The 72,089-nt window shown below is 26.8% G+C and overlaps 6 protein-coding genes across 6 annotated transcripts; 3 read left to right on the forward strand and 3 right to left on the reverse strand.

Annotated features, from left to right (window-relative positions):
• Positions 1-15,483: 15,483 nt before the first annotated feature.
• On the forward strand, positions 15,484-17,748 carry CLUP02_02891 (uncharacterized protein; the record flags this gene model as incomplete). Its single annotated transcript, XM_049281919.1, has 5 exons — positions 15,484-15,529; positions 15,576-15,714; positions 15,761-16,042; positions 16,106-16,719; positions 16,769-17,748. 5 exons carry the CDS (start codon positions 15,484-15,486, stop codon positions 17,746-17,748), a joined length of 2,061 nt encoding a protein of 686 aa, XP_049139062.1.
• Positions 17,749-17,781: 33 nt separating this feature from the next.
• Positions 17,782-46,503, reverse strand: CLUP02_02892 (uncharacterized protein; the record flags this gene model as incomplete). Its single annotated transcript, XM_049281920.1, has 4 exons — positions 17,782-17,958; positions 27,400-27,405; positions 36,979-36,984; positions 46,498-46,503. 4 exons carry the CDS (start codon positions 46,501-46,503, stop codon positions 17,782-17,784), a joined length of 195 nt encoding a protein of 64 aa, XP_049139063.1.
• Positions 46,504-52,938: 6,435 nt separating this feature from the next.
• On the reverse strand, positions 52,939-53,100 carry CLUP02_02893 (cytochrome P450; the record flags this gene model as incomplete). The annotated part of the gene is made up of 1 exon (XM_049281921.1): positions 52,939-53,100. A coding segment is annotated over one exon (162 nt), but the record flags the coding sequence as incomplete, so codon positions are not given.
• Positions 53,101-57,048: 3,948 nt separating this feature from the next.
• CLUP02_02894 (alcohol dehydrogenase GroES-like domain-containing protein) lies at positions 57,049-57,255 on the forward strand (the record flags this gene model as incomplete). Its single annotated transcript, XM_049281922.1, has 1 exon — positions 57,049-57,255. A coding segment is annotated over one exon (207 nt), but the record flags the coding sequence as incomplete, so codon positions are not given.
• A 5,018-nt stretch (positions 57,256-62,273) lies between these two features.
• On the reverse strand, positions 62,274-62,603 carry CLUP02_02895 (uncharacterized protein; the record flags this gene model as incomplete). The annotated part of the gene is made up of 1 exon (XM_049281923.1): positions 62,274-62,603. A coding segment is annotated over one exon (330 nt), but the record flags the coding sequence as incomplete, so codon positions are not given.
• Positions 62,604-67,813: 5,210 nt separating this feature from the next.
• On the forward strand, positions 67,814-67,984 carry CLUP02_02896 (uncharacterized protein; the record flags this gene model as incomplete). Its single annotated transcript, XM_049281924.1, has 1 exon — positions 67,814-67,984. A coding segment is annotated over one exon (171 nt), but the record flags the coding sequence as incomplete, so codon positions are not given.
• Between the last annotated feature and the right edge of the window lie 4,105 nt (positions 67,985-72,089).

Raw genomic sequence — 72,089 nt, forward strand, 5'->3', positions numbered from 1 at the left:
CCTTTTAATACTTAGCGTAAGTATATTAAGTATATTGCTTACGCTTACTCGTTTTTTAATAAGTTAACCTTTATAACTCTCGGCTCGGTAATAACTTATTAAATAGTTACTAATATTAGCTTCGATTAGGGGTACGTCGGCTTATCGTTACCCCTACCTCCCGACTTATCTTTTTAGCACTTACTAAATATATAGCCTATCTTATTATATATAAAGCACTTAATATTATTATTATAACGCTTTTATAATAGCTCGGCGCGAGTACTCTTATTATATAGCTTCTATAATATTACTCTTAATAAGTCCCTAAAGCCTAGCCCCTTAGAGCTCTCCCTACTCTTTTCTCTATAAAAAGAGGATATTCGATACGGTTACTTTAATAACGGATATAGCCTCTTCTTACCGTCCTTTTATAACTAATCGCCGCCCTTCTACCGATTTAACGACTATAATTTATTAGCCTCGTAAATTATATTACGTACTCTCTTAATTAAAACCCTATAATAAATTAGATCGTCCTATAACTAAAATAGTAATCTAAAAAAGAACTAATATACCTCTACCTTCGAATTCTCTATATTTTTTATACCTAAGTTATAATAAATTATTAACTACTTAGCGAGGAACTAAGTAAGGGTCTAGCCCTCCTTTAGCCTCTTCGTCCTTAGCTCTTTATAATATTCCCGTTCCTAAGTCTTAGGGTCTACGTATTATTAATAAATAAACGCTAAAAAGTCGCCCTAAGAGAGGGGATTTTAAAAGCTCTTCTCGTAATTACGCTATTACGTTTATAATAATAAAAATATCTTAAACAGGGCCCATTCGATATACTATTTTATAGTACTTTTTGCGCAAAGCTTATTACCTACCTCTATAATAATAATCTAGTTTACTACTTAAATACTCGTAAACTCTTTTCTAATTAGTTTATAGTTATAAAAAGGAGGCTTTTTATATTCTTATTAACTTAGACACGTTACTAGCCGCTTAGTAAGCTATTAAACGAGCTCCTCGTATTAACGCCGTTCTTAGTTTCGATCTTTAACTATTATTTTTATTATTTTATAAAAATAGGTTATTATTAGGCCTATAGGGTCTATTAAACTAGCTATTTTAATACTACCCGCGCCTTTATACGCACCTTAACCTCGTATATTTAGTAATTAGTCGTTAATAAACGCCCCGTTTATAACGAATAAAGTCTTCGGGGTATTAATAAAGTAATTAGCCCGTAAAAGTAATCTACCCCGATTATTTTTTTTATTTAGCTCTTTTATAAACGCTAGTATTTAAGTAAGACTTGCCCTATAATAGGCTCGTTCTCTTAGATAAAATAGGGTTAAGTAGTCGACTCCGGATAGCTATAGCTCGTCGGTATTAACGGCTCTTTACTAATAGCTAGGCATCGTTTCGTTAACGTTCCGTTCGTTTTTATAATCTATTATTACTTATATTAGTTATTTTATAAAAGTAAAAGCTTTAAAATTATAAGAAATTAGGCTATAAGTACTTAACTAGCGAGGCTATAATATAAATATAAATATATTATAAAACTAAAGCTTATAAAGTCCTTTATAAAGGCTTTACTTCTTAAAAAGTTCTTTTATAATAAGATCCGTATACTAGTTACTAAGTTATTAGTATCCTATTACCGGCCGCATCCTAAATCTATTATAATAATAAGGTCGTTATTTGAAAAGTTTAGTAATCTAGGGCCGCTAAGTATTCGTAAATCGTAGTATCCCGTCCTAATACCGAGTTAAATACTATACGTTAGAATTTTAATTTATACCGTCTTCTAAGCTACTATAAAGCTATTAATTATACTCTTTTTTAGCCGCATTTTCCTATCCGAGACCTTTCGGAAGATCGTATAGGGCCTTTAAGTTATTCTATTATTATATAGTACGCTCTTTATCGTCCCGTTTATAACGTAATATATACTTATATAGTTAATATAGGACCGTATTATTATTAATTATTAATATTTAAACTTATAAGCTATAGGCTATAATAGTAGCGGACTCGCTATAATAAAGAATATTACTATTTTACTCTTATTAATTCCTTACGTATAGTAGCTTAAAATCTCTCTTTAGTAATACCTAGCTATTATTGCGCTATTTAGTATTAGTTTATTATAAATTAAGTCTTATATCTTAATAAAAGGATAAGAAGAGAAGGCTTATATAATAAATAGTACGTACGTAACGTTAGTAATCCGGGTTAAATACTTAGTAAAGTATAGTACTATGTTCGACGAGATATAAGACTATATTAATATTATAATATAATTATTTATTAAGTAGTTAACGGCGATACTATATACGAGCTTACTTAATCTACGTTTATTACTTATTAGCGTCTAGCCCCGACGTTAGTTTATAGTATTAGAGAGCTTATTTAGTAAAAATAGTTTAAAAAAGTAGACCCGGTCTATTAATAGACTAAGGCGCTATAAGACGTAAATATATAAAGATAGCGGCCCCGGGCCGTAATATACGGGCGACGGTATACTTATAATAATTATAATAGAGGTCGATCGGTAGTCCTACGTAGCTCTTAACGTACCGCCCTTCTTACCGCTTACCTATTCTAAGTATAATAATAATATATAGTAGTAAGTTATAAAAAAGGGGATAGTGGGATAGTATCTTTTAGGAATTTATACTAAGCTATAATAAGCTATAATAAGCTATAATAAGCTATAATAAGCTATAATGAAGGGTTATTGCTGGGGTATATTACTATAAGTTTTTTATAAAAGGTAAGTCACGTAAAGGCAAAGTATATAAAAATATTACTATTATTAAGCGTTAGAGTTTAACGAGTATCTAATTACTTAAAAAGCGGCGTAAAGAGTTATAAAGTACTTTATATAGCAACGAGTTTAGTATATAAATTAAGTACAGTATTTTTTTATAGAGATAGAAGCTATAGTATATATTCTAAAAATTATATTCAAAAGGCTACTAATACTCTAGCTATAGTTTCCGAGGCCGTGTTATTACTAATGCCTAATATTATAATAATATTTTCTTCGTATAAACTTCCGGGCCTTTTAGTAAGCGGTGCTTCCGATAGGTAATGAGATCTTACGTAGCTTTTAGTATAGTAAATACCTAAATTTTACCCGTCTCCTTTTTAATTACGTAGGGCTATAGCCCCACTTCGCTACTTATAACTAGTTCGCTAAGCGGTTTTTTTACTATAATTTAATTTTAATAATAAACCGGTAATAAACGGTAAATTAATAAAGAGGGAAGTTAGAAACGACCTAATACTAGTAATTATTAATGCTCCTCGGGCACTATAACGCTAGCCCTGTAGTCGAGATTAAGATCGTATTTTATATACTATATAATAGGATAAATAGTAATTAACGAACCCTAAAGCCCGCTATATTCCTATAATAATACGCGCGGAGCCCGTTTTACGTTATACCTAACTAGTTTAAATACTTAGAGCCGCAGCCGTTTTTAGCCGTTTACTTATTACTACGATAGTAGCCGTTCTTTTTAAGTACTATTATTAAGGAAGTTAAATAGGCCTATAGTTTTATAAGAGGCGAGCCTACCGAGGCCCGGTCTTAGTCCTAAGAAGGGGGCGGGTTTCTTTAGTATATATTTAATAATAGTATAAAAATAATAATCGGCTATTAACTACGGTATATTATATAAGTTTTATATAACGATATTTATATCTAGCTTTTTAGTACGGATAGCTCCTAAACGCTCTCGTAAACATAGGTCTTTAATAACGAAATATATTCTTAAATCTTATTACTAATAAAGTAGAACGTAGCGTTATATAGCGGTATAAATCCGTAGTAAGTCATAGTTTTTTATTAATAAGTCTTTAATAATAACTAATCTATAATAGGTATATAGTAAAGAAAGTGCGTCTATTTTTTAAGGGGAACTTATTTTAGTACTAGATACTATATTACTAACGACTAGGAGATTATAAATAAGAAAAATACTAAGCTATAGTTTATAAATAAGAGCGCGAAATAAGAGCGTTTATTAAATATATATTAAACGAGTAAATTTATTAAACTTATTGGTATACTAACTATAGCTAAGTACTTTAACTATTTAATCTAACTTTAGGGCTTACCTATCGTTAAGTAGTAAATAATAGACCCGGTTCGCACGTCCCTTTTTTTTTCCGAATATAAGTCTCCTCGATCCCCTCGACTATTATATAACTATATATCTCTTGAAGACGAGAGCGTAGGCTAGGGTAACTAATAATCCTAGCCGTAACTAGTCTTAGTATAAAATAGTATACTATACTATAACTTTAGTATAGATCCGGCTTTTTTATACCTTTTTAATACTATTATCGAATTATTACTAATTACTAATACGCGGTTAGATAAAAGTAAGTAAAAAATAATATACGTATAACTTATTTATATCGTATTTTATAATATAAAAAAAAAGGTAATAGGGCTAGGCGAACTCTATTATTAATTTAAGTAAAATACTAAGAGAGCCTATAAAGGAGGTAAAAAATAGAAAGATAGCGTTCGTTTAAACCTAAGTATAAATAAAATACGCTAGCGAGTTACGCTAGTATTATAATAGTCTAATTTTTCTTATTAAGTCGTTACTAAGTTATACTTTATATTATATAGGCCTTTTAATAAGTAAAACGTAAAGGCTTCTTTTAGTAGCTCGTAGAGGTAGGGTTAACGGAGTTCTAACTAATATATAAGCTCCGAACGGATCGACGGGCGAGTTATAAAAAAAAGGTAAAGGGATTATATTAATAGAAAATTAGCGTCGTATTATCTCTTCTATCTTGCGCATTTACTATATAAAATTATTTAAAAAAAACGTATTTAGAAGTAATTGCGGTAATAATAGGTTTTAGTTATTTAACGGCGGCTTTACGTTACTTAAGAGGAGCTAGCTTAAAAGCGGAACTTCTACTAATTATCTTATATTAATACCGATTATTTTAATATAAGATAGCTTAGAGTATATATATAATCCGCTATAGGCTTAGAACCTAGATAGTAAGTACTACGTTTATTAGCCCTATTATAGCTACTTTTATAGCTAATAATAACTTTATTAAATAGACGTAAATAATATAATATTATTATGCGCCCCGATAGCGTTTATTCTTATATAAACGAGTATAAGTATAAGTTCTAATTTATTATTAGAAATATTTATATAATAGGAGATTTAATAATTAAATTTAGTTTTAATAAACTAAGAATACGTTATAATATTAGGGGGTATAGAGCGGCTACTATTCGAATAATATAAAAATAAAAATATAAATAGTAAATAAGAAATATATTATTATATTAAAGAATATATATACTAATTCGATCTTCTCGCTCTTAATATATATTAAAACGCTTACGTATAAAGCCGAATAAACCTATACTTAATTTGAAATAAAAATTAGGATATGAATAGTTTTAAAATATTAGTAATTAGATCGTAAACGATTATAGATTTATTTAAGTCGTCGGGCCTAAGGTCTATTTACTTAGCTTATTTTAGTTTTTGAGTTACTTTTTATATTATTTATAAAATAGATATGCGCCTCGTTTACTTAGTATAACTAACGACCCTTATTTAGTACGTAATATAACTTATTATAAATATTAATTGGTTATACGTAATTACTAAAGACTAAGTATACGTTATTAAAAGCTTAGATCGTATTTAGAAATTATTAAATAGTTTACTATACCCGGATAGCTAGTACCCGAGTATCCTCGTACTAATTAAAAACGTAGCTAAGCGGGTTACCCTATAAAGACTTAATATAAATATTACTAGGCCTAATACGACGTAGGGCTATAATAAGATCTATCTTAATAAGGCTCTTATTAATATATTTAGTATAAGGCTAATACTAATTATTAATACCGACGTTCCGCCCTATAAGTAGCTCAGAAAGCTAAGAAAATCTACGCTTTATTATAAAGTCGTAATAAGGCTGTTATTAATCTTTTATAATAAAAGTACTACGTTTATTATACCGTCTATAATACTATTTATAATACTACTTATAATAATAAAAGTTAATAATTAGATTTATAATCGTATACTTCTCCCGTTTATTAATACCGTATATTTCTTTATTAATAATATCGGTAATATAGAGGTTATTACTTAGTATTTTATATTATAACTAAACCTAAGTACGCCGTTTATATTATTAGTACGGCCTTAGTTAGTAATTATTATAAACGGTAATAGAGAGGATTTTATACGTAGTTACTTATTATAATTAATCTACGAGAGGATAAATACCTATGTATTTAAATAATTCTATAGCGTCCGTGTTATTAACTTAGCTAATAAAATACCTAAGTCTTTTTAATACTATTTTAATTCCCTATATTAGGATATACTTAGTAACGAGCTATTTTATATAATAAAAACGAAACGGGTCGAGCGCGTACTCGCTAGCTATTTCTTTTTAGCTACTTATTTTACTAGCCTTTTTTATTATATTATAGAGTACGTTAATAGTACTAATATGCCGCCCCTTAACTTCCTCGCTATTTCCTAGCTTAATATCCTAGTAATAGCCGATTTACTAATATATTTCGTAAAGTTTTTTATATACTACGACTCTGTTAACGACTTAAAGAGGTTCGCTATGCTAATTATTACCTCTAGCTTTATATTAAACTAGTACCCTTTAGGTATATACTATACGTTTACGAGTATACGTTACTTTTTATTCTTATTAATTGCCCGTAGTTTTCGATTTGCGTAACGTTTTTTAAATATTTTATAAAAATATATATTATAATATATATAGTACCGTCGTCCTCGCGCACGAAGGGTTTACTAACTTTTTCTTACTATTTTAGTTTATTAAAATAGTTAAGGGGTAAATAGCCCGTATATTCTAGTAATTAGTAACGGGCTAAGCCTCGGCGTTATTATATTAATAGCTTATTACCGCTTTTATAAAGGACTAGGTCTAGCTTAAGTTTAATAATATATATTATTTTTATTTATAGCGCGCTCTATAAGTCTTTCCCGCGTGCGGCTACGGTTACTATTTAAATCATATCGAGGTATTTAGCGTTATAAGCGTAGCCGACTTATAGTTTATCGAAGTAGCTAAGTATATTTTTTATAGATAAAACGTTAATATATAGATATATATAAAGCTAAATACTGCGTTAATACGGGTTTTATATATTAATAATAGCGGGACGCGGGGTAAGTATCTTTTTGAAATATTAAAATAGCTTAAAAACGATATCGGGCTACTTAGCTATTTAATATAATAAAACTTTAATGTTGTTTTTGGGACGAGCTTAAGTATATTACGGGATGCCGTTATTATTATAAATAAAAATAGGGGCGACTCCCCTAGCTAACCGATTATAATAAGTACTATTAGCACTAGCGCCCTTTATATTAATAAGTAAACGGTAAATAAGTATCTTACCCGCTTCGAGTCCCTTTTAAACTATACGTTTATACCTTATTACGTTCCGTCTATTTTTATTATAAGCCCTCTTATATAACTAATAATACGGATCCCCCTTTTTATTATAGTTATGCGTACTATAGCCTTATTTTTATTTAATAATAAGTACCCGTTATAATATATTAAAAAAGCTTTATAAAATATATTCGGCTCTAGTAAAAGTATCGCTAACTACTTAGTAACTAATATAATAGGTACTATAATTAGTATAACGGTTATTACTATATAAAACGTAAGTGCCTATATCTTTACTAATTATAACGGAGTAGGCTAGCGTGCTAGCGATCGCAGTAGCCTCCTTGTTTCTATTTACGTCTCCGTCCCCGTCTCCGTCCCTATTTCCGTCCTTATTAAGGCCGTTCGAAGCGCGCGAGCCGATACTAACGGACTATATAAATTATAAACTCTTAAAAGTAACTACTAATAGGGGCCGCGTAGCTTTATAAGAGATATTTATAACTTTTTACGTAATTTTATATAAGGCATATAGTTTTTAATAATTAAATAGCTAATCCGGTTTATAATATCCGATATATAACCGCTACTCCGTAGTCTATACTAGCCCTTTTTAATTTCTTTTTATTTTATTTTCCTCTCTTCCCTTTTTTATCTTTCTTTTTTTTTTTTTTTTCTTTTTCTTCTTTTTTCTTTCTCCTTCTCTTTTTATATCTCGCTCTCTTTTCGATCTTTTATAATTAAATAGCACAAAGAAATAGCTAAGTATTATAAAACGCCGCTAATAATACTATAACTATTTTATACTTTAGTTTATTAATAGCCTCGGTATTTTTTAAAATAGCGGCTTAGTAGCTAATAACCCGTCCTTAATTACGCTATAAAAAATAGCCTTCCTTTTTTTTAAAACGCTATACCTAAGCCTTCTAACCTTAATAAGTACTAGCTCCTCCTCGAGCTCGCTTAGTAATAAGTAATAGGATTATTTCCTTTTTTATTTAGTATAAGCGTTTTAGAACTATAATAAAAATAATTAGTAATAGGTCGTTATATAAAAAAAAATAGGTCGATTTAGTAAGTTCTTTTACTTTAATATTAAGTTTAACGGCTCTAAGCTACTATTAAATAGCTTATTTAGCTTTAATAATAAAGAAAATAATAAATATACTTTTAAAGGCCTTCTCGCCCTAAGACGTTTAATATTATATATAAGGGTAGAGCTATTTATTTTTAAATTACGTACTTCGTAACTGTACTTATTCTCTAATAGGGGGTACGATTATTATAAATAAATATATTACTAACTACGGGCTCGCTCTAAGAGCTTAATAGTATTAATATAATAGCTTATGAGTAGTAAAGCGTATTTTTATATTAGTAATTATAAAGTAGTTTATAATTTTACGTTATACCTAGCGGCCTTTCTAAATAGTTATTTTTATTTAAATATAAAGTTTTATATAGCTAGTTTATAAGAGTTACTCGCTATTTACTTATAAAAAATCGCTAACGAAGGTGACGATATTAATAACTTACCGTTTATTATATAGTAGTTAATATAAAACTAAAAGCTCGAGTAGTACTTTAGTATTTTTAATTATTATAAAAAACGGTAACGGGATAATAACGACGACGAAAATAAGGGCGGAAGCCGTAAGTAGCCGAGATTTAAGTAATAGAGTGCTTTTAATAAAAGAGAGAACGACGCATAACGGTAGCTTTAAATTAATATACGTAGCGTAGCTAAGAAAAATAATTTTTTTAAGCTAAGGCTTATTTTTAAACGTAATATTAATATAAGCGAATTTATATTACTACGCTTTGTTAGTATATTACGAATATAATACTCCGTTATACTATTTTATTTAATATACTCTTTTTTAATAATAACTAATATACTAATCCTTTACTTAGCTTTTTAAATAAAGTAGCCGTTAATTTTAGGTTAATTCTATAGATACCCTAAGAGTAATTATATATTTAGAAATAGCATAAATCGGAGTATTTTTTAGACCGGCTTATATAATTATTATAAGAATAGATAGTATAGAAGTAGGGAGACTAAATCCCGCTTATTTTAATTAGTATAGGACGGGCTAGCTAACGTAGTCCGAGCTTCTTTAACCTCCTATTAAATATACTAACTTTTAAAGTAGCGACTTTTATATAACTTTAAATTAATAATATATATTATAAACTACTAACTATAAATACCTAGTTAATAAATATAGTATTAGTAATAAGGACGATAGTATTAAGTTTAGATAAGAATTACTACGATAATATTATATATCTAAGCTCGAGGCCTAGTACGTAGAGCATATTATTATTTATTATAAACGTATTACTAAAAGCCGTAATATCCGTAATAACGAGGATATTATTACTGAGCTATAGCTCTAATAACGACGTAGTTTTCTTATATTTAAAACTAAGTACGTTTTATATAGGTATAGTAAATAGGTATTAATATATTTATAGTCCCGAAAGTAGTAACTCGGCCCGTATTATACTAATATCCCTAATTATAACCGAACGATAAAAAGCGATCTTTATAATAACTATTTAAAAAGTATAAAGTAAAATAAAAACTACCTTAAAAAGTATTAACTAGAAGGTTTACGTATTTATAGTATATAGAAATCGGCTAGCTAAGGTTATATTTAAGTACTTAGTAATAAGCTATATATAAATATTTTAATAAAAACGGATAGTTATATTATTAGTCTTACTTAGTACTAAACGATAGTAGCTCTATTAAATATAAAGAAATACTCTTTTATTTAGAGTTCTAAGGCTTAAGTTAGGATAATATACGTAAGAAGTTATTGAAAAAAATTTATAGGGCCGTAAGAAGGAACGTTTAAAATAAAAGCTAAGAGGCTAGTTATTTATAAATTAATTAATCTTATAACGCTTTTAAATCTCTTACTAATTAAGAAGTTAGTATTAATCTTTATTAAAATAGCCGTACTTTTTAGTATATAGTATATATATAAGATCGAGTACTGTCGTTATTATCTTAGTTATAGTAACGAGGAATACGTTTACTTTATTATACTATTACTCGTCTATTTTCTATTCGGCTAGTAAGTCGGGTAATAGTATTAATAAAAACTATATATTTTGGCCCGTTTGCGCCTTAGTATTATCTACGTCTTTAGTCTTAGCTTACCGAGCCCTTTTTAATAAATTTACTTATTTTTAATATCAATAAACCGGGCTAATAGAAATAGACGGGGGCTCTCCGAAGTAGTACTTATTAATAATATCGGGTCTATAAATACTATATCCTATACGAATATTAAATTAGTTATATTTATAATAAGTTAAGAACTCGTTATATAGCTTTTGAGTAGTATTACAAATAACGCGCTCGAGCTTCTATATTTATATAAAAAATAGCTATTAGCTACGTACTTATAAAGAGCTAGTAGCGAGGGTTAAGTATACTAAAGCCTTTATATTTATATAATTAGTTTATATTAGCTAAGTGCGTATTATATTATTTATAATATATATATAAGTTAAAGACTATATATTACGGGATAGTTAGTTAGATACTAACTACGTAATACGTATTAGGGCATATATCTATAAGAGGAATTTAATAATAAATATACCCGACTTACTTAGCTTCTCTTAGTTATTAATATAGAGTATACCTTATTAGGGTTTATTCGAACGATAGAGTATAAAAGACTAGCCTGAAATATTTTATACTTATTAACTAAGAAGTTACGATAGTAAATAGTATACGCGTGCGATATTATAACTTAATTATTTATTAACTATATAGCCGTGCTAGGGTAAAGTTAGTATTAAGTATTAAGAATATAACTTATAAAGGATTTAAAAAGCTATTATACTAATACTTAATATATCGGTAGAGGATTCGTTTAAATAGCTACTAGAGTTTATAATAGAATTTCCTTATTATTTTATATTAATATATAGAGTACGCAACTATTTAATTAAAAATTAGGCGCGGCTTTTAATATAACTAATATCGTATAGCTATATTATTTAATAAAAGCTTAGTTAGGGATTCGTTATAGGATTTATTATAATAAGCCGTAATAGGCTTATTAAAACTCTTACGTTAGCTAGTTAGTATTAAATATAAATCGTATAATATAATATATAATTATATTAATAATTAGCGAGAACGTATTATTAACGGGCTATAGTATACGGGAGAGAGATAAGGTATCGTCCTAGCTCTCTAATAAGATAATATTAGATAACCTAGCCTAGTTACTAAGCTAAAAAATAAAAAAGATATAGTAGTATATACTACTTGCGCGCTAATTTTTATAAAACGGGTCCGTCGTAATGCGTAGTACTATACCCCTAATACTATTTTAGTACGAGGGTATATATACGAGGCTTTATATATAGTATAAGGATTTATATTTAAACCTGCTATATACTCGCGATAGTAAGCTAGAACCGGCTTAGGGAAAATAGTTAATAAAGGAAATGTCTTTAAGTATTAAAGTTAACTAGCTAGTTAAGCCTGCGGGTTAGCTTAAAAATACTTTTTATTTAAAAGTATATTAAGCTATAAAAGTAGCTAATAGCTATAATAGATTATTACGCCGCTTAGCTCTAATTTTACTTTTTTAAGTATAATACTTAACTATATAATACGAATATAATATAATTACGACCTAAATTAGTTTATAGTTCGTAATATTTAGATTTATTTTAGAGTTTTAGTACTTCTTATCGCTAAGAATAATGCCTACTTAACTTTAAGAAGCTCGTATTATACTAATTATTACGTTTATAATCCCTAATCGAACTATTTTAGCTACTTAAAGATATTGCTAAAGGTATTTTAAAGCTATTTATAGGTCCGTTAAGTTACTAAGTATAATATAAACGGCCGGTTCTTATTAATATTATAAGGGAGATAAGAATAAATTAGCGTATTATACTATATAGCTTTTAGTAATATTATAATACCCCTAGCCCCTTTTAACGCCCTAGTAGCTAGCTATGCTAATTTAGTTAGTATTTAATATATAATAAATCTAAATTTTATTATAATTATGCGAGTATTTCGATACGAGCTTAATATAATATTTATAAACTACTACCTAACTAACGATACGCACTTTTAGTCGTTTATAGCCGAAATACCTTACTATTTATAGCGCTATAGGGCTATATATATACGAGAGTAGCCTCGAAAGGGGTTTTTACTTATTATATATAAACCTCTAATAAAGGCTATTATAATAAGATAGTATCGTTATAAATAGAGACTAAATATAAGAGCTTTAAAAGTATAATCGTATATCGAAAATAGCGAGTATTATTTATTTCTAACTACGAGAGTAATCGATAAGTTACTAGAGCTTAACTAACTATTTACTTAATACTTAGTGAGTAACGTCCGTTATTTTAAGTGCTTACGCGTTATTATACGCTATTATACGCTATTATATATTATTATACGCTATTACGTCTCTATACTAGCTCTATTACTAAAAAGGATAGGTTCTTAGGCAGCACTACGAGGAGGTTATAGGGTTCGAATTTCGCTGCCCATATCGCTCGAAGAATAGTATCTTAGTAGTACCGTTAAAATAGCTATTAACGGAACTTAAATAAAATATAGAGTCCGTTATTTACTACCGTTAAGAATATTCGTTCGACGGAATATATAAGAAACGTAGAAACCGTAGATTAGTATTATTAAAATAATTATTAACGGAATAAAATATAGAAGCCGTTACTTAGTATCGTTAAAAGTTTATTAACGGTACTATTATAAAGTTTTATATATATATTACTACCTCTTTTATAAACATTCTTAATATTTAAAAAGCCGAAACCTACTATAATAAGTCTTTATAAACCTTTAATTATAGCTATAATAACTAGTTTATAAACGAAAATATAAGTTAGGATAGCGAACGATAATATAAGTAATAGTACGTAATTAAGAGCTACTTTAAAGTATCTATAACCGGCTTTTATAATATTTATTCTTATATATCTAATTATAGTTATATATATATAGTTAAAACGACTATAAGCCTAGCTTATATAAATTAAGTTTAAAAAAATAAAGTATATTACTAAGAAGAAGTAATATTTAATTAATACTATATAGCAGCGTTAATATATAATTAATATTATCTTAGTAATAAGGTAGGGCTAAGAGCCTAGTTTACTAAGAAAACTCCCGATTTTAAGTAAAAAGAGGCCTCCTTATTAAAACTTTTATTAATATCCTCTCCTCTATTATAAGTTTATAACTTAATAAAAAATATATAGCTTATTATATAATAGTATTAAGGCCCTACTATATACTTTTAGGGAAAGAAGTATTTTTATATTTTAGAAAATCGCTTAGTAAGTATTATAATAGGGGTTAATAAAAAATATTATAGTTATAGCTTCTAGAGGAGTAAACGGCTAGTAGTTATTTTTTAATAAGTAAGGTCTAAACTAAGTCTAGACTAAATAATAAAAATATAGAATAACTAGGGTACTAGATCTAAACTATTAATTAAAAAATAAAAATAAGAAGTTTAATAAAAAATATAAAAAATAAAAATAGCTCTATAAGTAGCTTCTAGCTTAAGTATAAATAAATACGGCCCGATTTAGTACTAATATCTAGCGGGGCTATTTAGTAGAGCATCTTTTAGATATAATTATCTACCCTACTTTCTTAAATAGGACTACTTTTATTATTTAAGACTTTTCTTAGCTATAACTAGATCTAATACTAAATTTAGTACTAATAACTTAGGGTTAATAACATATCTTTCTTATTTATTTCTATTTTTAACGACTAGTATAACTCTAGTTATAATAATAGAAACCGTTATACCGCTTTTAACCGTTCTAATAGGGGTTAATACTGCACTGGGAATTACATCCCCGTCGTTATAGCTCTTAAAAATGAAACTGTGTTTCTAACGCATTAGGAACCAATTGCTCCCGTCGGAAGGGTATAGTATATAAAGACTAAGTTTACGCCGCTAGAGAAGCCTATAATGCTTCTTAAAAGCAGGAATTGAAACTTGTCTTCTAGTTCGTCGCTTACAGAGGCTTGCAAATCCGATGTCCGTTGTCGCAACTGCAGACTTTCTATTGAGCACGGACCAAGTAGTCTTGGCACTGATTAGGTACATGATCGGGCGACTTCGGTACCTTGATGGAGAGAACGCTACAGCGGCCAGCAGAAGCCTGAAATGGATCTTCAAACTTATGACTCAAAGCTCCTCTTCATGGGGATCATCACTTCAGCCATTCCTGGCTGAATACCCTGCTGAACTTATGTCCTCCTTCCAAGCGCACCGCTACAGAGATATCGCTCTAATGAATGAGCCATCCTATCCAGGCGAAATAAGCAGCTTTGGAGACATTTACTGCACGTCGCATAACGGTCAGCAAATCCAATAGCAGCGTCCTATACATCCCTTTTCTGACGACACCAATGCCTATGAGCTGTGAAATGGTCGGGCGCAATAAGCGTCGGTGTGAATTGAATCCGATGGGTACAAGGTGAAGCGTAGATATTTCCCTCATAACCCAAAAGCAAGGCCGCTATTCCCCAGTCTGCCCGTGGTCTGAAGAGGAATGGGATTCATCCCACTCAATTAGACCAAGCAAAGGGAGTGTGCCATCGGAAGTAGGTTGTTGCGTAGTTGCCCTGGACGATGCGGCAGCTGCTGGGCTGTTTGCATTGATCGACTCAATGTCCGACTAGGTATCCTAGTCGTAGCTCGATGGAAAGTTAGGAAGGGAAAGTGTTGAGGTCGCTCGGATTGAAGGTTGACACGGTAGGGAGTAGTAGACGACACGTGGCAATCCATCCGCGAGCCCGTTGCTTGCCAAAAGTAGCTAGACTGACCCACACGTGACCGTGGCAAAATCAAGGATCCATGACTGAAACACTAAATTCCTCCCTACCCCGCATCTTACTTTTCACCATATCTACATTGTTCGTCGTCTGAAGCTTAGTCGGTCGCCCCATAATCATCCTTATTACGGGCCGGGCCGAGTCGCACCATCATGGAGACACAGTCTGAAGTCCCGCCGTTGAGGATCCTGTCCCTTGGTAGAACCCCAGTTCTTTACGTCATGGTTATCGCTGATGGATCCAGATGGCGGCGGTATCCGAGGCATTTCAAGCCTCCTGATTCTCGAACACTTGATGGAGGAGATCCGCGATGCAGAGGGTCTCAGCTACGTCCCGCGACCATGTGATCTCTTCGACTTTATTGGCGGGACTAGCACTGGAGGGTACTATGACCCGGAGCACTTAGAGTTCCCCGCTAACTTATCAAAGAATTATTGCCATTATGTTAGGAAGGCTTCGCATGACAGTCGATGAGTGCATCCGAGAATATCGAGAAGTAGCCCAGAAGGCATTCACTCCAAAACGAATGACGTTCTTACCAGCCCCGCCAAAGGGCACTTTTTCTGCTACAGCCCTCGAGGAGGCGATCAAGAACACAAGCAAGAAGTTTTGTACAGCAACAGAGTGTGCTAGTCAGAGGCAGGTAGGCAATCCGACAAACAGGACATGCCCCCATGGAATGGAGTTTCGAGATGCGACATGCACTAAGACGTACGTTCATCGGAGTTTGCCACTCCAAGACATGTGACGAACGACTGATTTTCTACTCCATAGTGCCGTCTTAGCCATCACTAAGGACAACGTAGATGCTCTACCGACACTCTTTACCACCTACGATGAATCAACAGGCTTTGATGGTTGCCCCATTTGGCAGGTAGCTCGCGCAACATCCGCAGCCACCACCTTTTTCAAACCTATCCGCGTTGGCCGAGACGGCGTAGAGTTTGTGGATGCGGGCTTTGGCTATAACAACCCTTCTGAGGTCCTCATCGAAGAGGCTCGGCGGCAGTTCCCTTCGCACCCTCAGATACGGGTACTCAGCATTGGTACCGGGCTTGGAGACGTCGTCAGTATCGGCAGCACAAGGATGGGCATCATTAGAGCCCTGAAGAGTATGGCGACCAGCTCTAAGAAAGTAGCAGCGAGATTGGAGAACCAGTATGGCGAAAGTGCCGAATACTTCAGATTTAACGTCGCACAAGGCCTTCAAGATGTCACTTTATCGGATTGGGAAAACTCAAGCACGATTTCGGCACACACTAAGAATTACCTCCAAGAAACCCGCAAGCAAATACAGCAATTTGTTCGTCATATGACGGGCTGTACTGACAAGCATAAGTTACCGGCGATCGCAGAGATTGCAGGAGATCCTGCGGGAAAAAAGGGAGGTAGGTTTGAAGTTCCATTTGGGTTGAACAAAATCTAACGCCAAAATAGGAAGCGTTGTTCATCTGATACCGCTGCTCAAAAATAAGAATTTTGTTGAACGCCCAGAAGCGGTTAGAATCAAGAGGATGCTGTTCGATGGAAACACCCAAGTGGCGTTAGTAGGACTGGGCGGGGTTGGCAAAACGCAGATATCCCTACACATTGCCTACTGGGCGAAAGAGAATTTGCCAAATTACTCAGTGTTCTGGGTGCTGGCTTACAGCCGAGCAAGCTTCGAGCAGTCGTACGCAGCAATCGCCAGGGAACTCAACATTCGCCCAAACACAGAAGACAAGGACGCGAAAACTTCCGTCAAACAATGGCTTAGCTCTGATCAAGTCGGACCATGGCTTATGATCGTGGATAACGCTGATGACGCAAGCATACTGTTCGACAGTCCGAAGCACCAAGAAGGGTTTCTGAAGTATCTGCCGCATAAAGGAAACGGTCTGACTCTCTTCACTACGCGCTCTCGGGAAGTGGCATTGTCGGTGGCAGACGATGCTTGGCTAGAGCTCCATTCGATGAGTGAAAAAGAGGGCACGAATCATTTCAGAAAGTCGGTCCACCAAAAGGATCTTCTTCCACGAGCGCCCTTTTTCCGCCTTCCCGTCGATCGCGTCGATGAAATGCGGCAGCGTGGTTTGCCGGGTGGTAGAGCCTATGGCCAGCTTCCCTTGGACGACTTATCTCATATGGCTTCAGACGGCAGGAAGGACGAGCAGCGCTGCTTCAAGTGCGGGAACAATGGCCACTGGGCACGTGATTGCCGTGAAAGAAGCGATGATGAGGATCGCTGCTTCAAGTGTAAGAAGAAGGGTCACTGGGTACGCGATTGCAGAGAAAGCAGCGATGACGAGGATCGCTGCTTCAAGTGTGGGGAAAATGGCCACTGGGCACATGATTGCTATGAAAGCAGCGATGACGAGAATCGCTGCTTTAAGTGCGATGAGAAGGGCCACTGGGCAAAAGAGTGCACAAGACGGTAATAGGGCATCATAAAATGTACTCTACATGGACACTCAAGGTGTTACAGCCAGACAATCTAGTAGCGGGGTCTGTTGTGAGAAGCTGAGGGATGACGCTGTAAATAGTGCTGGAGTCTTGTTGAGTCGTATTGGTTGTTCGGAGTCGCGCTGATCAGAAGGTATGCAGAATAGCTGTTCGATGAATATTGGAAGTCTCGGATGAGAATCAAACTGACGTGCTGGAGCACCAGTGCTAGAGCAGACTGGTGCTCTAAATGAGGCATGTATTAGAAGAAGCATTAGTTGTTAGATAAACGATGTTGATTTAATGCAATACCACTGAGGTCAATTGATTAAAGGGTGATTATTATGCTTAATTTAGGGATTCCGTCCTATCCCGGTTTGAGCGGGGTTCTATTTTATATTTACTTATTATCACTAGTTCGTATATATTATTTAACGCATTTCTAGCATCCCTTTATCTAGACACACTATTAAAGTATCCCTTCTACCTGCGATATGTTAGATTAACGACTATATCTAGATAAAGGGATACTAAAAATACGTTAAATAATATATACAAACCGGTAATAATAAGTAAATATAAAATAGAACCCCGCTCGGACCGGGATAGGACGGAATCCCAAAATAAGCATAATAATTACCCTTTAATTAATTAACCTTAGTAGTATTATATTAAATCGATATCGTTTATTTAATACGATATACCTAAGCCGTTTTAGAATTAGAAAGTCCGTGCTTAACGAATAGCCTATAATATTACGCCTACTTCTAAAATTAACTAGAAATAGGCCCGTGGCTATATAGTACTAGGATGCTATTCAAACTACGGATTAGCTTTACTATTCTATATATCTCTTAGCTATTTATACTTAAATCCTAAGCTATATTTACTAAAAATCTACTTTTTACGATATTAATATTACTAATTATAAAATAAAATAAGCATGCTCCGGCCATAAGGCTGGTTTAGAATAATATTTTATACGTAATGTTTTCTAAATATTTTCGAGCGAGAATAATAGCTAATAGGACGCGTAAATACTAATCCGCCTCCGTTATTAAAGAGTTTTATAATTATTAAAGGCTACGCTCTAGGTAAATAAGACTATTATAAAGTATTATATTATTAATATTAGCCTATAGTAATAAATAGTATAAGAAGATTACTAAATTTAAAAAGAGGTTCTATATATCGCTATTAATAAGTAGGACTTTTAAAAAGATACGCTTAGCTACGCTAATAACGAGTCGTAGAGAAGTAGGGCGCTAATAAAATAGTTCGAATTAATAAGTATTTAACGATATATCCGTTAATTAAGTAAAAACGGGTAGTTAATAACTAATAACGGTATAAAAAGCCGACGGCGACTAGAGCTAAGAAGTATCCCTCGAAGAGCAATATATTTATATTTTGCCTATATAGTAGCCGTACTATAGTAGCCGTTAAGTATTTATAATCGAATTATAAAAGGCCTCTTTATATTTATAAGCGTAATAACTAAGCCTACTTAATACTAACGGCCCTAAAGCTTAATATAGACGCCCCTATAATACTTAATTAGACCGTTACTAAACTAAAAAGGTACTATAATAATAATAAAACCTCGTCGTACGTTAAGCATCTATTCTAATACTTTTAAGCTTAATAATCTATTATTAAGGCTTATAAAATAGGCTAATAAGTAATACGATATAATCTTTAATATCTTATAATAAGAAAATAACGTACTTTATTATAAGCTTAGGGTAGTATAGCGGCTATAGTAGTTTATTATTAGTCTTATATATAGTATTATTAAGTTAATTAATTAGCTAAAGGAGCTATTTATAAAGGCCTAGTTACGGATTTAATAAAAAAGAGTAAACTATTTAATAAATTATACCGTATTCTAGGCCGTTAAAGTAGTTTAATTTAATAGTTTATACCGTTATTAACTTACGAGGATATATTACTTATATTAAGACCTAATAATAAACGAATTTAAAAAGCCGAATTAATACGGACTTTAAATAGAGTAAAACGGCTATTTAAAAAAAAAAGTCTAATAATATAAGTCGGAGCCCCTATAAGCTCTTAAGGCGCTTCGCTTACCTTTTTAATTTTTTTTTTCTTTTTGTTTTTAAATTATATAAAAGCTATATACGTTTCTCTCTTCCCTTTTTTTTTAAATAAGGGAGCTTTATTTTACTCTTTATTACTTTTATTACCCGCCTTACCTTTTTTTTAATCTATTTTTTAGTACTTTTATAGTATTACGTATTATAATTAATAAATATAAAAAATAATAACGCTACCCCTCCTATATATAATAACGAGGAGTATTTTAAGACCTATATCGTTTTTAAATATAATTAAATATTATTAAAAAATAATAAAGAAATAGATTAGTAGTAGTCTTTACTAACTAAGATTTTCTTATAGTTATTATTAATAAGTTATATTATATTTCCTTTTACGTTTACTTTATTAAAGAGGTTATAAGTTCTTAAAAATATAAATAAAGTTAGGTAAATAGTATTATACTAAGTTAATAATTATTTAATTACTCTAGCCTCTATATTCTTAAGCGTTATATTTATTAGCTTAGCGTAATTATAGTTTAAGTAGCGTACGAACTACGTCTAGGTATATTAATATATTATTATATAAAACGCCGTACTTAACTAGGTTCTGCGTACGTTAATACTTATAAAGCTATAATCCGACGTTAGTTAACTTACTTATTAAGTTTTTATTAACTATTTTAAATATATATATAGTATATAGGGGTTAATAGTTTATAACGTTAATAGTTACTATAACCGTTACCGGCTAGTAGCTAGTTATATTTTACGTTTTATATAGCGTTTATTAATATTTACTAAATAGACTACGTCGTAAGACGGAATAATAGCTCAGAAGACGTTATCGGGAGCTAGTTTTTTATATTTTTATTTCCTAGTTTATTTAAAAATTAGTATTATATTTCTTTTAAAAAACAGTAGATATATAGTTATTTAGTATATATATAGTATTATTTCTAGCTATACTTAGATATAAAATAACTTAGATATTAAATATTACGATATTTATTAGCTTTACTTAGAATACTATATATATAAGCGGATCCCTATATCTCTATTACTCTTTTTTATAATATAATATTAAACTCTACCTAACTTAGCTCTACTTATATCGAAACATTATATTCCCTTATAAAATAATATTATATATATAAGTATTATACTAAAAGCGCCTGTTTTTATAATAGTAGGCGATCGTTAAATATGTAATAGCGTTTAAAATATCTATTTATATAGCCTACATAGCGGAGGGTAACGCTATAAACTACGTTATAGAGCTAAACTAGTCGTTAACTATATAAAATAATAATATCTTATTCTAAAGCTCGACTCTTTTCGTAAACGTTATATAATACTAAAATCTACTCTCTATAAGTATACTTATATATTATTAAATACTTACGAAAATATTAAATCGTTTATAGAATATATTAAAATAAACGTAATAAAATTTAATAAAAAAACCTAAATCGCTATTTTCTTTAATAATTATAACGCCTTAAATACCGCTATATTAAATCCTAGGGCTAGACTTATAGTATATATAGTAATAAAAAATATAATAAAAACTTATTAAAATAAACTAAGAGCTAAAAAAAGGAGCGCGTTTTAACTATAGTCCTAAAGAAAGGTTTACTTAGCTTAAAATATAATAATATATTAAATCGCTTATTATATATTAAAAAGGGCTTATTTTAGAAGTATTATTAGGCCGAGTTCGAGCTTAACGATCTCGGGTATACTTTAATAATAATATTAAAATATCGAAAACTGTTCTATATTAGGGAACTAATCCGTACGGAGTTAAAAGAAGTCCTAAAGAAGCTAAGAGTACTTTATTACTTAAATATTATTAAGTTTATTTAAATATATATAATACCTACCTCTTTTTATACCGTTTTTAAAGCTATAATTATTAACCTCTTATATATAGTAAAATACTTAATATATCTTAATAAAGTATAGCTAGGTATTATAATTAAGTAAGTAAATAAAAAAATAGGCCTAGATAAATACGATTACGTATTAAAAATCTAATTAATACTTATACTAATCTAGGTCGTAGACAGCCTTAGCTATTTAAAAAAAGAAAGCTTAGAGTATACTTCGATTAATAAAAAAAACGTATTAATAACTAACGCGGGAGTAGTAAAGATCGGTAATTAGCCTACCTCCCGATTAATATAGGCTTAGGATTTCGATATTTAATATTAAAAACCGTATATATAGCTAAATAATACTTTTATTAGTTACTTAGAGGCTATAGTTATTATTATTTTATAGCTCTTAGCTATATTATTTAACTCTTTATATAAAAGTATTATAAAAAAACGCTAGGTATTAACAACCTTAGCTACTAGGCCCTTAACTCGGATAGGTTTACCTTTTTGATCGTAATCGATTTTACGTCGTTCGTTATTAAGTTATAAAATATTCGTATTACTAGCTATATTTAAAGTTCGCGCTAGAGATCTAAATTACTAACTAAGATTTATAGTACCCGCTTTTAAAATATCGCAATATTAAGTATCTCTTTAGTCTTATTAGTTTAATACACGTTACGGTTTTCCTATAGGAGTACGTATATAAAAACAGGGTAATACTAATACTTAATTAATTTTCTTCTAGCTATTTCCTATTTTACTAAAAATAAGTAGCTAATTATGCCTATTATTTATACTCTATAGCGTTATAACTATTCCCTAAACTATATACTTTAGTTCTTTAATTCTTTAATCCTTTTTTATATTTAGTATTCGTTTATATTTATTTATATATTATTACTATTGGTTTTTTTTTTAAATCCCTACTCTCTTAGTTATAAGCGCTTATAAACTAGGTTACCGCTTCTTACGTAATCTATCTTATTAATATAATTATTAATCTTACTTTTTTAAACGTCCTGTTTTATATAGAACGGGCTCGGAAATAACTTACTTATTTTATAAAAAGGTATTTAGTTTATTAACTTCTCGTTTATCGTTACTTACTACTTAGTCCTTGGAATATTATTTTTTTATTTAGTCCTACTCTTTTTTTAAATATAAACGTATTTTATTTAACTTTTTAATTATTAACCTTTCTTACTTACTCTAAGAACCTAGCTCTCCTTAATATACTTCCCCTATTCTCCGGACCCTATTTAGACTTTATTATAAATATACTAGCTATACTTCTTTAGTATTATACTATATTTTATAAATAGTAAGGTCGTATTATTATAATTCTCCTTATAGGTTATATTATTAGTATTATAAGAGACGATAAGTTCTTAGTCTAAGTTTTTAAAAGTATTAATAAGCTCTTTATAATAACAATAACTAAACTACCCTTATAACTAATTTCCGTTTCTTTATTTTACTCTCGTAGGGATTTATTATTATAATAATAATAGTAATAATAACCTTTCTCTTTTTTTTTTAATACCGTATTTACGAATTATATTTAAGAGCTTACTAAGCGCTCGCTTATTTAATAATAATAGGGCTTACTTTTTATTTATAATTGATAGCCGGCTATTTATAGCTTTAGCTATACGTTTATTTTATTATAATAGCGCTAATAACCTTTTTATAAATAGGCTTAATAGCGTTCCGTAATAAGGTAATAGGACGAACGTTTAGTAAAGCTTATATTAATTATAATACTAAGGCCGTACGCGTCTCGATTTAGTTATTAAGGCTATTTATATTCGAAGCGGGCTAGTATTTACTTATATAAATACTAAAAGTTCGCTTATTAGAGAGCTACTCCCTTATTATAACCTTATAAACCGAGGTAGAATAGGATATTATTAATCTTTTTATTAAACTATATAGGGGATCTATTTTTAATTTTATTTAGTATTTTTATAAGCACGCCGTACTATAACTAACTTTTTTTTTTAGCCCGCACGGCATTAGTATATTAATATAAGACTACGAAGTAGTATTTATAGTAACTACGGGTTATAAAATCGCGGCCTAGGTACCGTACTTTAAAAAGCTAGTTTATAAATATAATTATTATAAAAGCTATACGTAATAAATCTATTTTATATAATAAGTAGCTAACTTTAATAAGTTAAGGAAGACGTAATAATATAAGGTAGTTTTTATAACTAACTATACTAAATATTATATATACGGCTAGGTTTATCCTAAATCTTATACTAAATAATAATACGCTAAATAACGGCTATATATATATATTATAACCTAGCTATTCTTATTAATTAACATAATTAATTAGTTACGAATAGATCCTCGAGATTTTTATTTTTTTAAATATAAAAATATAGGGGATATCCGTTAGCGATTTTTAGATTTTATTATTAAAATATATTAATAACGAGTAGATTACTACGTACGCCCCGATATATATCCTAAGTACGACCGACGCTAAGTAACTAATTAATAAGTATTTTTATAATAATAGTAACCGATTATACTATAAACCGATTTATATAAAGGATTTTAATATAAGAGCGCGGCTTTATATTAATAGCCCTAACTTTATAATTAGCTTATAGGGCGAAGCGTTTAACCTATTTAGCTATATATTACTTAATATACTTAGAAATATAAAAAATATATTAGTCCTCGGTACGCTCTTTATTTTTAATAATAAATACTTTTTAACCGGTTTCGTAGTATTTATTATAAATATAACGCGGGATATTCTTTACGATTTTATAGGCAGGTTTTAAATAAATAAAAACTACCTTTTATTTTCTAAGTTTTAAAAAAGAGAAGATATACGCTAATATCTCCGAACTAACGTATAGCTACGGGAGCTTAATTACTAGCTAGCCGGCTAATACGTCTAATACTTTATATTTAGCTCGTCTTTTTTCTAATTAATAATAGATATTTAAGGGTTTCTATATTATAATTATTATAAGACTCGTCTAGTTTTAGGATTAATATATCGAATTATATAGGGGAAAAATAGAAATAAAGGAAAGGATAAGCCCTATATATAGATATTTATAACGTAATTACGTAATAGTTCCTATTACGACGTTCGGTTTTTAGAAATAATTTTATATAAAACCCCTAGTATAACTAACTAATTTAAATACTATATAAAACTAAAATAGTATTTACTATCCGCGCCCGTTAGTAGCGCTAATTAAAAAGGGGCTACGTATATTAGCTTAATATCTAGAAGTATTATAACTAGACTTAGGCCGGAAGGCATTGTGAGAATATAGGGTAAAAGGGGAATAATCGTACTTAGGTACTATGCCTAGGATGCTCTCGAGATCTAGCTACTATAATAAACCTAGTTAAGTTAAGTAACCGGGCCGGTTATAGGGAATTAACGCTCTACGATCGAATTTAATATTAACTAAGGTAGAGTCGGTAGGCGGGAGCGTACATAGCCGCATTAGTATAAGCGTTACTTTATCTTTCCTATTTACTTTATACGGGACACGGCCGGTTATAGGCTAGACGCGGATCGGGTCGCAGTAATAATAGGGGGCTAGATCTAGGCTAGCGCTTTAATTTCTAAGCTGCGGTATAGAGAAATAGGACTATTATAAGCGGGGCATTACCGGCTAGCTAGCCGGCTAGTCTAACTTTATAGGATATTACTAGCACGGTAGTATTAGCCCTTAGAGTTTATAAAGATAATACGGTAGTTCGAGGGGACAGAAGCGTCTTTTATAACGTCGTTCGACTTAATATTAAATAGCTACCCTTAAAAAATAAATTACTAAGGGCCGTAAATACGGGGAGGGAGACTTAGTATATAAATAGTTATTAATATAATAATTTAATTACTAATCTTTAAATAATATACCCCTTATTATTAACTATAAAATTAGCTTTAGCTACTTTATAAAAAGACGTTATTAAAATATAACTTTAAAATAGCTAGCGATATATTATAAGAAGCGATATAAGTATAGCTTAGAGGGGCTAAGGGAGCTTTTTTAATAGGGCTAAAAGAAGCTCCGTTTTAAACTCGCTACTTATTATTACTCTAGCCCGAGGCTCGCTTAATATTATTATATTTTTTTTAATAAGACGTTTATATTTTAGTATATAATATAAAAATAATAAGGCCTACTTTATTACGATTTTTTAGTTATTAATAAATAGTTCTTATACTATAAGGACTTAGTTAGGCTTAAAATAAAATAGTAAAAAATAGCTTTTTTACTTTTTATTAATAACTAGACTTTATGGCCGCTCTTAGCTTATTAAGGACGCTATAAAAAGCTAATTAGAGCTATTACTATTTATTATATAATAATCTTATATTAGATCGGTTAACTATATTAATAAGGTTACTTTTAAATATAGGACTATTAAAACGTAATATAACTAAGGTCGCTTATTACCTACTTATTATAAATTCAAAAACCTAGCTTATAATTTAAAATATATATATTTATTAATTAACGATCGTTAAATTAAGAAGAATATAACTTATTAATAGTAATTCGATAGGATATGGGGCCTATAAGTAAGATAATATTCTTTTTTAATAAATACTAATAAATATATATAGGCGCGCTTATTAAAGTCTATACTTACTCTTTTTATAATAATACGCTAACTACTTAAAAACTTATAATAAAATAAGGCTTTAATAAAATATTAAAAAATATTAGTTATTAATAGCGAGAATACCTTAAGTTTTTACTTAGATCGGAGTATTAATAAGAGGATATCTAACTTAGATATATTCTTTATTAAAGATAACGGTAGTATTTAGTCGGGGTTAGGGTAGATCCTTTTAGTTTAATAGCCTAATTTTATATAATTATAAATTAGTAAAATAAAACGAATATAAGTATAAGCCCTTTAAAATTACTAAGTAGCTAGAAAGTTACTAGTATTTTAAATAAGCTATTTAGTTTAATACTATCGTAGTTACGTTATATTAAACTATTTAAGAAGGCATATACTAATACGGTAATAAATTATAAACCAGCCCTATAGCTACTACTCCGTAAGTTATATAGACGGTAGTTCTAAGTAGAGGAAAATAGAGGGTATTAATTCTTTCTATTATTTTAAATATGTAAATATTTCTAAAAGCTTACCCTTTATAAATATCTTTACTAGCAATTCCCCCTTAGTAATATATATTAATATATATATATCTTTTTAATTTAATCCTTAAGGCTAATATACGGTGAACTCTATAATAATCGTAGCTATATAACCTTTTTATTTACGTCTCCCTTACTTCTAATTTATAGTTAAAGAGCGCTTTTTTTAACCGAATTTACGTAACGGGATTATCCTAATCTACTTTTTTTATTATTAATAACCCTAGCTTCTATAATCGCTCTTATACGTTATTTAGAATACAGAGCTAATAATTAAGTTTCTAAATACTTAAGTTAATACGATCGATAATAAGTCGTAGTTTAGTTATTATAATTCTTAGGGATATTAGATCGGGAACGTAGTTACTACCGTAGGGATTTTTTATAATTAACTTTATAGTATTATAGTTAATAAAAGCTATAAGCTCGCCCCTCGACTAACTTTTAAATTATACTTTTTTAAAAAAGATCCCGAGGCGTATAAAGGTCTTTTTTAACGTTTATTAACTAATTACTATAAGAGGATTATTTAGTACGTCCGACTAATAAGAGTCCGTATCGGGGCGCACGAGCTACTTAATATTATAAAATAGTCTATTCGCTAGCCCCGTTAGTCCGGATACGAAAGCGATCGTAATATTTAGGAATATAATATTATAAACGCTTATACTAATTATATATAAGCATACTAACGCCTAAAAATAGGCTATAAATAATAAAATAACGTATAGAGAATTACCGTAGGACAATAATTAAAACGATATCTTCTGAAGCACTAGGATTATATACTATAATAATAATATTATATTTAACAAATTTACTTATAAATAGAAATGCCGCCGTAATCTTTTAAATACGAAGTACTTAGCTTACTTAAAATAAGCTTTAAACGCTCGAAATTTTACTAGTTATTTTAGCTCTCTATACGATTTAAAATAGCTATTTCTATCCCTTATCCGCCGTCTCTTATTTAGTTTTATATAAAAAAGGCGCTCGCTTTAGCTAAAAAAAAAGCCGTATATTACTTATTAAAACCCCTTAGTATCTTAATCCCTTTTTTATAATATAGTCTATATAAGAGCGAGCGTAGTTATAATTAAATATAATAATAAATCTATAATAAATACTCTATAAATATCCCCTTTATTCGCTTTAACTCTAAATAGGCCTACTATAACTTAAAATACCTTATATAAAGAGACTATATAGGCCGTTATTATTATAAAGAGGATAATAATAATAATATCTAGCCCTAGCGATACGAAGTAAAGTAGCCTAAACTTAAGAATAATAAGTAATAGTATAATTAATACTAAAACTAAGCCGAGCCCAGCAAATATAACGGTTTTTAAGTTAGGGTATTTCTTTACTAGTTTCTATAGCTATTTAATTTCCTTAGACAAAGGGATAAACGCGGCTAGGTCTTATATTAAGTAAAAGGCATAGCCTAGAATCGCTACGCATTTTAAAGCTACGTACGCGTATTTAATACTTATTAATATACTAAATAATAAACTCGTAGTAACTAAGGATTTGCTTAATACGACCGTAGTAATAACCACGCTAGCTACGGTACTTTATGCTATTATAATAATAAACCTAACTAAATTAGGGACCTAAATAAAGCGTTTTACTTATTTATATAGCTTTACTACCGTTAGTCCCGCATTATTAATATAATAAGTTACGTATTAAAATCTATACTATTCCCTTCTTTTTATTCGCTTTATTCTATAAAGTCCTAATAGTTATTATAAGTACGACTAATATTAAAACGATATATAGGGCTATAATAATGTTAGAAATTATAGTATTAAAAAAAGGGGCGTAAGAACGAAGATAATAAGTATTTAAAGCCGAATCGTAAATCTAAAAAATAATAGGTAATAGTATATATATTATATAAACTCGCTAAGATTATATTAATTTACTTTACGGCTAAGGCCTAGAGTGGTTTATAAATCTTTATATATATTAGTATATAAGGAGTATTTACTATATATACTTATAGATTTCTAAAGACGTACTAATATTTAGAAGTCTTATTAAATAACTTTCGTTGAATATTATAAAAAGCACTAATAAGCTCTTAATATATATTAATATATAAATTAAGATATTATTAAAGTCGTTTCTTATTTTTTTATTTAAGTAGCGAGGTAGAGCTAGTTTAGATAGCTATTATATTATTATACGTAGCTAAAAAACGGATAGGTAAATAAAGGATCCGGAATTTATAGTTTATTATATACTAAACCTATATTATATAAACTATATTTAATTTAATTAAGTTATATAGGACGTTTATAACTAAATATATAAAACGTTAATTACGCTAGATTTTATAAATACCTTATTCCTTATTTTTTTTATTACTATTACTTACGTATTTTATAAATAATATATAGCGCGTATAAACGGGTTCTCTACTTTAATATCGGTATAGCTAGTTAGGGACTAAGGCTTATATAAGTAACAAACTCCGGCTCCAATAATACTTAATATATTTTAAAGTAGTAATTATCGATTATTAATTTTTTATATAGGAGTTTTATATAAACTAAAGTAGTATATAGCTCTTTAGTAACGTCTAGATATCTTAATAGGGGGTTATAATTGTTTTAGAGCCGTTTATAAACTTTTTTAAGCTATACTTATTACTTTATTCTATTTCTTTACCCTACTTAAAAACCCTCTAGTAGTATATAAAGAAGTATAAATCGACCCGGCCCCTAGTTATAGTATAAATTATAAATATTATATTAAATTTAAAAATCTAATTAGTAACGCCTTATCTCTCTAATTTCGCACTTAATAATATTAATTTTTAAATATAAAGCGACGTCCTAATCGCTACTAAGGCGGGCTATCTTTTTATAAAATAGTAAACTAATATAATAGTAATAGAACTCGCTCTTAGAGCCGCTCTTAATAATTAACTATATTATTACTAATTTAGTATTTTTTAATAAATAAGAGCTTTAATAAAAGGCTACGGCCTTACTAAGTATACTAAGAATAGTTCTATATTCTTTTAGTATAGGGGGCGGTATAAGAAGTAATATTAAGTTTAAAGTTTAATAAATCCTCGTATTAAAAATAAGACCGTTACGTAGTTTAATTATTTTAAAAAAGGGGCTAACTATATATAAAGATAATAATAAACCGTATAGATCTTTAGGTAACGTATAAGTAGTTTTGCTTAAGCCTTATTTTATTAAAAAGGGCCCTTTTTTAATGGGCGAAAATAGCTAAGATAGCGAGGGAGAGGTACTAAATATAAATAGACCGATATTACTCCCTATATTAGCTATAAAAATTAAGCTAATTAGTAATAGCGAAGTTCTTTTATATATAAACGCTTCGTTAAAAAAAGTAAAGTATTTTAATTATACTTATTAAAGCCGCTCAAAAATATTAAAGTCCTTAATATTTAGATTTTAGGCTAAAAGCTTTATATATATTTATACTCGCAAATTTTATAAAAAAGTAGCGTTAGTATATAGTATAAGTATACCCCCGCTAGCTAGTATTTATAAGCTTAGTAATATTAATACTCCGGTATTCTTATTTAGTATTATAATAAGTAGCTTAGAAAAATAGACCGTATAGCTAGGAAATAAGGCTTAGGCCTATTACTTTAATTTCGAGCTACTTTTAGCTTATACTCCGTATAGCTATACGTAATTTACGTAAATAATAGTTACGAACTACGCCCCGTTATAATTATATAAAATAAGTATAGTAATATTAAAAGTCTTATAAAGCCTCGTAGCTATTTTTATATTATTGAATATAAAGATTACTAAATTATTAAAATAAAAAAACGGATAAGCTAGCTATAATAAGTAAAGATATTCCGTAATTATATCGACGTTTACTTACTTACCTCTAATAAAAAGTCGTAATAATAATAATACTTTTTATTTTAAAGTATTAATATAATTAGTTACGATTTTTATTAAGTTAATCTATTTATTTATAAAATATAATAATACTTTAGCTTACTTAAAGGCTTTTTATAGTAGGTATTTTAAAATTACTTCTCTTATATTTTAAAAAAAAGCGAGCGGGTAACGCTTCTAAATAACCCGCAAAGCGTATTATAATATTTTTAATATTACGGAGGTAAAAGGGTATATAATAAGACAATAAAAGACTTTATAATTATTTATAATAATAATATATAGCGTAATAAAGCTTTAGTTAGCTATTTAGATCTCGTATTAAGCTTTATATATTCTAATTATTTAACTTATATTTATAATTTATTATTAAAGCCTTATACTAAAAGCATTTTTTAGGTTACTAGATATTACCGTTTATATAGCTAGGAGCGGCTTTTCTTATTTATTCGTAACGTAAATAGGCTTTTATTTAACTCTTTATAATAATTATATATAAGCTATTTACTATAAATAAGCTTAATATTTAAATACTAAAAGCGCCTCTACTACTACTTATCGGTCTCCGTTTTTAAATAAGTATTTTAATATTACTTTTTATTATATAAAAATAGAGGCCCTTTAGGTCCGACTTAAAATTTACGTTTTAATAAGTTCTTATTACTCTTTACCCATACTTCTTATATAATCCTCTACTTTTATTTTTTAATATATTTCTATACGTTTATTATTTATAAAGTGTTTATTTTAAAGAGCTAGGAAATAATACCCTTAGTTAAAACTTATTTTAATAAAAGCCCTTATAATATTATCTTGCTATTATAATAACGGCCGCCTTATTATTACTTATAATTACCCTTAATACTTATATTATTATAACCTCTTTATAAGTTTAATATCCCCCTAAACAGATTTCTATTTTTTATATATTTATAATTATAAACTATCGTTATAAACCTCGAGCTTAGTACGTATAATAGCTTTTAAATAAGCACGGCGTACTTCTTAACTAACGCTATACTAATATTATTTATTATAAATCTAAGCTACGTACTTAGTTAACGGCTATACTTAACTATTTCAGTTACTTTTTTTATTCTAAGTACGGTTTTATATTACGTATTACGTTCTATTAGCTTAATATTAATAAGACGGTCTCTTTAAAATATCGGTAGTACTAATATTATCGTTTTATACTTCTTAATTTTTACTAACTTTATCTTTTTACTAGTCCGACTTACGTAATATAACGTAGTATAAGGACCCTCCCTCTCGAACTCGTTTTTCTTTTTACTAACTACGCTATTTATTTCTCATTAGGTAATATAAGCGTTAAGTAATTATACTAGTCCTATACTAAGTAGTATTATTACTTAGTATATAACTTAGCGTTAGATTTTTTATATTATGTTCCTATTTTACGTAATTAGACTTATTTTCGTACTTTAGCTCGTTAATATTACGTCTTTAGTTAATAAAATACATAAAAAACTCGAGGATATAAACTAGCTAGGGAACGCTATATTTATTAACTCGGCTACTTTGTTATTAATAACCGTCTCTTAGGGTAGTTTATATTATAATTAAAGTAGCATAAGTACTCTTATATTATTATTACTCGGGGTAGTTAGTATAGCGCTAATTATTATTTATAAATTATATTTTATAATATCCCCGTTTTTATAACGCCGACTTTTTTAAACTATTAGCTCTATTATAACGTATATTTACGGCGCTATTTAAAGCCTTATAATAAGAGTAATATAATATTAAGTACGTAACGTAATACGCTAATAGTAATTATAAATATATAAGTAGCTTTATTACGTACCCCTATACTTTATAAATATTAAGGGGTTTACTCCGGTTTAGATTAGCGTTATACTCTTCTTTATTATATTTACGCTAATATTAGTATTTATTATTATTAGTCGACTTATTACGGTATTTAATAACTACTAGTGGCCGATCTGGGCGGGCTAGACTCTAGTTATTATTACCTCTGGGTTAATAATACTATAAGATATTAAGATATTAATAAAAGTATAAGTACCGACGCGCATCCTTCTTAGTCTTAGCTATAGCTCTATTTTAAACGCGTAAAATATAGCGTCGTATGCTTTTTATAATAAAAACAACGAAGTAATCGCTATAATAATATACGCCTTTTTTTAATAATTTAATATAATAATCGGAGTAGGTATAAGTAAATCTACTTTTTAAAATATATTATTACGTAAGCTAAAAAATAACGGCTTAGCCCCCGTAAGTACGTACGGGGGTACTTATATTATTTCTACCCTATTTATTATAACTAACGACGCTAAACTACGATTTAAAATTATAAATACGTATATATTCGGCTTATAAAGTATTTATAAACTATATATTAGTATATCTAGGTTAGTGCTCTTAATAGGTTTTTTAATTTAGAGAGTATTACTAAATAGGAGCTTACGATCTAAGTATACGATATATATATAAGTAACGGGTTATAGTAGTATTTATAATAACTTTTATAGCTCTAAGAGTTAAATATACTTAGAGAGGGGTATTATAACCTACGCTTACTTTACTAATACTTAATAATATAATAATATAAATAGTATTAGAGTCGTAAGATATAATATATTTTAAAATACTACTTAATTCCAAAACCGGCCGTAAGCCGTTTTCTTTTTAAAAATTAATATATAAATTTAAAAAAAGGCGCATATAAATAATCCGTAATAGAACCTTATTTAGTACTATTTTAAGTAATAAGAGCCCGACTTCCGTAAAGTTATAGAAGTATAATTTCTTAATATATATATTAACCCTTAATTAAGGGAGAGAGATTATATAAGTAGAGTATTTATAGAAATAGATTACTAAGTAGGACTTACGTAGTATTTACGTAATATAAAGAAGTAAAATATAGGTAGTAGCCCGGACTAAACTATATAAGTTTAGCCTCCTATACGTTTTTTTCATAAGTATAGTTTTAAAATTTATTATAAAATATTTATTTATAGTTAAGTCTTAAGAAAGAGTATTTCTTATTAATATATTCTTAGTTTCCCGCGGGGTTTGCGCTCTTAAGTAAATAGTAAATATAATTAGCTTATAAAAAAATAAGTTAGCGTATTAAATATACTTAACTAATAATATAATACAATTTAGATATTAGTTATAGCGCGCTTAGTTTATTAAAACTCGTAATATAGCTTAGCATATTTATTTCTAAACTTAGGGTACTACGTATTTACTACTTAGCGTAAGATAATATTATAATAAGCACTACGAATAAAAAGTTAACTATAAGACTTTAAAATAAGTAAAGTAGGGAGGGGAAGTATTAGCTATTATATACTATTATACGAGGCTAAGTTAAAGGACCCATAGGGCGATAAACTTCGCAATAATTAAATATAAGTTAAAAGCTAAGGAATTAAAAAGTAATAAGAGAAGTAGTTTTTTATTAGTATTAGCTTCGTAGACTAACTTAACTTTTATTTTTAAACGCTAACGTATTGCGGAAGATAAAAGCTTTGCGGACTTTTAGTACTATTTTATAAAAGTAACTTTATTAAGATCCTGCGTTATATTACGGTTTTATAGTTATATTATTTTATTAAGTTAAGCGTATACTTAGCGTATATTATGCATATTATAAATTTAAAAAGTATACTATATTATATAATTTTTTTAAAAGCCTAATCTTAATAAGGTCGATCTTTTATACTTAGAAATATAAAGCCTAAATAAATAATAAAAAAAGTCTTAAAAATAAATTAACTTTACGGGAACCTTCTTAAGACGACGCATATTTTTAATATAATACGTATAATTTCGAAAGACTAAGTAGCTTATATAAATAGCTTTAAGTATTTAATACGGCCGGTTTACAACTTAATTTATATATATTACGATCTGAGCCTTTTTTTAATAAAATATACGTAACGGGATATATAAGCGTTTTATAAAATATTTACGATTTTTATACTATACTAAACCGGGACCTTTCTCGTTATATTATTAAAATAAGGTCGACTTTTAAAGTATTCGTTCGGAACATAGATCGGTTTTTACCCTCTATTATATTATTTTAACTCGAGAGACCGATTACTAAATATTAATATTAATATAAAAAGTTTTTATAACTAGAATTACTAAATTAAAATAATACCTAGTTATACTTTAAACGTATAAGTAGTAATTAATATAATTAATTAGATATACAACGTAAGAGTAATATATTATTATATTAATAGAGAAATAGACGGTAAGAGATTATATATTAGTAATTATTTAGTATTATAACTACGAATCATTCGTACTTATAGAATAAATACTCTAATAAGGCTAAGGTAAGGACTAGTATTCATAACGGCTATACTATAATACCTTACCTAAATAAGCGCTTTTAATCTACCCTCTTAAGCGCTTTATTAAACTTATTAAATATCCGCGCATATTTATTACTACTTATTAATAATTATAAAATAGTCTACGCTTTACTAAGGCCCGTAATAAGGGTACTATTACTAAAATAAGAATAACCGATTTAAATATATTAATAACGTTCTGTTACTACCCTAGTTTATTATACTTAAACTAAACTAGCTAACTTATTTTTAGCTAAAAATAAGCCCCTTATAGGGTTATTAACTATAGAATAAAGTACTATTATTATTACTAACTACTTAATCTAAGATATATTAGTCGCTCATCATAGTACGTTAGGGCGTACGTCTTACTAAGGTCTATCCCGTAATTAATATAACGCTCGTTATTATTATTATTTTACGTATTATACTTATAATTAGCCTACGACTTTATTATATTATTTAACGAGTAAGGACCGGTAGATAAGAAGAAGGATCTACTTATAGTTATTAGTATTTTATAAAAGTAACTTTAATATAAACTTATTTATTTTATATTATTAGAAAACTATCGTAATTTATTATATAATAGTTTAAGTTAAGGACCGACTAGTTCTAATTACCTATTATAATTTTATAAAACGTAACTATTTTATATCTTTTATTTATTAGCGTACCCTAATTGATATAAAAATTTAAAAAGCCGCGTAGTTAAAAAGAAGTCTACCTTTTTATAAGCTAATATATATACTACTCCCCTAAAACGTAACATAAGATATTAAATATAATAGCTAAGTAGCTTAGGACCCGGACGACCTAAAATATTATAGTAGATATTTAATAATATTAGTTATTAAAGGGTACTAGCTTCGGACTTATAATATATTTATATTTATAAAATATAAGACATTTCTCTTAGCCTTAAGCATAGTTATAACCTGCTTTTTTTTAAAGTTATATAATTTTAACTACTTTTAGATTTTCTTAGCTACTTTTAACTTCTCTTATTATATATAATCGAGATCCTAGAGGCGTAGGCTAAAAGTACGGATTAGCGTATATTATTACGAAGTCTACTTCGGCTCTAGTAATAATAAAAACTAACTAATCCTAATTTAATTTACTAATCAAATCGAGCCGTATATAAATAAATATATAAATATAAAAAACGACTATGTTTATAAAAGTCGTCTTCTTAACTATTATTAAAAAGTATCCTCTTTATAATATATATATAATAACGCTAGTCGAGCTTAGAATTATTAGAGGACTAATAGGTACGTTATTTCTCTTACTTATATTACTATATAATATTTATAATATTAAATAAGATTAAAAACGAAGTTATATTATAAGCTATACTATAAGTCGCGAGGTATTTCGCTCGATATTAAGGATTTCTAATATTTCTTAAATATTATAATTTCTAGGATTATAAATATTTAAACTCCTCTTATAACTAAGATATAGGATATTAGTAATATTTAAAACTATTCTTAGGATATAATATATATACTATATATTTTAATATGCTTATAGTATATATAGCTTTTATTATAATAAGTAAATAAAAATAAAAGATAATTTATTTAAGTACTTATTATTATATATTTAGTATTAAGTTTAGTTCTCTTAAAGTTATATATAATTCTTAAGCTCTCTTATAATCATTAAATATAGCTCCTATTATATTATATATTACCTCTAATTTAAAGTAAAAAGAGAAACGCTACCGTTAAAAGCTATATATAGACGCTTTTAAATCCGGCCCAGAGCTTATTTCTCTATATACTTTTATATATTATATTTACTCTAAATATTTCTTATAATATATTTTATAAACAGGTCGCTATAGCGATTTTTAATAAGTTTTATCTTTTTTAATAAAAAGAAGATCCGTTTTTAAAAAGTAATATATAGTATAAGCGTAACTATAAGCTTTAGTATCCGTATAATACTATAGGGATTAGAGCCGAATCGTATATATTTAGTAATAATAAAAGTTAGCTAATTTAACTTAGTTTTTATAAAATAAAGCGAGAATTTTTATTATAATAACTTACTAATTAGTAACTAAGCGGTCGATCTATTTATTATTAATAGTTATTATAGCTTATTAGAGTTACGAGTACGTTCTATTTCTAATTTAATAAATAGAGCTTAATAACTCTCTATATCGTAATATTAAGGGGGTAGCTACTTTTTTTATAATAAGAATTTATATTAAAAGTTATAAAGAGGCGTTTAGAGTAATAAATAAATCGGTTATTATAGTTTTAACTAGGTTATAAAAAGTAAATTATAAATACTTAGCGTCCTTAGTTACTAATATATAAAGAAGGGTCGTTTTAGACTTAACTAAAAATAAGTCTTATATAATATTTAAATATTTACGCTATTATAATATATATAACCGCCGTTTTTAAAGTAGTCCTCGGAGCAAAATGCGTACTCCTTATATAATACCTTTTTTTAAAAAGATAAAATCTTTTATTATTAATAAATATAAGGTTCCCTACCTTTTTATAGAAAAATAGATTTAAAGTATTAAAATAGACTAATATACTATAGCTATTATAATTATATAATAACTATAGGGCGTATACTTCTTAATCCTATTTGTATATATTATTTTTAGTATAACCGCTATAATTATACTATTAAAAGCCCCTCTAACGAATATATTAATAACGGCTATATTTATAAGCTTCTTTCTCTTTATATCTACGATTATAACACCCTTTATTATAATTATTATAATTATACTCTCGTTCGTATTTAGTAATACTAATAATTCCCCTAGCTCTAATTAAGTTATTATATAAATCCCGGTTTTTTTCTTAAATTGTGCGTTCGTTAGGTAGTTATTAGAGCGGCTTTATTTTTTATAAAAATATTAATATAGTAGTTTATTATTATTATTTACTTATAGGCTAGGGTATTATTCTTAATAACCGTAAGTATAGCTAAATAGATTATTATAAAAACTAAATTATTTAATATTTTTAAGTATATTATAATTAGTTATATTAATATAAAATAAAGGGTCCCTGATTAAGTAATTAAAGGGGCTATTTATTACTTATTAGTTTTTTATAATAGGCTAAGTTAAGACTAATTAGTCTATACGTAAGTTCGGTTATAAAAAGCAATATTCGTTTTATATAAAATAGCCTATATTATCCCTTAATAACTTATATAGGCTTTTAAAAAATAAGAATCCGAATAAAAATAGAGAATATATAAATAATTAAACGAGCCCTAGTTAGCCTAGCTAGGGTATAATAAATTATATATATATCTTTACGCTTTTAACTACTCCTAGCGTAATAATACGCTTATAGCATATAAATTTACTATTACTAACTAATAGTAGTTATAATAAATATATTAGTAAACCTCTATAATAAATATACCTAGTTCGAGTACTAAGGCTATATTAATAACTAAAACTTTTTTTTTTAAGAATATCGGGATATATTAAGAAAAGCTAGTAGGCCTAAATAAAGGTAAACTAAGTAAATAATACTATTTAAGTTAGCGTTATTAATAAATAATTTTAAGGTTTAATTAGGAGAGATCTAGGCCCTAGTATAAGTAATTAGTACTATACTATATAACCTAAGCTTTATTATAAGTTATTAATTTTTATTTATAATAGAACCCTATTTACTTTTACTTAGCGAAATAAGCTACGACCTTTTTTAGTATATATAAGTAGGTCGTAGCGAATAATACGTCGCTATATAGTCCCTAAAACGAAAGTAGACTTAATTTTAGCCCTTTATAATTTAGCTTATAATAAGTTATATAATTTATTTATTTATATAAATAAAGGATAAATAAAAAAGGAAGTAAGTTATGCTTATTTAAGAATACTTACGTAATAAGTAATATAATATAAAATAAATAAAATTTTAGGCTAGCTAATATAACTTTATTTTATTATAACGCTATTTAAAGCTTACTTAGGTAAGGTAAGAATTATTAAGTTATATAAGCTAGCTAGTTAATAATATAACTATAGCGAATACTATATAGTCCTTTATAAGTCGTTATAATTATTAATTAAGCGTTAGGTTTAAAGTTTATTATTACTTATAGATAATAAAATAAAAAGCTCTACTATACTTATTAGAAAAATTATTACTTATATCTTTTTATATCTCCTTTTCTTATTTATTTTATAAACTAAACTTTAACGAGCTTAAGATATTCTCTAGCGAGCTATTTACTAACTCGTTTTAAAAAGGAATATATAGGCCCTTATAATCTTACGGTTTAAAGTATTATAAACAAAAAGGAAGAATGCCGTTCGAAATAAGGTCTACGACCTTAATTACTTTTTTGAACTAAGTAATCCGCATAGCTTTAATAAGTATAATATTTTATTCTTATTAATTAGTATTTTATAATATAATTATTAGTAGTCTTAGTTTTATTACCTTATACCTAAAGAGCTTAATATATTTGTAGCTTTATTTTAGTATTAGCTTTAGTAGTAGCTATAGGAGAGTTTCTTATTTAATCGAGTTCGAGATAATTCTTTATATATATAATCCGTAGAATAAAGTAATAAGCCGCTACTATAATACGGCTCGGTTTAATTCTAACGTATTTTTTATTTAGTAAGCTATACGTTAATAAATACTACATAAGCGGGAGTATATTTAGTACTTTTACGTTTATAGTACTAATTTAATAAAGGAATACGAACGGACTCGGTAATTTAAGCGAGTTTTTTAAAACGTTAACTATAGTTACCTTAATAAAAAGAATATTTTCTAGTTAATATTGCTCTATAAAACTACTATTAAGTTTAAATATAAAAAGTATACTTAATTTTTTAAACTCGGTTATAATAATAAAAATAATCGCTCTAATAACGTCGAAATAGTATTTTAATACGACTCGAACTAAGAGAAATTAGTTAAGATAGTTAATTACTAAATAGACCGTCTTAATAAGGATATAAAAATACGTTATAAATTAAATAAACTTCGTATAGACTTATAGTTATAACGCCTATTTTTATAAAACGTACTCTTAAATTTTTATATAATATACTAAAAGTAAGGTTTTTTATTAATTTTAAAAATTAGTAATAGCTTAGTTTAATACTCGCGAGCGATCTTATTTACCTTAAGTCTTTTTAAAAAAAAGAGATTAGTATTATTATAGTTTTTAATTATTTCTAAGTTATTTTTATAAGGTAAATATTTTTTATTATCTATTTTATATAAGCGTACCTTAGAGAATTATAAGACTCGAAACGCTTACTATTTTTAATATACTACTTCGTTACTTATATTTAAAAGCTTTTATAGAAGTTAAGAATATAACCGGCTATAAATACTATATAAAAAAGTATAAGCTTTTAAAAGTGCCTTTTTTATAAGACTTTTGCGTTCTTCTATTTATATTTATATTAGTTATTTTTATTATCTAAAACAGTTCTTACTAAATAGCTTTTTATATAAATATAAAAGGCGGGTCTAGACCTTTTTACCCCCCTATACTCTTTTTTTTAAAGGATCGCTTTATAATAGCCTTTTTTATTATTACTTAAGAAGTAGATACTACTCTAAGACGCTCGTTAATATTAGAATAGGCTCTCGCTATTCTATATTAACTTATATATAAGTCGTTCTTTTTAACTAATTAACTTCTTTTAGCTAATATATAAAAAAAGTAATAACTTTTATTTAAAAATAGCGTTATAATACCTAATAATAATATAAATAAAAGAAATCTATCGTTTTATTCTTTATAATCTTTTTAGTAACGTAATTAAGTATATAGACTTTATTTTAGTTAATAAAGACTTTATATATTTCTTATATAGGGAATCCCCGAGATATTTCGTATTTTAACAGTTATAATTTTAATAATACTAAGCGGGTTATTTAATTATTTACTACTTAATATTATTTAACGCTCGTTATAACTTAAAAAGAAGAGAAGTAGTTTTTAAAAACCTTACGTTAGCCGTTTAAAACCCGTTAATTAACTAAAGTACTATAATAATAACCGTATTTAATAAGCTCTTTTTATAAACCGTAATAGCTATAATAATAACGGTAGTATTTTATATATAAAGGCGCCTCTATTTATAATTAATAATTATTAAGGGCTACGATTTATTATTAATATTAAAGTATTGCTTATTATTATATATAGGGCTTATTATATTAAATAAGATATATATATAGGACTTCATTTTATATAGGGACGTTAAGAAATAGTAATAAAAATAGCTCTATAATGACGTATAGCTAGTATTAAATAGCGCGGATATAGATCTACGAGTTCGGTATTTCTTATAATTAATACTAAATCGAATTTAAATTAAAGAAACTCGAGAGTTAGAGTATAGTTAAATTAGTGAGGATATCTATATTCTAGTTTATTAATCTAGATTTATTAAATATCTCTTATACTATTTATATCGTTCTAGAAATTAGTTTTTCTAAGCTATACCCCTAAAGCTATAATATTAAAAACTATTATTATATAATAGCTATTATTATTATTGATATATTACTAATATGCCTAATATTAAAGTATAATATAATATAGTTAGAATATAGGAAAAGGGCCTGGCTTTATAATATCTTATATCTATTTTTATTTATTTATAATATATCTCTTCGTTTTTAAGTTTTATAAGTTCTATCCTTACGACCTTTATTCTTATTATAAGCTTAAAGAAGTTAATAAACTAATTATTACTAAACGCGAACTATTTATATAGATTAGTAAGCTTTAAAAACTAAAGTAGCGTTCTTATTTAATTAGTATTTAAAAGAGGGGTTTTTATAGTTATAAAATTATATAGCGTATTATTAGTTTAAGCGAGGTAAAGGTATTAAGTTATTTAATATTACTTTATTTTATATAAGGCTAAGGGTCCGGAAAAGGCCGTAAAAATAAGTAACGGCCTCTTAATAAATTAAATTATAATATATATTTAAACTATACTATATAAGTTCTTTAATTACGTATCTTAGTTACTAAATTAAAAATAAATCTCCGTATTATATTATTACTTAGCTAATACGACGCTATTTAGTATAATAATTTAATACGATATTAAATCTTTTTAAATCCTCCTAATTACTTACTATATAAGTCGATCTCTTTTTTTATATTTTATTATATCGAGTATAATAAAAAATAAAAATTACTCTAGCCCTATCTCGTTATAAAAAAGTAATCCCGTCTTTAGGGTAGAAGTACTTTAATAACCTAATTTCTATAGTTTAAAATAATAACTAAATTTAGTAGTATTTCGCTCTTAATAATAAGTAAAAAGATCGAAGATCTAGCTAATCTCTTTTTATATCATATTATAAATTACTATTTATAGAGCTTCTTACGTCCTATATTAATACTAATTAAAGCTTATTTATTAATTAATATAGGCGTTTTACTTAGCTAAGAAGCTTATTAAAATTATATTAATTAACTTAAAATTACCTTCTACCTTAATAACTTAGGCTTAGTATTTTAGCGTTTTTATTACTTATTATTTAATCCGTATTTTTGATATTACTTTTTTTATAATACGATAGTATTTAATATTATATTAGTTTAGAGAGACGTTAGATATATTAAAGTTTATTTTTTGATTATTTATAAAAAAGGTACTACGTTAAACCTAAGTCTTTTTAAATACGTAATTAGTATTAAGAGCTAGTATCTTATATTAGTATTTTATAGCTAGAGCCGTTAGCGGCTACTCTTTAATATTATAATAAAAAGCTACTTTTACTTAGCCTAGTCTTAAGTTTAACTTATTTAAAAAATAAAGCCTTAAATAAATCTAGATAATAACGCATACTTAATTATTTATATTATACTATATATACTATATTATATAATATAACTTTTTAAAAGTAAGTTTTATTATTACGATCTAAATAAGCCTATTTAGCGTATCCTCGTTATATTATACTCTACCTTATTTATTATAAAGTACTAATTATACGGCTATATTATTAATAAGGAGTTTAATAACGAGGTAAGTAATTATAATAGTTAAAGATTTATAATAAAAACGGACGAATTTAAGTATTAAAAAAGATAAGAAAATACTAAAAACCCTAAAAGGGTTCCGGATTTAATATTTAAAGATACTACGCTTTCTAAATAGGGGTCTCTATTAAAACGACTTATTTTATTAAAGCTATATTTATTATTTTATAAATTAATTTAGCCCTCGTATTATCGTAATACCTAGTAAAATTTAAAATTTAATAATAATTATATATTACCCTAAAGGTAGAATAAGATTTACTAAGAATAAAAATATAGAAAATGATTTAGCTCCCTAATTTATTAAAAGTATTTATAGTTCGTACTAGGACTTAAAACGTATTAATAAATATCTTTTTTAAGTCCTTTATCCTATTTAGGTTTTATTTTAGTATCCTATTTATACTCCTACTTTCTTTATTATAATTAAAGAGCTAGTTTTATATTACTTCAATAATAAGTTTTTATTATAAGTATTATAAAATATAAATCGGAGGTACTTAGGATATTTTATTACTAATTTTTATAAGTCTATTAGCCTTAAGTAACTTATAATAATACTAACTATATATTTTAAAACTATAAGTTCTAAAATTATAAAGACCCTTATTAATAAGACTCGTATACCCAAGTCTTTTAAAACAGTAAATAAGGCTATAATAAAGGCTTATATTTTAAAAATAGAAAAAGCTACGTCTATTTTAAAAAGTGAGCTTAAGGGGACCTTAAATAGCTTATAAAAAGCTATTTAGGCCCTAAAAGTATATATAAACGAGCTTAAGGCTAAGTTAAGTATAATAAAATAAGAGCTTAAAGAGGTTATATTAATTAATAAAGACCTTAAATAAGAAAAAGATACGCTAAATAAAGTAAAAAACGAAGCTCTCTTTGTTTTTTAAACGGCTATATTTATTATTATTATAAACGATCTATTTAAGGATCTATGCGACTTAATAATATTTAATAATTTTAAGTACCGTATTATAAATAATAAAAAAAGAGACGTTACTAAATATAGCTATTTCTAGGGGCGCGGATTTAATTAATATTATAATATTATTAACTACGGACTACTTAATACTAAGAAATTAAAGCTCTTACCGTTTTATAAAGTCCTTAGTTAAAAGTATTTTAATAATAAAAAGTATAACCCGAACTAAATACGCTCTAAAAAATAAAATAAGAGACTTAGAATTATTATTTAAAGTATTACGTAAGTTATTTTAAAGGGCTATAAGGACCCGATTAAGTTACTAAATCCTAAATATTTAGAAATAAAAACGAAAAACGATACGTACTTTAATAAAAAGGGTACGAGGAGAAAAAAAAAAAAAAACCCCTCCTGCATACTATAATTAAAATAAAGTAATTCAATAAAAATATTAAAAAACGTTCGAGACGTAGTTTATAGTTAAGTCGGTTTTTAATATAAAGCTAATAGCCGCTATTTAAAACTATATAATTAGGGACCGAGTTATTTTCATAAAAAGTACGGTTATACTAACTACTAATTTAACTATTTTTATAGTTACTATTATTTTTTAAAATTATTATAAAGAGTAAAAAAGAGGTAATTATAAGAAAGAAGAGTATAGCCCTACGCTTTACGATTTATTAAAAATAATAAAGACTAAGCGTAGTGCGAAAAAAGTAGCTAAGTAATAAAGGAGCTCGTTAAGTACGTCTTATTTTTATAATAAAGCCTAATAATCTTAGGGTATAAATCGATATTTAGTTACCTAGATCGTTATATTAAATATTTCTTTTTTTTCTTAATCCTAACCCTTTTTTTTTCCTTAGCTAAATAATATAATAATTAGAATTCGGGTCCTTTTATATTTTACTATATTTATCCCCTAGTCTGTTTTATAATCGTAAATTTATTTATTATAAAATAAACCCTTAAATTTAGTCGTTCCCTTACTCTTACTTTAATATATTATAGAATTAATTCTTATATTTAAAATAGGAAATATTAGAGCGTTTATATTATATATTAGCTATTTCTATAAGAGTCGTTTAACTTAATTACGTACTTTAATATTTTTATTAGTTATATACTAGTCTTAATATATATTTTATATTTTAAACGACGATTTAGTTTCTATTTTTAATTACGGGCCGTATATATTGTTACTATTTACGTAGAGCTTATATACGCAGCCGATACGGGGATAAAGAGAATATATTAGCTTTTATAAAAAACGTAAAACTACTTATACTTAAGAATTAATTATAAAATGAATTTTACTATTTATATATATAACTTAATTCTCATTATTTAGGTTAGAGTAACGATTTATAATTTATTTTAAAATATCTAGTTTATAAACGAATATTATTAATTAAGCTATATTCTTTTTTATACTTTCCCTTCCGCTCTATATAGTATTATCCTCTTTTATAATATCCTCTCTTTTTTTAAACGTTTATATTTTAAAATAATTAAAGTAAATACTATCTAAAAACTCTACGATAAGTATATTAATAGATTCTCTAATTTAAATTCCTAAGGGGCTATACGAGAATAAAAAAACGAACTAAAGGTCGTTTACGGGTTTTAAAACGTCTTTTATAAATAAAAAGCTCGATTCCTAAACTATACTATTTTTTAAAATAAAAAAGTTTAATAGAATACTTATTCGTCCCTTTTTAGTATTAAAATAAAAAAGGCTATAGAGATATAAATAATGAATAGCTCTAGCTTTATTAATTTTCAATAGAAAACTCTCCTCGTTAATTTTATTACTATTCTTTAGGGAACCCTTTAATAAGAAAATAAGATTTTTATTAGCTTTAGAAATACTTAAGAACCGTTTTAATAAGCTATTTTATTTATTTTTAAGCGTTAAAAATAAATAAAACTCCCGATCCTCCTCTTTTATAAGGATATTATAGAGGTTATTACTAATAATTAATAAGAAAAGATCCTATTTAAATAGCTTTTTAAAATAGGTATCGTTCTTAAAAATAAACTTCTTTAGTTATTTTAATTATTATTAATATTATTTAAAGTTAAAATAGCTATAGTTATAAAAGGTTTATTAATTAATAAGTTTTTTTAAGGCGTGTTTAAAACCTAGTTAATTAGTAATTTATAAGCCTTTTTAATTTATATTAAAAAAGCTTAAGCTAGCTTTATAAAGCGATTTCTAAATCTAAAACTCCCGTTTTATTCCTATATAGTCATAAAATAACGATAATAAAATAAATTAAGCTTTTAGCTAAAGCGCTACGTAGCGTATCTAATATATATTTATTATAATATAGTTTATTATAGCCCCTTTACTTATAGACCTTTACTTATAAACCTTTAATTATAAACCCTCATTTATAAACGCTTCTAGCTTAGAAATAGAATACAATGCGGTCCTTATAAGTTATAAATTAAGCTCTACCTCGCTATTAATAAAAAACGTCGCCCTATTAGTCTAGACTCCGTAATACTCTAAATATAATAAGCGGGAAATTTAAATATAATAATACGTACTTATAAAATAAGTACTTACTAACTAAACGCTAATACGAATTAGCGAAGCGAAAAACGCTAACTTTATTTTTAAATTAGAGCGTATTCCGTACTTTAAGCCTAAAATAGCTTTTATTTTAAGACCTATTAGAGTTATAACCGTAGTAATATATATAATAATTAGCTAGGCTAAAATAACTACTTAGGATATCCTTTATTAGCGAGTACGATTATTTTATAAAATAAGTTCTATGTGGTGGTTCTTTTTCCGGCTTTATAGGTATAAAAGATCGACCTTAACGGGATTACGCTTTTAAAGGAAATTATACGATATAGTATACTTTTTAATTATATAATACGCGTAATATATCCTAAGCACGCGCTTAACGTAATATAGTAATTTCGATACGAAAACCGCTATTTAATTCGGGATGGGCAAGCTGCCCTGCGGCGAAAATAAGTTCTATACTATAGTTATATTACTTTTTATTTCTAGCTTATTTACTTTCTTTTTTTATTTTTATATTACGCCGGCCGTCGATAATATATATATAATAATTAAATAAGCGTTTACCTAGAGGATCCTATTTAGTATAGTAGCGCTAATTATTTTATTTTATTTATAACCCGCGTACGGGCTAGAAAAGTAATAATAATAGCTATAGTAACTATTAATAAGCTACTAATAAGGAAATAAAAATATAAAAATAGTTTTTAATAATAGCCGCGGTATAGGGTAAAAACGGCCTCTAAAATAGCTTAGTTAGGCTTTAATTACCCTAAGGTTTTTTAATATAAGAGGATATAAAGATTCTTAAATACTTTATATTAATTATTTATTTATAAAATAAGACCCCGAGAGAACCCTTAAAATACCTTATTTATATAAGAATAGAACCTTAAGTTAGAGTATATTTATTATTAAGAGCTCTTTAATATATAATTACTTAGAATTACTTAACCCCTATATAGGACTTACTTATTAAAAAACTTTAGTACTCTATAATAGATTCTTTTTAATACTACGGATTAGTATATTTAATTACTAAGATACGGCTACTAAGAATATATACTAATATATTATATAATTCGAGACTTAATCGTTTATTTACTAAAAATAAAGCTTTTTATAAATTATCTAAGTTAACTTTAATTAACTTTACGGAGCGGTAAGTTCATTTAAAAACGGATACTATTAGTAGTATATACTAATATTTAGTATATATAAAGCGTTAAAAAGTTAATTATTAAAATAAAAAGCTTTTATAAATTAATTAAGTTAGTATAGGCGTTTTTTATACCTAAGGGCTTAGACACGGACGGTATAAATTTAAGAGATATAACTAATCTTATTAACTTTTAATTATTTATATACTAAGAATACTCCGTTAAGTAGTTAAGGACGGTAATTTTTATCGTACGATTATATAACTAAATAGGGACGTGAGTAAGAAGTAGTAAAAGAATATAAGGGTAAGATTTAGTTTACTAAGTAAATAGCGTCGTTATAACATAAAGTAAAAAGAATAAATACGGCGAACGTATTAGTATTAGGCCTTATAAATACTATAAATATACGAAAAATTACTAATCTTTAATAACTTTAGTATAAGGTCTTTAATAATTCTATTTCGTAACTAAAAACGGAGCGGACTTATATTATATTATTTTTTTATAGCTCGACGGTCCTAAATTATTACGTACGTTATTAAGTAGCTAGCTTATATAAATAAGATGCGATTAGTTATAACTAGAGTCGTTTTGAGGTCTTATTATTAAACCTTCTCTTGCTTTATACTTAAATATTATATTAAAGTTATATAACTATATTAAATAAACTACCCCCCGAGCTTATTAATATTACTTTTAATAATTATAACTATTTAATACGGATACGTATTTTATAGTGCTCTTAGAAGTTTTAGTAAGCCTTTAGACTACGGATTTATTAATATAACGTTCTATTAAAACGCTATTCTACTACTTAATAAGTAGTTATTTATTATTATAATAATACTATAGTATTCTATATAGTTAAGGTATTAGTATATACTAAGATAAATATTTAAGCCCCGTAGTTCGCTATTATACTAGCTAATATATTTTTAATATAGTTTATATTAAAGCTTTTACGAATTTTAAGTTAGTTTATTATTAGCCTATCCCTATTTATTATTACCGTTCTTAAATAAAGAGAGGAACTTATTATATCTATTCTAAATATAACGAGTATAACGGAATAGTACTTAGATAAGTTACTTATTTTAAATATTACGACGTATTTAGGAAAGTTAATAAGAGATTAGCTGTTATTAAGTAGCTAACTTATGCCTTTTTATATTATTTTTATTATTAATTTAAATACTATTATTAAGTAGATCTTTAGGAAAACGGTACTAGGGGTAGTTTTAAAAGACGCGCGTAGCCTTATCTTATTATTTTATATAATATAGTACCCGCTGATATATAGTTTAACTATTTAACTACTTTTTTAATAATAAACTAATATTTATAATAAAATAGCCTCTAAGAACTACGCGGACCGCCTCTTAAAATACTATTACTAAAATAACCTATTTTACCTTATTATATACTTTTTGAAATATAAAGTATAATATAACTTATAATATCTCCTTTACTTAGCTCTTTTAGCTCCCGTAGCGTCTTTTTTAGGGAGGTCTAGCTCTAATAAAAACGTTTTAATTTAGAAGCTAATTTAATACGGGGTTAGTTTAAACGGTATAATACGGGTAATAAATATCGATATTAATAAATAGCCGCTCTTTTTTAAATTAGTAATAATATTATATTTAGTAATAAAATATCTACTTACTATTCGAGGCGTCGATATAAACGTTTAGGATAAGTATAGTTAAATAGCCTTAACTCAGTTATTATTAAAAAACTACTTAATATATAATACGGTAATACTACTCTTAGAATACGGGGTAAAGTTATAGCTATACTCCTTTAGAAATATTATATAGAATATAACGTTCTAAATATACTAAGAGCTCGTAACGTTAGTTTTATATTACGAAAATATATTCGAACTATTTCGTCTTTTTTATAAGTATTATAACTTTTATTTAGTAAAGGACTAAATAGAGGTTAACTTCTTAGCCTTAATTCTTTAAGAGTCCGAAATATTAATACGAATATTTAATAATAATATTAAAAATATTCAAAAGGGAAATGTTTTTTCTCTAGGCCTATATTTTAATTTAACTTTAGTACTTAAGGGCTATTACGGCTTTTAAAGTTAAAAATAATAAGATATAGCTTAATAATAAGATCGTTACTTAAGGGCTTTATAATATAATTAGAGTTAGGTTTATAAATAATAACTAAACTTTTATAAAAATAAGAGTAAAAAAAGGATTAAATTAAGGGAGGGGGAGTAGGGGGTTAACCTCTTTTTTATTTAACTATTATATAAATTTAATAACGTTAATAAACGATTAAAATTTTAAATTTATTATTATGGATAAAAGTATATTACTAAGTAAATATAGTCGGCTATATTAGACTTAAAAAGAAGCTTTATTATTTAGTTATATAATAGTTTATTTAAAATAAGTTATTTATTAATAAACGTTAACTTTACTTTTTATTACTAGTTATTAGTTTAATTAAACCGGAATTTATACTTACGAATATAAAATACTAATAATATATTATAAAGACTTATATAAGGACTCGTAATATCTTAGGAATAGTAGTATTAAGTAAAAGAAGCGGAGCGCGTAATTATTAAGTTAGAGGGCGCTTTTAGCTTTAAGTATTATATAGCCCTAATAGCCCTATAAAGTTACTATAGCTAGCTAGTTAAGGCTCCCTCCCCGGCTAAGGGCTATATATACCTAAGTCCGGACTTAGCTCTAATTATATAAACTAATTAGCTACTTAATAAATCAGTCTAAGCCTTAGAATTTATTTATTATTCCTAAAATAAGCTTAGATAGGAAACTAGAGCTTATAAATTTTAACTTATTTAACGTTAGTTCTAACTTAAATATAAAATAATAAGGATAAGGGTATAATTATACGTAGGGTCGCTATTAATATTATAATTTATTATAAAGCGAGGAAGTTAGTAGAGGATATATAAAGTAAAAAGTAGCCTATTTTATTTTAATATTATACCTTAAGGAGTCGTATTAAGATATTAAATAAAACGGGTAGGTTTTATAATGTGAAGTATCGTATAATAGTAATAAGTAGCGCTACGTTTATAATATAATAATATATTCTTAGTTTTATTCGTAAGTTTCTAATTACTAATAAATAATAAGGGAATACGGGCTACGTAGCTTATAATCGATGCTCTAGGAAATATTAATAAGCTTATTAAGTAGGAACTCCGAATTCTATAAGTAATTAATTCCTTATATAAGGGACTTTAGCGTTAACTAAACCGGGATTAAGGGTTAGTAAGTATAAAATAACGTATATTATAATATATTTTATAAGAATAGCCGATTTATTTAATAATTCGTATTTTTAAATAAGCTTAATACGTTGATAAATAAAGTAGAGGCTTTTAAGGTATATAATAATATATAATAAGCCATAGTTAAAATTAAAGTACGTAAACTAAAATATTCTCGTTTATAACTTTACTATTACTTATTATTATTACTACGTCTATTTTAGTAAAAGAGATATATACGAGATATTTTATATAACTTAGTTACTAACTAGTTCTTCTAACTAAAAGTTATATAACCGTTCCTTTCTTATATTACTAATTTTTTAAAAAGAGGACTAAGAAAATATAATAATCTTTTACTAAACTAAGCGGCCCTTTCGATCGTGCGCTTTAACTATATTAGTAATACCCTATATAACGTCGCATTATCCTAACTATAATTAAATAGCCTTAGCTATTTAACCTAGTGCGACGCTTAAAGAGAGAAATAAGAGGTAGAGAGATAATAAGTAAAGAGAATTGAGCGTTTTTATTAAGTTTTATACCCTTAATTTAGTAAATATAGATAAAAAAAGAGAAGAAAAAAATAGGTAGCTAATATAAGTTAGTATACCTATATTTTAAGTCCGTACTATCGGACCTAGTCTAGGCTAACGCTATGGATAAGTAGCTAGTACTAGCGTCCCCGTAACTTACTCCGTAGTACTAAATAAGCCGCGGCGCTAATAAACTTTTTATTACCTATTTAGCCCGCGCTAGTTAGTTATAAACTTATAATAGTAATAGTAAGTAGCGCATCCTCGCTTTTTTATAATTAATCTTAGCCGGACGTTTTTATTAATAACTTATATACCCTTATTTAATACTAGGATTATAAAAAGATCTTATAATTAAGTAACTTCTATAGCCTCGTAAGGTTATATAATACTAAGTTAAATTTCTATAATAACTAACAAAAATATTAATACGTTATTTTTATAAGAGCAGAACTATATACCGGATATATATAACGTATTTTAATAAATAACTTTTATAGCTTTATTATTATTATATTCCGTCCGAGATACTTCTATTTACCGTAGTTAGAAATAAGCTCGAGCGTTATTTCTATCGATCTTAAGCTCTTTATATTTATTATAAGCTATTAATCTAGTTAGAAGTCGTCGGTATTTTATTTTTAAATATTATTTTAATAAAAAATACCCTACCCTCTATAACTAATATACGTTCTTTTTAATAAGTATATACTTTTAAAAATATTACCGCTTTTAGGGACTTTTTTCGATATTTATTTAATAACTAAAAAGAAGATACGTAAGCCTTTTTTAATAATAGCCTATAAGTAAGCTATATTTTATACCTCTACTTTTTTTATAATAAACTAAGACGGCTAGAAGCGCTCGATTTTTATATAAAGTATTACGAGTATTTATAAATTAATAATAAAATAAAATAATATAGCTCGGATTGCTATAACTATTATATCCAATCTAGCGGGTTTATTAGAAGGGTTAATAATAGCCTTAAAATATAAGACTAAAGAGATCTTAATAATTCGTATATTTATATAAAGATTTTTAACGACGCCTCTTTTTATATTAGGCCGTATACTACGAAAGAGCTAAGTATATCTTACCTCGTCTTTTTACTTAACCTAAAGCGCTTATTAATAATTTCTTTTACTATCCTATTAATATATATTAATTATACTAGGCTTGTAAGAATATAATAAAAACCGCATAAGTCGGCGACTTAAGCTATTAAGTATAAACTAGATTTAAAAAAAAATATAATAATACGTACCGAATTAGCTTTTTAAACCCGCTAGTATTATTTTTTAAAAGTAATAGCCGCCGGAGTAAAGGCTATAATAATATATAGAATAGGGAGGGTAGAACGGCCGTAACGATAATATTTAGTATACTATATTTTATTAAATAAATATAGTTATAAACGTTTAAATTAGAAGCTAGATTGCCGAACGGCTTATTAAATACGAGATCTAAAATAATACTAAGCGTAAAATACTACGCTTTTAAACTAAAATCGAACTTTTTATTTTAAGAAGTATATATATTAATTATCGATATAAGTTAAAGAATGCTCTCGTCGATTTTAGCTTTAAAATTAACGATATTTTTATTAAAATACTTTATTACGATCGTTAGTAGTTTATATAAATTAACTTATAATATATATAAGAAAATAACCTACCCCTCTTACTATTTAAAACTAGAGTCTAGTATATACTATATTATTTTTAGTAAATAGTACGTTATCGTTTTTTAGATCTAGTTATATTACGTTATATTAATTTAAATGCGTATATTTAGTACGCACGCTAAGTATATACCTTATAAGGTCCGGGTTACTTATTATATCGTCGTTTAAACTAATATAAATAAAAAATCTTATACGAGGAGTTAGTAAGCGTCGTAAATAATATTAAAAATAGTTATAAGTACTATATTTAAAGCCGGCCTCGTAGAACTTAAAGTATATATTATTACTATATATAGTATATAAGAGTTATTAAGGGGAGAATTTAGTAGAGGGGGGGCCGGGGATATATTATAATTATAAATATTAATAAAAAGTAAGCGTAATAGTATATAAGAACGGCCCCTATATAAAAATAGTTATAAGGGTAGTAATATTTATAATAGAGGTAAGCTAATTACGCTAGCTATATAAGCCCTTAGTAAGTAGCTTTAGCTAATAAATAATAAGAATAAAAATAGTAAGGCCGTAGTTATTTTTCTATTTTTAATATATATTAAGAAGTCTACGGATAGGGCGGTCTAAAAAGAAGACTTTAAATAATTCTTAAAAAAGGTTATATATTATATAATATACTTTATAGGGCCTATAACACGCTTTGTAAAATAAATATAAGTTATAATATCGTAATAAATACGATTACGGGTAGTTTTAGGTATTTTTACTTAAATCGACCCCTTTATAATATAACTAGTGCGGGTTTAGTAAAGCGAAATATAGTATTATAAAATATAGCTCTTTATACTATAAGGATAGTTTAGATTCTTTTAACCCTATGTATAACGTAAATATTAAATAATAAAGTTAACGGCTTAAGAGCTTAAATTAAGTAGCTATATACCGGACCTATATTATTACTTTTAAATCTTATACAAAGCTATATAAATATAAAAAAATATTATGCTAATACTTATTTATTATTAAACTAACGTATAAACTCTCGTATTTATTTTATTATAATAATAAGTTATAATCTATCAAGACCTCTTAATAACTTATAAATAAATATAGACTAGAACCTATTTACGCACTTTCTATTTACTATAACTCGTTTACTTAAATACTTATATAATAAGTATAACGAAGCGTATCGCTTTTTATAGCCTTAGGCTATACGAGGCATAAAGTCCTATAGCTTTATATTCGTTATTTATATTATTAATAATAGTTTATTAAATATGTTATAAATACTTATTTAGATTAGGCTACTAAGCTATTTATAATAGCTCGTATATATTTATAAGCTTTAGGTTTTAGTTAAGTACTTAGACTACTTATTTAATATTAATAATAACTTATCCCTAATAAATAAAAAATAACTCTATTAAGGCATATTAATAATACGATTTAAAATAAAAATAATCTATTTATAAAATAATAAACTACTAGCGGCTAGTTTTCTAAGCCCTAAAGAGATTATAATTACTAAATATCGTATTAGTATTATTATTAACTAGGTTCGATATAATTAAAATATAAGTAATATAAATATTAAATACTAAGTAAACCTAAAGATCGTTATAATACTCTCTTATTTTACTAAGAGCTAGAGCTTAAACGACTTTATAAATACGTATAAAAAGATTATAAGCAAGCCGCTAACGTTATATATAGCTAGTATTTTAAAGCTCTAAGCCTAGTTTATATTATAAGCTTAAGTTATTTATATAAGCTTACTAAGTAATAATAAAGTAACGCTAACCGTTTCCGTTAGCTTTTTACTAAATAACGTCCTTAATATCACGCTTATTAATATTAAAAAATAATAAAAAATACTATTCGTCCCGCTAGCAAAACGTATTAAAAAATTGAAAAAGTCCCTATATTAAGATCTTTTTATAATATAACTAATCTCTCTTAAGTTTATATATAATAATAATAAATAGTATTAAAAAAGACTAGATAAGTTGGGGTAGGCTGGTATAAATATTATTAATTATTTTTACTTAAACGCGGGCTAAGTATTATTACGGGGTCCGGGCCCGCTCCTTAGCTAAAAACTATTACTAGGCCCTATAGATCTTATTATTAACTAAGTAAAAGTAAAACGAGAATCGGAAACGGGTCTATATAGTACGGGAGGTTCTTAAGTAATATCTGAGGATATAAATACGTATATTTACTAAAAATAGGGCATAGCTCCGGGAGTTAAGTATATATAACTAAGTTAAGATATGTAATAAAAAGTAATTTTTAGTACTTATTAATATTATATAATATCCGTAAGTCTAGTTAATAAATGGCTTTTTAAATAAAAATAGTATTATAATATACGCTATATTTAAATAATAAGGTTTAATAAAGAGCGGGGTACGCTTAACTTAGAAAGTTAAAAACTAAAGTAAGGTTTTTTCTTAGTAACCTCCTTAAAGAACTTATATTACGGCTATTTTTATACTTAACTATCCCTTTAACTACTATAAAATAAAAGATTTAGCTTATATTAAGCTAGTTAACGCTTTATAACGCCGGTCTATAACTTTAAGCCCTATTAAAAATAATAAAAAGCTACTCCGATATTCCTATAGTTATTATTATTATAAATTTAAATATGCGCCGAAGCTCTAAATATAGGTTATTATTATCCTTAGTAATACTATATAAGGGCCGTATTATTTTTTATTACTAATTAAGGCTAAAAAGGGCTCTAGGCTAGTTTATTTTCTACCCCTATTTTAATAAAATAAAAATAATCGCCTTTAAGTATTATATTTAGGATATTAATATATATATCGGAATATAGTAATTATAGCTTTATAATTAAAAATAGTCGTATCGGCTAGAGCGTCTATTTTAATATATATAAGGCATATTATATACCCTATTACTTTTTTAATAATTATTACTCGAGCTACTTATTATACTAACTAGCTAGGCTACGCGTACTTTAGTAATATATACTAACGTAATTAATTAATTATATTAATAAAAAAAAGCCTATATTGTTTAGTAATATATACGCATATAACTATAGCTCTCGTTATATCTTAAAGTCTTAAACCTCTTATAAATAAGGACTAAGAATCGTATTAGATCGTTATTATATATATTATAGAATTATATTATCGCCTTATATATATAACTATTTTGAGTATCGATACTCTTTAATATTTAATAATATTACTTAATCTTTCCTAACTAGCTGCGACTATATGCGTAGTTATTTATTATAATACGCCTTTCGAAATAATAATTCAGAATATTACTAAGCTAGCTATTTTAAAAAAGACGGATATCGTTATATAAATAACTACCGCGGCCGTATATAGATCTAACTTATATATTTATTATAGCTATATAACTAGTATAGTACTATAAGCTATAAACTACGAGACTATTAGCTATATCTTAAAAATTAGTAATACTATATCTTCCTTCGCTATTAAGGACTATATTATTATCCTTAATACTATATTTAAAAGTTATTTAGAAATAGATCCGAGGTTAAAGGAGTACTTCGGCTTTGGGAATAGTAAAATAAGTCTAGGTAGTTTATAAAATACGAATAAGCCTATATTATATATATCCTAGGTATATTAAAAAGAGGTTCGCTAACGAGAGGCTACGTAACTAAATATATAAAAATCCCTTTTACTAAAGCTAACCTAATCCTTATCCCGTTAATTTATAATATTACTAACTTAATAATTAAGCGTAACTACTTAACTATTTCGGATATTTTTATTACGGGATAGGCCGGTATTAATTATACCGGATTCGAACTTAGTAATTCCGTTACCGTTTTTAGGGCGGGTCTTATTAAATTATTATCTACTTACTTAGCTATTTTATATAGAGTATTTAAGGTCTACGTCGTTAACTATATAAAAGAACGCCTTATTCTTACTATTTCTATCGGCGCTATCCTAATTAACTTTATTAATAAAAACCCTATTACTTAAATTCTAGCTCATAAACCGGACGGGGTTATATATATTATAAACTATATTAATATAGAGGCGTTAAAGTCGAGCCTTTAGATAGATAAAAGTATTATTATATAATAAATAATTAACGTAGCGTATTTTAAAAGAAGTATAGGCTAATTAAGTATATATAATTTATAAAACGATTTACTTAGCGCACCGTATAATAATAATATCTTACTTACGATTCCTTTCCCTATTTCGTCCTTTTTTACTAAGGGCTTAAGTTTTTAAATAAGAGCTATTAATTTAAAGTAATACGCTCCGTAACTAATTAACTTTATTAATAATAATAAAGCCTACTTAAGCTTTATAATTAGCGTAGTTATTAATATTAAGGACGTACTAAAGTATTATAAACGCTCTAATAAAAAAAAAGAAACTAAGGTAGTTATCCGCTTTTTAAAATAAAACGGCTTAATTATATAAAGCTTTTAAGTTACGGGCTATATTACTACCCTATATAGCTAGTGTTATCTAGTTAGAGATAAGAATAGACTACTTATTATATAGTTTAGTATATAATAAAGACCGATTTTAGAAGCCTTAGTATATAAAGAAGTTTTATATATATATACTAAGTAGAGCATTAGTAAGTTTATAAACTAAAACTATAATATAGATATATGCCGAAGGATCGCTACTATTTTTAAAGTTTTAATTATATAATCGTCTCGTTTATTTTATAAACTAATAAAGCGATATAGTTAATAGGGCTTATATATATATAATTAAATAACCGAACTCGTATTAATTTTCTAAAAAAACTCTATAACTAAGGGTAATACTCTTATTATAAATATTTATAGGTCTTTTTTATATACGAGCTTAGATATAAGTCTTAATACCTTATAAATCTCGCTTTAAAACTCTTTATAAATAAATATAGCCTTCTATAACTAACTAATTTAATAAGATCTCTTATTATATATAAAGCTAAGATAATTAAAGAGGTTATAAAAAATAAAAACCTTATACTTAGTAACTCTAATAGCTTAAGGGGTACGACTTATAATAATAGCGTTCTTTTTTAATATAAAATAATAATAAAGGTTATTAAATAGCGTATAGCTTACGAAGTAGCCCGGGCGTAAAATAATATCGTATTTAAAGTACTTAATATATTTAAAAAGTCTTATATTTAAAAAGATCTATCTTAGTTTATTAAATATAGTTACGGTACTTAATTTATATTATAAGATAATAAGAATAGGGTATATTTTAATTTATTACCCCTCTTACTTATATTAATAAAAAGGGCTAATACTAAAGACTATATTACGGCGCTATTAATTAAAAAGGGAGATATAAAAGACTTTATTAAGACCCTACCGGTTTTTAGGGCTTGTACGGACGATGTAATAATAGAGCAGGCCCTAAAGTCTAGACTTGAATATAAAAATAATCTAAATACTTTAGTTTTATTATTTATATCTATTTTTTTAATATATCTTAAAGTTATATATTACTATAAAAATGGGTACGAGGGTAGGACGGTTTATATAGTTAAGTTTAATAATATAAGTTTAGTATCTTTTTTATTTATAAGGCATAATATAACGCCCCGCGAGAGGTATATTAATAATATAGAACTTACTTATAGTCCTAGCTTAAAGATATTAATAAGAGAACTATACTTAAAAATATACGTATACGGGTTTTCTTATTTACTTAAGTTATATAGAGATAGAAAAAGTCCGAATATAAAGTAAGAAAGATAGCGCTAATTAAATATTAATAAGTAAATACTTATTTATATCCTAGTCCTTTAGACCTAAGGCTTAAAATATAAACTTATTATACGGTCCCTTTTCTATTTTTACGAGCCTATTCTCGGCTACGTATTCCTTAATATTAATTAAAAAGCGCCGTAATAAGTTCTAAAACTACTATTATTAGTTCCCTAATATAAAAAAGCGGTTGTTTTTTATTTTACTAATCTTAGTTAGAATAATAACTAAGTCCTCCTCTTTTTTTATAAAAACGGCCTTTATAACGCACCGCTATTCGCACTTTATATTAAATACGAGCTATTTAAAAATATTAATAATATAGCCGTTTTTTTTATACAGGTCTTACCTAATATTTAAGGTAACTTTAATTAGCTTATTATATTTTTCTAACTTAAAAAAGCTAAATTACGTAATAAATATATTAAAAATACGCCTCTTATTAAATAGCCTATTATACGACGTAATTAGCTCAATATTATTTTTTTCGTTTTTATTTAAAATATTAATAATAATTATATAGGGCAGGGCTATATTAGTCCTTAAGGCGGGTTTAAAGTTAAGTTTATAGTTTTATATCCTATTTATTAATAATAAGACGTTAAGTAGCTCGTTTTAGAGCTATTATAATAGCGGTACTAAAATCGAGTTATAAATTAATTTAGAATAGAACTTTATAATTATATAAGAGAACTTATTTACGTATATTAGGTATAGTAAACTTAGTTATAAATAATATAAATAAGAGTATATAAAAGACTATAAGCTACCGATACCTATATATATAATTTCCGGATATAGTTTTTACATACGGCCGCTATAAAGCCTAGCTCTCAGAGCGCTCTCTAAACTTAAAAAATATAAGCTAGGACCCTAGTTTATTTAATAATAGATTTAGTCCTCTAATTAAAATAGAGTAAGTTTAGGATAAAACCCTATACGCCCTTATAAACGCTAGTATATAACGCCTTATTATTTAGTAGCTTATAATACTTATACTTAGTTATTTTATTTTTATAAGCTTATAGAAATGAACTCGTTAGCTAACTTTTATAGCCCCTAAGGCGCATTCGGCTAGTTAAGCCGTAAAATAAACTATTAGTATTAGGCTTAATAAATAAGTTTATTATTAAAATATTTACTATTACTCTCTCGCTCCGTTACGTAATTCTATTTTACGATATTTATTCTCTACTTCCTCCCTTATTAAGTAAATTATATTTACTTATTCTTTAGCTTTAGTAAAAGTTCTTAATATATTCTATATATAATATCGTAACTACTTAATTTAATTATTAAATATATTTATATAGATACTAAAGGCGCTTATTTATTATACTATCTCGTTAGTTAAGTTAAGTATACAGTACTTCAATATAATACTACTAAGCTTACCCCTTAGTTTATAAAGTCTACTTAGCTTAAATAAAAAGGCTTAAAGATATATATATAAATATCTAAGCGGGCTTTAAGCGAACCTCTAAATTGCTAAAAGAATACTTTATAAATCGTTATAATATATATACTTTTATTATATTAAAATATAATACTAAAACTCCGAGCCGGGATATAGGGAGGAATTCGTATATATTATTTAGACTAAGCCGAGAATAGGCTCGTAAAAATAGAAAAGGGACCGTATAATAAGTTTATATTTTAAGCCTTAGGTCTAAAGGACTAGGATATAAATAAGTATTTACTTATTAATATTTAATTAGCGCTATCTTTCTTACTTTATATTCGGACTTTTTCTATCTCTATATAACTTAAGTAAATAAGAAAACCCGTATACGTATATTTTTAAGTATAGTTCTCTTATTAATATCTTTAAGCTAGGACTATAAGTAAGTTCTATACTATTAATATACCTCTCGCGGGGCGTTATATTATGCCTTATAAAAAAAAAAAATACTAAACTTATATTATTAAACTTAACTATATAAACCGTCCTACCCTCGTACCCATTTTTATAGTAATATATAACTTTAAGATATATTAAAAAAATAGATATAAATAATAAAACTAAAGTATTTAGATTATTTTTATATTTAAGTCTAGACTTTAGGGCCTGCTCTATTATTATATCGTCCGTATAAGCCCTAAAAACCGGTAGGGTCTTAATAAAGTCTTTTATATCTCCCTTTTTAATTAATAGCGCCGTAATATAGTCTTTAGTATTAGCCCTTTTTATTAATATAAGTAAGAGGGGTAATAAATTAAAGTATACCCTATTCTTATTATCCTATAATATAAATTAAGTACTATAACTATATTTAATAAACTAAAATAGATCTTTTTAAATATAAGACTTTTTAAATATATTAAGTACTTTAAATACGATATTATTTTACGCCCGGGCTACTTCGTAAGCTATACGCTATTTAATAACCTTTATTATTATTTTATATTAAAAAAGAACGCTATTATTATAAGTCATACCCCTTAAGCTATTAGAGTTACTAAGTATAAGGTTTTTATTTTTTATAACCTCTTTAATTATCTTAGCTTTATATATAATAAGAGATCTTATTAAATTAGTTAGTTATAGAAGGCTATATTTATTTATAAAGAGTTTTAAAGCGAGATTTATAAAGTATTAAGACTTATATCTAAGCTCGTATATAAAAAAGACCTATAAATATTTATAATAAGAGTATTACCCTTAGTTATAGAGTTTTTTTAGAAAATTAATACGAGTTCGGTTATTTAATTATATATATATAAGCCCTATTAACTATATCGCTTTATTAGTTTATAAAATAAACGAGACGATTATATAATTAAAACTTTAAAAATAGTAGCGATCCTTTGGCATATATCTATATTATAGTTTTAGTTTATAAACTTACTAATGCTCTACTTAGTATATATATATAAAACTTCTTTATATACTAAGGCTTCTAAAATCGGTCTTTACTATATACTAAACTATATAATAAGTAGTCTATTTTTATCTCTAACTAGATAATACTAGCTATATAGGGTAGTAATATAGCCCGTAACTCGGATAATAAATACCCTTATAATAAAGAGTAAGAGCGTACTAACGGATACTCTTTAAATATAAATAAAAAACTCCTTTTACTTATTATTACTTCGTAATGCTAATCTTAAAAGTGCTTTAGGCTAAAGCTTTATGTTATAAAACGTTATAATAAAGTAGTCTAGCGGCTTAGTCCTAGGCCGCATAGGGAGTATATATAATATAATACTAATATATATATTTCTTATATTATTAATCCGTATAATAAAGGGCTTTATCCTTTAGTTATCGTTATTTATAATAAGCCGAGCGAAAATAATAATAATACGAGCTATATTAGCTAGTAGCGAGGATAGTAATATAGCTTTAGCTACGCTTATATTTAATATATTTAGGGTAAAAGACCTATCGGCTTTTATCGTTATAATTATTTCTAAATTACGAGCGTCGAGGCTATAGCCGACTTTTATTAATATAAATTCTTTATAAATTTTAAAAGCGAGAAGTTCCTTAAGGGTAGCTATAAAGTTAGGTCGCTTATATAAGAATTTAGTAATCGTTTTAATATATAAGTTAAAATAAATCGTTACGATAATAAAAGCTATTATATCTTAAGAAAAAATAGTTAATAAGTAGTAATTAAATATAATTAATATACGATAGATATAAAAAAGAACGTATAATTAAAATAGAAATCCTAAAACCTTAGGGTTAGCTTAGTAATATTATTAACTATAAGGCCTAAGTAATATTAATATAATAAAGTTTAGTTATATAATATATATATTATCGACGTATACCTCGGTTTAAATAAAAAGCCTTAGCTCGTTTATAATATAATAAAATATTTATAACTAATAGCTCGTAATAACTATCCCTTCTTATATCCTAGACTTCGTTAATTAAAAACGACGTATCGAAGTTTATAATAAAGGAGCTAATATTTAAAATAATATTAAAAAAAAAGGCATAACGTAGCTAGGGACTAGCTTAATAATAAGGATACGTGCGAAAGGAAACTTAAAAAAATAACTTAATTTTAAGTCTAGTAGCGGTTATTTTAAGTATTTTTATATTCTACGAAATAAACTCGCTTTTTATATTAGTTACTCACTATTTAGCCCTCGTTAATTATTATAATCTTATTATTTAAACAAGGAGGGTATAGTATACGTTATAAAACGGTCCTTATTACGTTAGTTTATAAATTTAACTTTAGCTTATTAGCTTATATACCACTCTATACCTAAATTAAAATAGTAGTTATACTAAGTATAGAGTAACTATTAGCTCTATTTTTAAATACGGCCAAAAAGTAACCGCAAGATCCTATTTTTATTTTATCTCGATTTACTTATAGTTATAGCTCGCCTTTATTATATAATATATATTATATATATATTTTAAAACTAGTTTAAAAGCTATAAAAAATAGTATAGGCCGTAATATATATATTATCTCTATTCTTCTCCTATTTTTTTACTACGACTAGTATTTACCCTAGTACTCTAGCCTATAACGCTAACTATAAGTATTATAAGATCCGTTAAATACTATTATAAACTTTAATAGCTAGCTACGGATTAGCTACGAGCCGTTATAGAGTATACTATTTGAGGTTATATAGGCCCTAAGTAAGAACTTATTTTATAATTAAAAATCCTTAAAATAGCCGCAAATATATAGCAAATAATACTATTATTAATTAATTAAGAGGGAGAGGGCCGCATTATTACTAATTAAGCTATATCTTCTTTATTATAGGCGTCTAATAATATAGCTTTAATACGTAGTAGTTACGGGAAGAAAGTATAGTAATAATAAGCTCTATATACCTAGCTATTAAGTAAGGATAATCCGCTATATAAAAATACGACCGTTTACTTACGATAGTAGTAGCCGACGCACTTTCTATAATAAATTTATAAAAGTAGAACGCATAACGCTATTATTAGGAGTTAGTAAAACTAAGAATAGGTTTTCCGTTATCGTTTATACAGTATATCCCTATTATAAGCTTCCTTAGTTAATTAAGAACAAAAGATCTAAAACCTAAATAAGAATACGATATTTCTTATATTATATAATTAAATATAATCTAGTATTAAATAGTACTATATATTATATTATGTTCTGGGGCCCCTCCTATTATAAGGTCTTCGGATAGACGCATTTTAACTATTTCCTATAGTATAGTATTAATTATATATTACTTCCTCTTAGTAATATACTTTATCTTTTTAAACTTAACGTATATAAGCTGCGCCGAAAGTTAGCCTTACTATATATATATTACTATAATTAATAATAAGAGAATAATAACTATAAAAGCCGGTTATAAATACTTTTAAATAGCTCTTAGATACGTACTATTACTCGCACTATATCTAATAATCCCGACCCCACATTTTACTTATAAATAAGTCGCTACAGCCATTACCAGAGGTTTATAGGGGTCTATTATAGCAACTTTTAGCTTCTTAAATATTATTAATATTTATAAAAGAGGAAGTAATATATATATATTACTATATATAGTATAGAATTTAATACTTATTTATACTACGCCAAGCTAAGATACTAGCTTACCTAGTCTTATAACTACTTTTATAATATTATTTAAGCTAATACTATTATAACTAATACCGTTTTTATAGTTACGTATTAAAAGTTAATTAATAAGTTACTAATTAAGACTATATATATAGACTTAAGGCACGCAGTAAGTAAAAATATACCCGCCATTATACTAGATCTACCTTTTTAAATACTATTATAAGGCCCTTTTTTATTCCTAAGTATACTCTTCTTAGCCTTAAAATAGGAAGTTTATAAGCTAACTAGTTTACGAATAGTAAATTTAAAATAAGGACGGCGACTCGATATAATAATAGTTAAAGTAAAGTACTATAAGTAACCTTAATTAATACTTAAAAAAACTAAATAAAAGTCGTTAGTTCTATTAATATAATTATTCTAAACGTTAAAAGTTAGGGTAGCTTATTAAAAAAGTAAAGTAAATAATTATATTTAAAGAATATTTTATTATTAAATAGTCCCGTTAAATATAAGTATTAGATCGGGCCCTATTTAAAAAAAGTATAGATCCTTAATATACGCCCTACCCCGGGCTAGAAACTATTTACTAAGCCTCTTCCGTTTCTTATATTTTTTATTAATTTCTAACTTTTAATCTCTATTTATTAATCTAGATCTAGTACCCCGGTTACTTTATATTTTTATTACTTAGTCTAGACCTAGTCTAAACCTTAATTATTAAAAGCTAACTACTAGCCGTTTATTTATTTAAAAGCCGTAAGTATAATATTTTTTATTAACCCCTATTATAACGCTTACTAAGTAATTATTTAAAAAATAGAAATATTTATTTTTTTAAAAAGTAAATAATAAGGCCTTAATATTATTATATAACGAATAAACCTCCCTTATTTTAAATTATAAACTTAGAGTAAATAAGACGAGGTCGATATAAATATAAATAGGGAGGTCTCTTTTTAATTAAATTTAGGAGTTTTCTTAGTAAATTAAGTTTCTAGCCCTACCCTATTACTAAGATACTATTAACCGTATATTAATATTATTATATAATAATATTATTAATAAACTTTTAATAATACTAAGTAACGGTTTTTTTATATTTCCTTTATATCTCATTAATAATTATTTTAACGTTACTAAGTAGCGGTTCTATATCTCTTTCATATCCTATTAAATAAATATTCTTAACGTTACTAAGTATCGGTTCTACGTTTTTTTTATATCCCGTTCATAATTATTTTAACGTTATTAGGTAGCGGTTCTATATCTATTTCCTTTATATCCTATCGAATAGACATTCTTAACGTTACTAGGTAGCGGTTTTATATTCTATATCTCTTTTATATCCCGTCGAACGAATATTCTCGATATTACTAAATAGCGGTTCTATATCTCTTTTATATCCCGTCGAATATATATTCTTAACGTTACTAAGTATCGGTTCTATATTTCCTTTATATCCCGTTAAATAGATATTCTTAACGTTACTAAGTAGCGGTTTTATATTCTATATCTCCTTTATATCCCGTTAATAATCGTTCTTAATATTACCGGGCATCGGTTCTATATCTCCTTTATATCCCGTTAAATATATATTCTCGACGTTACTGGGTATCGGTTCTATATTTCCTTTATTTTCCATTAATAATTAATTTAATAATATTATTAAAATACTTTTTTTCGAGCGATATAAGCGGCGAAATTCGGACTCTATAACCTCTTCGTAGTACTACTTAGGAACCTATCCTTATTAATAATAGAGCTAATATAAAAACGTAACTTTATATAATAGATTATAATAGCGCGCGAGTACTTAGGATAGTAAATATCGCTTACTAAATATTAAGTAATTACTTAGTTAAGCTCTAGTAGCTTATAAATTTCTTTTATAATTAGAAATAGGACGATACTCGCTATTTTTAATATATAATTATACCTTCGAAGCTCCTATATTTAGTTCCTATTTATAACGATACTATCTTATCGTAATAGCTATTACTATAGGTTCTTATATAATAATTAAAAACCCCCTTTAAGGCTACTCTCGTATATATATAGCCCTATAGTACTATTAATAATAAGGAATTTCGGTTATAAACGACTAAAAGTGCGTATCGTTAGTTAAGTAGTAGCTTATAAGTATTATATTAAGCTCGTATTAAGATACTTACGTAGTTATAATAGAAATTTAGATTTATTATATACTAAATACTAGCTAGATTAGCATAGCTAGCTACTAGGGCGTTAAAGGAGCTAAGGGTAATATAATAAAGGTTATATAGCATAGCTCGCTAGTTTATCCTTTCTATCCTCGTAGTATTGATAAGAACTAGCCGTTTACGCTACGCTTTATAGCTTAACGGATATTAATAAATTTAAAAAGCTTTTAGAAATATTTAAAATAGGAGAAATAGTATAAATAGGGATTATAAACGTAGTAGTTAGTACGAGCTCGCTTTAATAAGCGGGCGGATTTAGAAAAGCTACGAAGTAAATTTAATATTAAAATCTAAATACAGTTATAGCTATATTATACTCGTATTATACAGTTTTATAATATATTTAAAAATATATAATTAGATCTAAGGGACTAATGCGGACCTAAAGGCTTAGGATAATTAATTATAACCGTTAAGCTAGTTTCTTACTAACGGATTATTAAGTAAAATACCGTAGTTTCTCTAACGGGCATGCCCGCCCGCTCTAATAATTTCGATACCCAACTACTTTTAAATAATAAATAGTTATACTCTAAGCCTATACTCTAAGCCCAATTTTAACTTATAATAGGACTTTGCCCGACCCTATTAAGGGCGTTTATAAACTATCCGGGTACGTCCCTTACGTTAAAAACACCCTAGGAGCTTCTTAGAATGCTCCCTATCTATACTACTATATTTAATAATAATAATTATATATATATATTTACGAATATAGTAAAGGGAGTTTAGAGGGAGTTTAGAGGGAGCCCGATATAGCGGATAGAAGTAGCTATAGGTATTACTAAGTAAAATAATACGTATTACTAATCTCTCTACCCGCAAGGAACATTTAATTAGAAAACGTAAGCATAAGTAATCGTAGTTAGGACTAGTTAATAATAATAGCTATACCTAAATTATAAAACCTACGTATTTATAAAATATATAAGCCCGTAAGTAAACCCCGCCTTATTTATCCTAATATCCGCTACTAAAAGATTTAATACGTAATAGATTTTTATTTATTAATTTTCGATATATTTAAATTAATAATTAAATAGCTCTATTATATACGCTATAATAAGGAGACCGAGCTTACTTCAACTAACGACTTTAAAAACGCGGGTATAATTAAGATCGGGCATAACTTATATTACTACTTTATATATATTAATATAACGGGCTATTTAAAAATACTAAGGGCTACTAAGCTATTAAAATATATTAAATAAAGAGCGGATTATTAGCGTTATATATAAGTCGTCGTCCGTAGCCCCCGACCCGAGACGGGGTATAAGAAGGCGGTATTATTTTAAATAATTAGTTAAAGCGCGCTACTTTATAGTGCTAAAAGCCTAAGAAGCATAACTTCGAAACTAATACTATTTAATTCTTAACGGCTATATCTTAATCGCTTCGGTAACACCTTTTTTAAGAGCCTTTTTTAAAGCGTATTTATATACTTATAAACTTATTTAATCGCCCCTTAGTACGAGAGAGATTATATTTAAAAAATACTATTATAATACTATAGTCCTAGTATAAGGCCTACTCTTTAATAATAAAGATCTATTTAATATAGTACTTAACGGGGGCTAATAAATAATAAAAATAAGTCTTATTACTTATAGTCTTATTATAATAAACCTTTTTATTTATCTTAATTAAGTACTTAATACGGTAGTAATTATTATAAGCGGGAGGCGAGCCGTATATATAGAGATATTTATTATAAAACTTATTATAGTTTTACTTTTTATAATCTAAATAAGCCTAGGTACGTTAGTTATAAAGTCGGCGCTACTACGTATTATAAATTTACTATCTCTTATTTTAAAATATTACTAGACTACCCGTTCTATACTTTATTTCTAACCGCGCTATTAAAGAGATTATATATACTAATATCCTATATATCCCCTAATATATCGACCTCCCTAGTACTATTAATAATAATATTAATAAGTATTTCTTATTTTATAATACGTCCGCTCGTACCCTAAAGGGCCGGACTATTAAGTAAACGTTAGTAAAGCTACTTTTTAATATTAATATTTTTAGTTACTTATAGATTCTTACTATAACTAATTAGTAAAGTATTAGTATAAAGAGTACTATTACCGTCGTTATTATTATTCTAAGGGGTATTTATCTCCGTAATAGCGTCGAGATTAATATTATTAATTCTTATTACCGCTTTTTTATAAATAGAGACGTTATTTATTTTTATATCCTATAGGGGGTAATAGTACGTTTGCGCGCGCTACGGGCCGTATTATTAATTATTACTAAGCGATTTATTTAGAATCTAAGTAAATTAGTACGGTTACGTATTAGCGTTTACTTATTATCCTTAAGGGTAGTTTTTTATTACTATTTATAAATATATTTACGTTAAGGACGTCTTAGCTTTTTAGTACGTAAATAGCCCCGTTAAGCTACCGATATATTAGGTTATAATAAATAATAACTAAAAATATATTAGTAAATTTACTTAATTAAAGCGCCTTGCCCTATATATTAATATTAGACTTTCGGACCTTATTTTTTACCTTTTTTTCTCGGGCCTTAATTTTAGTTTTTAATAATAAACCGCTAGTTATTATCGCTCCGATTTAGTATTATTTCTTAGAAAACGTTTATATTACTAAGTTTACTAAGGCTTTAGTAAAGTTTTTTTAGGACGGTAACGTAGTAGCGTTTATATATATAAATTAAAAATTAGTATAAAGCGGTCTCTAAATTTATTAATATTTATATTTTTACTTAATTTAATAAGATAATTTCTTTTAGTATTATAATAGTTAGAAATAGCTTTTAAGTACTATTCCGGAACTACTACTTCGCTTTTATTCCTTATTACTTTACTTAAAGCGGTTCTTAATCTAAAGCCCGATCTAGTCCTAAGTTTAATATAGATTTAATAAAAAATAGCTTATTAGAGTTCAATTCGCCCTAGCCCTATATTAATTAATTATAAATAACCCCCCCCCCCTATTTATAATTTTAATTATTTATTATAGCCTAGGCCGAGCTACTTCTAAGCTAAAAACAATACCCTATAGTACCTACGTATATAATACTTAAGGATTAGTTTAGATAGTTAAAAAATAAATTTACTAAGTTCCGTTAGCTATTATTATATAGTATTATAAGTCTAGGGTGTGTTTTATATTCTTAGAGGCTAGAGTAGTATATTTTAATTATATTTTAAATATACTTAATAATTTCGTTATTTTAATTATTATACTTTTTAACGGGCCCGTTTTATTATTTTCTTAGTTACGCTTACTATTCTTATAACTATTCTTACTAAGCCTATTTCTAAGTCTAGTACCTCTATTAAAAATAACCTCCCTTTATTTAGATATTTTTTTATTATATATACTTTACGTTCGTAGCTTTTTTATATTATAACTATATTTTAGCTTATTATTTTCTTTTATAGTATAGTTAATACTCTATATATTACTATACGTATTTTAAAAAGGAAGATTAGAAGCTCGAGATATTATTAATACGTATAATTTAGCTATAACGAGCTAGTATCGAACGTAAGAACTTTAAATTAGCGAGGTTTAGAATTAGCGAGGTTTAGGATTATTAAAATAGTATAATTCTATATTAGCTAGTATAGGATTCCCTAAAAGGAAGAGAATATTATACTATAATTAGCTATAGTTAAATTCTTATTAATAACAACTCTTTACTTCTTAAAGTAGATTAAGGTTTATTATTATATACTAATAGCTTTAGCTATTATTAAGAGATACTCCGCGAGGGTAATAAACGACTTAATTAGTATTTATTATAATTTAAGTATTTTAATAGGTTTTTAATAATAGTCGTTATTCTAAACGATTATGCAGTATAAGTTACGCTATCCCTTAAATAGTTAAAAATAAGCTAAAATTATAAAATAAAGTACTATAAGAATATAAAATAATAAGTAATTATTTCCTAAAATAAGGACGTCGACTTCTAATAAAGCCGCGGTTTACGAATTATAAAATAGCTTAATTAATAAATAGGTTAATTATTTAAGCATAGTATACGAAGCTAGCACTATATATACTTTAGTTATCCCTAATCGTACCTCGTAAAGTCGACGAACTAATAAACTTTATACTTATATACTATTAGTAAGCTAGTATAATAAAATAAGCGGGGCTTCTTTATATAAGCATATTTACTCTAAGCTAAGTATTAAGGTATCCGTAGGCCGTTTATTTCCTAGGGCTTAGACCCGGTTTTAAATAGGGAGCGAATATACTAAGGATTCTAAGCGATCCTTAATATATATATCTTACCCTTTAGATTAGGGCCGTTTATTATATTATTAAAATAGTATTATTATAATTATAAAAGAACGGTATATAATACTTAATATATACGATACCCTAGATATTACTATATAATACTTACTTTTTAAAAATACTTACCTCTTTAGGATACTTATATCTTAATATAGTACTAACTCTTATATTACTATTTAGCCTTAGCTATATATATTAATTAGTTATTATATCTAAAGGAGATACGTTCCTAGCTTAGTCCTTAAAAAACGGATATTCTACTTTTTTTAATAAATATTTAAAAATAGCTAGCCCCCGCGGCCCTATACCTTTTTTAGGTTTAATAAGTAAACTAGGGTCCTTACTAGGATTATAAGGTACTAAAGGATTCAGGCGGACCCTCGTTTACGGATTTATTTCCTTTTTTATTATTATAAGCTAACGAAAACTTTATAAAGGGCGCTTATGCCCCTACTTCGACCTAATAGTACGGTAATAATATAAAACCTTATTATTTATAAGTCCTAAACCCCTATATAATTAGGAAACGTCGTTAACGATATTTTATTTATATTTTATATATACGAATTATAAAAAAAGCGGGTTATAAGAGAGTATAAGGGGGAAAAAAAGAAATTACTTATATTATAACACCCGACCCTATTAGATTTAATATACTAATTAATTAAATAAAGAAACCGGACGATTTATTTAAAAATAGGTATATACCCGGCCTAATATTTATATAAAAACGCCGTATCTTAGTTTAATATATATAAACTAAAGTACCTAGAGCTAGACGTATATTATTATTATAATCGTTAACTCGATCCCGCAATTCTATTCTAGGGCGTCGTTAGGGCGGTAGTAGCTTTTATTATTATAATAAGACCGTTTACTTTTTAATTTACGTTATTTACCTTTCGTACTATATTAGTCCCCTATACTAAGAAAATAGAATAGATCTATTTATAACTATTTAATTATTTTAAGCTACCTCGCGTCTTTCTTTTTTATATTATTAATAGCGGTGTTAATTACT

The sequence above is a fragment of the Colletotrichum lupini genome, chromosome 2 (assembly GCF_023278565.1).
Source record: "Colletotrichum lupini chromosome 2, complete sequence".
Classification (NCBI taxonomy): Eukaryota; Fungi; Ascomycota; class Sordariomycetes; order Glomerellales; family Glomerellaceae; genus Colletotrichum; species Colletotrichum lupini.